We start from the raw sequence: 72,089 nt of genomic DNA, 5'->3' as shown, positions 1-72,089 counted from the left end.
CGAATTCGGTGGTAATCAAAGATTTGCTCAACTCCTTCTGCCCACTCACATGTATGCGTTGTCCATTTAGAAATGCACCTTGTCCGCGTCGCGCAGTGAAACGCTGTTGCACCAATGGATTGTAAACAATGCCAATTTCGGTGACCTTATTCACCTTCAAGCCAATTGAAATGCATGAGTGCGGGAAGGAATGCACAAAATTCATGGTGCCATCGACCGGATCAATAATCCACGTGGGTGCATCTGTTAATTTATTTGGTGCCCCGCCTGCGGCGCTCTCTTCCTCTCCAATGAACCTGCAGGCAGAAAATTGAAGAATCGTTAATGCATAGCTTAACTAAATGAAATAGCGAACTTACTTGTGGTCGGGAAAAGACTCTAGCAGTCCTTTAATGAGCATCTGTTCCACCTCTTTATCGGTGGCTGTGACCAAATCAATATCATTCGCTTTTTCTTCGAACTCCTGACGTGTTTCATTACGTTTCGCCACCAACTGTGCGTTCATATATGATGAGCGAAGGTCAAGATATACATACATACATAAGGATGTATCAGTCAGTCATGATATAACATATGTATGTTGGTGTGCCTCCAATGGAAGCTACGCAAACTTACCGCTCCAGCTTTGTCCACCAACTGTGACACAACTTCAAAGCATTTGTCCAAATTAACAACGCAGTCACCCATTTTTTTTATATTAGTACTTTTCCAAGCGTTGGTGTGTATAAATTTCAATACGCCAGAATTTTCCACAGGCAGATAAGCGAAATTCTGCGAAGCGACACGTCTCAATAAAAAATATGAAATGCGAAAACAGGCCGTTTTGGAACAAAACAAACTTTCACAATATTTCGCGAAAATTAGATATCACTGAGAAAATCAGGTCTACTTAATTTAATTAATTAGCGGCAGTTGTCAGCCAAACGTGTTAGAATATGTTCCCTACAACCAACCCGTGAAAATGTGTAGCAAAACTAATTACGCTAGCAGGGAAATGGAAAATTTTTGCTTTCGCCGGTAAACAAAACTGAAATAAATCCCAGAGTTGCGCTGTGCGTATGAGCAATATGAGTGTTACCACCTAAATGAATTATTAATCAATAATTTTTTAAATTTATTACAACACATTTACTTTTTCCAACACTGAGATATTTTTAAAAACTCTAAAACTTAAAAATGAGATATTTTTGGTTTTCAACTACGACATAATTCTGATAAAATAGTACATTACATTATATTAAGCATAGTTTGGAAAAAAATATTGTCATTTTTTTTAGGCAATATAAATAAGTATAATATGTTGGAAGAAGAAAGACCGACAAATACTAGATCGGACAGTGTACAGACAGGCAATTAACGACATTCATCGGAGGACTCTTACCACCTTCTTAAGCTCCCGACCCCCGAATGCCGTTATCGGAGTCCAACCACCAACCATTGTAGACTAAGAGCTCCAACTTCCGCGAGAGTCCCGCGTAACCTTGGCACAGTTACGTTCTGGATACTGTAGCAGGTTAAGCTCCTACCTATCCAGAATCAACCCCAGCATACTAAACATATGTCCGCCATGTGAAGGCACCCCGCACGACACTAACATCCCTCTCCCACTGGATCCAACCTGTGGAAATAGCAAGTTTCCTCGGCCTACCGTTAGATGAGCTAGACGAAGATGACCGGTGATTTAGACTACACAGGGCAAAGTTACTGCTACAACAACAACAACAACAGTATAAGAAATTATTATTAGTATAACAGCATAAACATTTATTATACGTGCATATTTGTTGAATGTTGCTCAAGTGGCAGTGACCGGTTATAAAGCGCATCGCTTCGATAACCTTATCTGTGGTAGGAAATTCTTATATTGCTGGGGACGAAAAAAGTTCCTAATGTTTTTCGGTAGATGTCATATCTCACGATGATCCACAGAATCGGGTCATATCATAGGTTACGCTTCAAAACAGAGGTCTAACAGCCACAGCGAGCAACGTAAAACGTTGGAACAGACAGAAAACAAATGTGTGCGTTGAATCCAACGATTCTGCTCGAGTAGGCCAATCGTTGGAAATGTGGATAAAATCAAGGAAATATTCAGAGCGAATGGGCATGTGAACACTTATCCCTTTGCCCGGGAATTGAAAACTAGTTAGCTTGGAATCATTTGCATAAATTTAATATCGTTCCGGTGAATATTTTCGAAGTTGCACGCTATTTTGAAAAGGCGTTTCAGGGTGCTTGAAAGTGTCTTTCAAACTTTAAACGCGTTTTTCTCAAAATGGTGTTTTCAAAGTCAGTGACCAACATTACTCGAAAACGGTTAAACCGATTAGTCTCAAGTTTTAACACGAACTTCTTAAATATTTTTTTTTAGTAATTAATCAAAGATTTTTTCTCACTGATAAATATTTTTTTTTATAATCAATTTAAGGACGAAATTGGGTCAAAAATCGATTTTTTGTTTGTTTTGAGAAACCGCCATTTTGACAAAAAAAAAATGATTTTGCTTATTCCTTCGAATAATTACTAGATTTAACATTACTTTAACAAAATCTGTTTGGTTTTTTAATTTCAGAGGATCTAGTTTTGAGAGGAGCTCCCGGAGATCAGCTGTAGCTCCTTTCCAAATAAATATTTTTGCTAATACTACGTCTTAAAATACAGTTAAAAAATAACATAATATGTGTACCAATTTTTAGATCCATAAATTAAAAAAAAAATTCTGGAAATTTCGCTTTTTTTCGGTCTTTCAACTGTATTTAACACCTTAATAACGGGATACTTAAATTATTTAATAGTTTTTATAAGCAAGTATCATCAGAGTTAACGAAGTGGTATATAATAAGTTTGACAAACCCGTTCCTGCGTTGTAAATAGCAGCGACTTATCAAACTTTCATAAAAACTAAACGAAATACAATCATATTATTATATACTTCATCCCAAAAGTAACATCGCACTCTATATATTGTCTTAATTTAAAGACTGATGAGGTCTTAATTGACAAAAATCTACAGAAATTGTTTAATTATTAGGCTAATCCATGCTCTCTGGCATCATCGTATTTTCAATAATCCAGTGACTGCAAAAGTCTGTATACATTGACATGATATTAACATGTGCTTTCAAACTGTGCACCTAGCTCTCAAATTGATGCTAATAGGGTGCTTACATGAGGCGAATTTACAATCAACTTTTAGTTGCAAGCAACAATCACCTGGTGTTAAGTTGGTCTAATCAACTTTGAGCCGCTCAACTTTTTCTTGGAGCAACCCTGTGCTTGTGACATTTTTTTACTATGCGTGCGTCTTTTTTGAAAGTGAAATTTTAGCGAGTGCCTTCGTTTAAGAAGTTCCTTATCAAAATAGGGTTAGCTTTCAATTCTTGCAAAAACAGTTTTGCTTAAAATGTCTAAGAGCGTGGACATAATTTAAAAATGATTGCCCACAAATAAAGTCAATATACAGGGTGGGCCATATAGCGTTTGCTTTTTGAACCACCTATTTTTTTGAGAATGGTAACACAAATGACATGTCAAATGTGTTCATAATTTACTTAAAGGTTTGACATTTACGAAATGTGACGTTACTGTAGAGAAGCAAATGCATCCACAACGAGTCACTGTTTGGTGCTGTTTTTGGTTGGCGGCATCATCGGGCCATTTTTTTTTCGAAAACATGCTCAACGAGTTGTTTCCAAAAATTGAAGAGGATGACATGTGCGACATTTGGTTTCAACAGGACGGTGGAACTTGTCACACTGCCAAAGTTACACTCGAACTTTTGGCTACCGTTTTTGAAAACCGAATAATCAGCCGAAATTCCGATATCAATTGGCCGCCTCGGAGCTGTGATTTAAGCCCGTTGGACTATTTTTTGTGGGGAGCCGTTAAGGACAAATGCTATGCGAACCATCCAGAGACGATTGATGCTTTAAAACACGAAATCAAAGTTGCCATTCATGAAATTGGAAACCAAACAATCGAAAATGTGCTTAAAAATTGGGTTGATCGATTGGGCTACTGTAAAGCTAGTCGTGGCAGTCATTTGAACGATATTATTTTTCATTCATAAATGACAATGTTCAATCTTCAAAATAAAAAAAAAGAGTTTGAAAAAATATTGATTAGTTTTTTTTAAAGGTGGTGTTAGTAAATCTTTTGCCGTGTCCATGTAGCTGTCAACTCAGAATGAAACAAGGCGAATTCATTACTTGTTTTCGAGTTTCCCAATACTTTGCTTTGACAATCAAACGTACAGAAAAATGTTGTTGGTCTAGTGACACCACCTTTAATGAATGCGCCTTCGTTGTACCCTAGCACTTGATTGTTTGAAAGCATTGCTTTAACCAATTTTTTTTTTTTTTTACTTTCTATTTCACCTAAACGCGTTAATTGGAATTCATCCCATCCTCACGTCGTTGATGGAGTGGGTTTTGATAAACCACCTTCGGTGAGGCGATTTATCTATATTTGAAAATTTCTACTCCTCATCTGTTTCTCAATTTTTTTTTTTTGACGCGTTTTCCGCGAACTGCCATGCCACATAAGGTGCAAACTTAACTAATTTTTTACGTTTTTCATGAATCGAAATCTTTTGACGATGCATGGAACATTGCCACTACAGATCCTGGAATCATAAATTTCGACTCGATCAATTCAACGTGTCCTAAACAACTTATCTTCCAGCTACTTCGTACCGATTTTTACGTTTCAGAAACTACTGTTCATCCACAATGCAATGCAACAGTTATTTGGGGGCGCAATGTTTCCAATGCACCACGGCAATACTACACTCATTTGTATAATGAAACCTCGAAAACTTTTTGCGTTTGTTAATTTATTTTCGGTGGATATTTACGTTCTTTCAGCAGGAATTTTTTTCTGAGTGAACTCCTAGAACAATTTGCCGACAAATAATTCTTTAGAACATCGTTATAATGTGGCCAACACCTTGAATAATATGAAACACGGAACTCTGTCAAAAGCCTTAGAGAATCCCGTATAAACAATATCGACCTGGAAACACCTACCTTTTCTAAAAGCTGATATGCAATCTTCTGAGAAAACAGCCAAATGTGAAACAGTCGATCTATTTACCAGGAATGAAGCCGCGGTGTTTGGTTATCTTTTACAACGCATGCAAACAATTTAGAAGTAGTCGAAAGCTTGAAAATAAATAGGTCAATAATTGCGCACATCACTCCTGTTTTCACTTTTAAAAATTGGTTTAATAAAAGCCAATTGCCACTCATCAATCCAATTACCTGTGGATAATGATCTTAAATAAGAAGAATTATTGACACCTATTTGTGAAGCTTTCTTTAGTTCAGCAATACCTTTGTCAGCATCATCCGAAGATAACAAAATAGAGCCAAAGCCAACACACGAATTCGCATCTTATTAGTAGTTGTGAGTACTAACAGACTAAGGAATAAAATTTGGAAAATTCGTAGGAAAATAAAAAGCGAACCGGCTGTCTAAAGAAACTGTGCAGAAGAGATGTAAGCCTCATTTTAAGGAAAATCGACCAAAATGCAAGAATTAGTGCTCCGAAAGTGGTCCAACATATCGTCGAGATATCCGAAAAAAGTGTTCATTCAAGAACTATTAGATATCTTAATAATAGCGGGTATTTCAGCAGCACACCACGTAAAAAGCCTCTGTTTTCAGAAAAAAACCGTCGCCTTCGACTTGAGTTTACACAGGCACATTTGTAAGGGGAATAGATTTCTAGTCGAAAATTGATCGAAGTTCAATATATTTGGATGTGGGGGCCGGGTTTAAATATGGAGGAGAAGAAAAGCGTATATGGAAATGAAAAATTGGATAACTATTGACAAGCACGACGGTGGGAGCATAATGGTTTGGGAGCTATAGCTGCATCTGGCTTTGGAAAGATGACCTTTATTGAAGGTACAACGGATCGATAGAAATGTAAAAACATGTTGGAACAACATTTGAAGCTATCAGTAGAATGCTTGGGTCGTGGAACCAAATAACGAAATTAATTAGATCAATGCCGCAACACCTTCAAGCAGTGATTGATAACCGTGGTGGCAATATATATATATTCATAATTGGCGCTTACACTTCTCGTTGGTGTTTGGGCGAGCTCTTCCTCCTACTACATGTTAGGGAACAAGAAAAAGTCGCAGAGAGCCAGATCGGTTGAATACGGGCGGTGCGGTGGTAATTCATAACGCAATTCACTCAGTTTGGCGGCGACAACTCCGGATCAATGTGCTGGTGCGTTGTCGTGGTGAAACAGTACTTTCTTTTTCGCCATATGCAGCCTTGCCTCCTTCATTTTTTTTTGTGAAAATGGTCCAATTACTCACTGTAGTCCAGTGCCCAGTGATCGTTTCTTCCTTTTTCTAAAAAATCCATGAACATGACGACGCCGTTCGCATCCCAAAGAATCGTTGCCATGACCTTTCCGCCGATGGGACTGTCTGCGCCTTCTTTGGAGCCGATTCACCGGGAGAAATCCATTGTTTTGATTGTTGCATAGTTTCTGGTGTGTAATGATGAATTCTGATTTCATCAACGGTGACAACTCGACGCAAAAATTCCTTTGGATCTCACTTAAATTGATACAAACACTGCTTTGAAGTTAATAGCCGCAGTGTTGTTGCTTGTGAGCAATCGCGGTACCCATCGGGCCGACAATTTTTTCATCGCCAACTTATCATGTAAAATATTAATTGCCGTTCCCGTCGACACACCTATGGCCGATCTCTTTGGTTACTTCGTGTACTTTTTTGTGCATTTCGTTCGTCGATCAGCGAGAATCATGCCGTGGACCTATTGAATGAATTTCACGTCTGCCGGGCGTCCTAGTCGTTCCTCATCGAAATCGGATGTTCGCCCACGTTTAAATTCGTTGAATCAATCTGTAATCTAACTGTGGTCATAGATGGCGAAGCGTCCCCATAGACAGCATCCAACTTTTCTTTTATCTTCTCGCATTTTTTCCCATCCAAATACAAGAAATACTTATTGAACCGCCCTCGTACTTTCATCCAGAGCTGGAATCTATCCAGTTGAGACCATGATTATGAAAATATTGCACTAATATTAGCAAATATTAAAAGGAAGAAGACATTTTACTGATAATTTACATATGTATGTGTATGTACATATATATTTTGCATTTGAATATTTTTTGTTAAATATTTCTTTATTTATATATTTGTATACACTGTAATGAATACCATTTTTATTTTTCAACAATTAGCAACACTTTTAAATATGTAAATATTTATTTTTTTCGTAGATTCTTTAAAACGATAAATTACATACATTTGACGTGCAAACATATACGTATGTACATATGTACGAGTATGAACGATAGTGTGTCCAATAAATTTCTAGCAACTTCTCCAGCTGAATTGAAAATATTTTTCTTAGTATATTAGCCACTTTAAGCAAACAATTCGGAGCAGCAACGTGCCTAAGTTCTAAATTAAAACTTTAATAATATTTAATTGCGTAAACGTCGATATGTAAAGTCATTAAATACAAGATTGAACAAGTGTAGCTTTCGTAAATACATTGAAAGTTCACTGGGAGGTTTCATAATATGCAGACTTATTTTTTTTTGTTCAAAATTGCGCGTGCACAATTTCATTTTCACCTTTTCTTTATATAATAAATAAGTAACAAATTGTAATTTGTATGATATGTATTTGTTGCTGTGAGTCTTTAGCAAAACTTTGCACCATTCTAGAATACTATAGTGTAAACTAGTGACCCGAATGCCGAAAACAGTCATTAATTGCCTCCCTCTTCAAAAACATTCACATACTTCGGTACAATCACATCTTAATATTGTATATACAAATGTACGTTTGATTCATTCTTATTCCTACTGATATGTTAAATAATCACAACTTACACTTTTACACAAATTACGATATGTATGGAAGTGTGTAGGTAGATATGTACGCATACTTGCATGCGGTTGTGGGTACAAGCAAAGTAATATTTAAGTTTGGATTTTTATGTGAAACGAAGGCGTTAGCAGCCAGCTTTCACAATGAAACATAATTTTTAATTTATTTCCACTTATTTAACATACAATAAATAAATAGAGTAATAGTTTTTTAAAAGTATTTTCAAAATTATTGATGCCCTATTCGCATTAAGATTTGAACTTCTGTTAAGAGCTGTGCAGAGTTTGAGAGGAGCTCTCTCTCTTTCCGCAGTATGTAAGCTGCTGTGTTTACATTTGTGGTTTGCTGGCAACAAATGGCTACTGCTTTAGAGAAGTATTTGCTTCATTTATTACAGCATATTTAACATATAATTATGCTAGAAATAAAGAATAAATAATAAAGTAATTTTCTATACGAAATTTCTATCATACAAAACTTAGTTGATGCTCACTCTTTAATTAGCTTAGTTACGGCTCGAGTTGCGCCTGAAAATGTTAATGGAACATTCTCTGGTACTACTAATGTAAACATATCATATCTTATGTTCCATTAACATTCTCTCCCTTTTAACATAACATTTTCTGTAAAGCAAACATAATTGGTTCAAACTAGGGGTGGGATTATTTTCGAATAATATTCGAATAAACATTATTCGAATAAAACGAATAATACTATTCGTTTCAAATAATTCGAATAGTTCATTATTCGAATACCTTACTATTCGAATACCTCACTATTCGAATACTTTACTATTCGAATACCTCACTATATATTCATTTATATCAGGGAGAAAATGCTTTTAAAAATATAAAAATTACATTGGCCCTTCTCATGGTGCTAATCAGTTTTTCTCGATTTTTGAACATTGTGATTTTTTGATTTGACCGCTTCATGTTTCAATTAGCTAATATGATAAAATTTCTTTGGTATTGTTCTTGATAAAACATCGACAGGTATACATACTTATATGTATGTGCATAACTAAATGTGCATAAAAACATCAGAGCGTTTCTAAAAAAATATTTGGTTTTCCCTCGTAACAATTTAGACGCCTTAATATTAATATTAGGGTGGCCCGCATCGCACTTTTCAAAAGCAAAAAACCTAAAAGAAAATAATTTCACGCCTCAAGCAAGAGTAGTCCGCTAATCTAAGTAAATATTTACCAAAAATATTCGAATAGTAAGGTATTCGAATAGTAAGGTATTCGAATAGTAAGGTATTCGAATAGTGAGGTATTCGAATAGCATTATTCGAATAAACGAATAAAAAATTCGAATAAATATTATTCGAATTACGAATACCTCTCGAGTAAAAGATTTTATTATTCGAATAATTTTTATTCGAATAGTCCCACCCCTAGTTCAAACATGAGAGAATAATTATTATTTTTATTATTATGAGAGAATAAAGTTTGCACAACACATATCGCGAGCGGTTGTGGGTTAAGGGGGAACGTCACTGTGAAAATTCAAAAAAATCGATACGATGCTTTATTTCAAACGCGTTTTTCTCGAAACGACTTTTTTTGATACGGTGGCAACGATTTCTCGAAGACTAATGAACCAATTTTAATTTTCTTTTTTTCAACATTTTTGTTATCGCATTGGCTATCATTGTACGTAGCCGATTTTCAAAATTTTGAAAATAACTATTTTTTGGGCCTTTTGAAAATCAAAAAAATGGTCGAAAACACACATTGAAATTCAAATCACCACCATTTTATCAAAGAACAAAAAAAATTGGAGTTTTGCTTTTCAGATGATTATTCATTGCTGGGGGATTCTGCTGTTTCCGTGGCGCCGCAATCTTATGGCGGATTCTTATAGAACTCGACAAAAGAAAACGAAATGAAAGAGTAAAATTTTTTGATATCTCCCTTAGTTTTCGAGATATTGAATACAAATACTGTGGATTGCGTAGCCGGAGTTGGACTGATGAGGGTTATTTTTTTGAAGCGCGGCCGAAGGCATCCCACGCGAAAAGAAGTACTACGCAAAAATACGGTGGATTGCGTAGCCGGAGTCGGACTGATGAGGGTTATTTTTTTGAAGCGCGGGATATCGAAAAATTTTACTCCTATATTTTGTCTTATCTCGCCGAATTCTATCGAAACTGAAGAAAAAATTATTATTATTATTATTATTTTTTATTTAATATCTCGAAAACTAAGCGAGATATCAAAAAATTTGACTCTTTCATTTCGTTTTCTTTTGTCGAGTTCTATAAGAATCCGCCATTAAATTGCGGCGCCACGGAAACAGCAGTATTGCCAATTGCTGTATCGCTGCCACCAGATGACATCATTTTTTTAACACGTTACGTTTATTTACATAAATTTGTCAATTCTCAGTATTTTTTAATACAAATTTACTTCAACATAGTTTAATACATATATAAAAAGTTGCCTTTTGTCCGATCCTCGAATAATCATTCCTACTTACAAAAAAAAAATCCTAAAAATCGACAATTTTTTGACCCCGCACAGTGGCGTTCCCCCTTAGCTAAAGCGTCTATTAATCTATTGTTAATATTTATTAAACTTGCTATAAATTAAAAGCTTAATAGAATAAGAACAAGAACAGAGATTCAAGGTCATAATTTTTTTAATTTTTTTTTAATTTTACCAGCTTCATTTATTTGATTTGGTGATTTTATTTTAATCTTTAACAAATTAAGTGCGTGCAAATACAGAATACAAAGCGAAGATTTTAGATTCACATACACGCATGGATGACTTTGCATAAGGAGGCGCAAAATTAATCACCGTATCGGAAGATTTACCTATACTTTTTGCAAGTGGCGTCGTACGTCAATCATATTTGGCACTTGTGAACCAGAAAGCTGCAATACTCGTATACAAACAGACAAGCAATGGAGCATCCAAAGATCCATTTAAAGGCTGCCATCACTGAAAATTCTTTTTTGCTACATAATCAAAAATTTATTCAAATGCAAATAGGCTGACTAATTTTGCACCACCTTGTAAAAGAAGATTTCGAAAATAGTTTGAACTTGGAAATGGTATATATTCTTAATTGGTGCAATTATAGTATTTAAATAGATGAAAGTATTATTATATCATTTCTTGTGCGCATAAAAGTCGAGTAGGTATGAAAACCAGAAACGTTCCGAGCGAGTTCAGCATCGTCAAATCAAAAAGATTGAAAAGGGTGAAGCCTCTACCTCACGTCGAGCTCTAGTAATTGTTATCAATTGGCAAAAATTCCAGATAACTTTTGCTTCCTACGAAGTAGAAGTTATATCCGTCTACTAGCCGCAATGAGGGATCCTCCGCGGGTAATGTAGGTATAAGTACGTACTCTTTAAGGAAGAAAATGCATAACAGCGCTTCAACGAAAGAAAATTGCATACAAAACAGTATACACAAGCAAGTTTTAAAACATGTGGTTAAAAAATGCAAAGTTTAAATGAAGTTATGAAAAAATGTATACAAAGTATCACCGGGTGAAAATGAGTATGAATCTTAGGGGCACAAATTAATAGAGATACGGGCAAGCACAAGTAAAGGGTATTTCAAAAGTGACGCCTAGGTGAGGTGGTGGTGTTGAAAGTGTTGTCTGAGTGACACAGCCTACAAACCCAATTAGCACAAAGATGCCATTTTGATACACTTGTAGAACCACTGCTTTTCATTAGTCGTACCACCTTGATTTGACTATGAATCTGCCTATGTTGTCTTTTTTCTTTTCTGCATTTTCTTTCAAGTTAGCCATTGAGAATTCCCGTAGCATTCTATGTCGCAGAGCGCACAGATTTGGACACTCACACAGATAGTGAAAAACTGCTTCTTTAGATTCGTCTTGATTGCACTTATATTAAGGGGTTAAATACAGTTAGAATTAAAAAAAAAAACTCGATTTGTATTTTTCTTAATGTACATACATATACACAGAAAATTTAATATCGATCCGGTGAATATTTTCGAAGTTACACGCAAATTTGAAAAGGCGTTTCAGAGAGCTTGAAAAAAGTACGAGCCCGGAGCGGCAGCGCGTTTTTCTCAAAATGGTGTTTTCAATTATTATTAAATATAATTTGTAGTTATTAATCGAAGACTTTTTCTCACCGATACATCTTTTTTATAAACAATTTTGGGCCGAAATTTTGGTCAAAAATCGATTTTTTTTTTTTGAGAAATCGCCATTTTGTCAAAAAAATTTATTTTGCTTATTCCTTCGATTAATTACTAGATTTAACTTTACTTTACGGAATCTGTTTGATTTTTTAATTTCAGAGGATCCAGTTCAGAGAGCCAGGGTCATTTTGACCTCATCATTTCTTACCGACTGACTTTAATACTGAAGACAGACGCCATCCAATGGATGACAAAACCAACCGTCTCCTGGTCCAGCAGCGATGGTTACGTGCGTGGGATGCTGCGAAACGTGTCGAAAAAAAAATTTTTAACAACTCATTTAATACCGGCTAAATTTTTTTTTGTATTGTTGACAGCTGCGCGGTAGAGGGGGGAAAATACGTCCGCTGAACAGGCGAGCTTGTAAAATAAATTTAAAAGTAAAACTACTCGTACCGATTGAATTTTTTTTACATAGTTTTGGGCACATATGTAAATATAATAATGATGGTCAGCTGCGTTTATAGCAGTGGGAAGACCGTCAGCTGAAGCAAGAATGTATCATTGCGTTCAGCTGACGTATTTCCTCCCCTCTACGGCGCAGCTGTTTTTTGAAGTGAAAACTTCTTTAGAATCGTTGGGAGTGATTTGAGACTCGATGAAACGAAAAAGCGACACTCTTGGCTACGAAGCGTTATATGTTGGTATACGTATATGTGTGTGGCTGCGTACTGCTGAGCCACGCTAGTATAGTGAGTATTTTAGTATGTATACTACACTGCCTATTACTTGCTTTTGTGTTTAGTTCAAGCGCCATACGTATGTATGTTTGTATGTATGCTAGTACGTATGTGCAAGCGTCCTACGAATGTTTGTGTGTATGTTAGTACGTCTGTGTAATATACGCGTTACGACGCTCATAATAGCAACCGCGTGTGCTGTATTGCGTCCGTATTTTTATATTCGTAAATATTTTCATTTTTAAATATTTACCGCAATTGCAGGCGGTATTGCAATATACCACAATCAAAATGCGGTGCTCGTATTGTAACTCCACAGATAGATCTGAATACACAGCAACTAGAATCACTGCCTGTTCAGCTCTCTAAAGTGGGAGAAATATGTGCATGCGAAAGCAGATTGAGCAATGGAAGAACAGTTTTAATTGTGGCAATTTATATTTCACCGAATCAATCAATAAATAGCATCACGGAATTCATGCACGAAAATTTAATAAAGTATACATCAGAAGTATCGCGGATACTTAGAAAAGATTACGATAAAGTTCCAATGATTTTAAGTGGCGATTTTAACGTAAATTTTGCATTGGACACAGCGGTTCCTTTAATTGACTTTCTCAATACAACATTCAATTTAAAATTTATTCAATTTAATTAATTAATTTATTTCAAAGATATGTTGACAATATCGAAACCAAAGCATTTGTATCATATTTTAGCTATCATAAGCCACTCGTATCATTTGTTGAAATTGAAAACATTGAGGATGAATAATAATAAAATGAAGAAAATAAAATATGAGCTTTATAGCAATATTATAATGAACCTATAATTATCTTGCTCCTAATGCTGCTTTCGTCTCATTCTCTCTCAGTTTGATTTACGGATGGTTTCACTTCTATCGCGTCTAACCGTTAGACTGGTATTTTTTTGTTTGATTCTACTAAATGTCAACAATACAGAAAAAAAACTTCAGCCGGTATAAAATGAGTTGGTAGAAATTTTTTTTCGACACGTTTCGTACCCTCCCACAATCACACCCACCGCGGGTGCGCCAGCTGACATTCACTTTCGTTATTCATGAAAGCTAAATCACAAGTATATTCAAGAATTTATCGGTATAAAAGCGCAGTCCAAAATCGACCCCTGGCTCCCGGGCTATAGTAGTCACCGCAAAACGTCTTTCTTGCGAGGAGCTCCTGGAGATCAGCTGTAGCTTCTTTCCAAATAAATATTTTTTAATACTAAGTCTCAAAATACAGTTAAAAGATAACATTATATGTGTACAAATTTTTAGATAAATAAATTTAAAAGTTTTCTCAGAAAAAATTCTGGAAAATTCGCTTTTTTTCGGTCTTCTAACTGTATATAACACCTTAAGGGGACCCGGTGGTTTGGAAATTTCAAAAAATCGATTTTTTGTGTTTTTTTGATATTTCGAAAGTATAGCATCTTAAGGATGTACTGTGAAATTTTCATGCCGAAGTTCCCGATATTATAGCTTCTACATCCCATTAACTAGGTAGAGAGCGGTCCGCGCGCTTCTGTACCTCAAACTTTAAACTCATTGATCTCGAAACGACTTTTTTCGGCACGGCGGGGATGAAAACAAAAAAACTATTCAACCGAATCACTTCACATTCGGATATGTTGTTCACAACATGTATCGCTATCGTCGGAACTAGAATCATAATTTTATTTAAATAATTTCCTTTTTTTTAAACTAAAAAACTAGTGAAAAAAACCCGATTTTACGAACTTTTTTTTCAAAAGTGCGCCATTTTGTCAATTTTTCATTTTTTCGATTTGTTCTAATTCCGACCATAACTGCACTCCTTCTGATTAAGAATCTTCTTGAATTTTGGTGGTTCAGATGAGTAGAAGTCTCGAAATCATGTACGCCGTCCGGGTTCGACTTTTCGAGAGGGTCATCTTCAGCGGCATTTTTATAATAATAAATATTGTTTCAAAAATAAAAAAAAAATTTTTTGTATGCTCAATAAACGTACTAATAAGCCTGAAAAGTTGAAACATCGTTTTTTAAATTTTTAATGGCAAAAAAAAATCGTGCAAATAGGTGAAATTTTCGTGCTCTAGACCACCGGGTACCCTTAAGTTTTTTTTTGTTTGTTTCGCGCATTGTGTGTACGCTTACGTGTGGATGTTGAACAAAATCGTTCTGAAAAATGTTTTCTAAATATTTTGTTATCTTACCCACTTACCTTGGTTGCAGGAATGTTCCTCTTTAGTGTAGTATGTAAACTAAACGGTTCGTGTTCAAATATTTTGTTGTTTTTTTTTTTTTGTATTGTTTTTTTTTTTGTTATATATGTATTTAATATCAGTTTTACACAAATTTATTCAATTCTAAAAGCAACAAAAAACTACATGATTAAAATAAATGAATTTCACGTAAGCTTTATCACATTTAAAGTCTACGAATATTCCAAAAACGAAAACAAAAATTAATTTACAATCAAACTGCATTCACTGTGTAAACACTTTAAGTGTTTATTAAAAACTAACTACTTAACATGCTTTCATGTATGTATGTAAGTATGTACCCAAGTATTTAAAAGTAAGACAGAAACTAATGTAAGAACTATGCCACGTATTCATGATGCTTAATAAAATAAAGTCGGATTTAAGAAACAAAAGCGCAGAGTAATGCATTTTTTAAAACGACTTTACTTTAAGAGTATTTAGAATACACGTCAATTGATTAAAATATTTTTCACTGGTGAAAACTTTATTTTTCTAAATTCTACAAAACTACATGTAGTGTACTTAACGGTTAAAAAACTATTTGCAAAGCACTTGAAACTAAGTATTTAGCGCATAATCACAGTCAAACTAAAGTCGATTAGAACATTTTTATGAAAATTTCGTATTTACTTGTTGAGAATAATTGAGCACAAGTGCGGACACTAAGTATAAAGTCTGCTTTAGTTTTCCAATGTATGTACATGTGTATGTAAATGCGGCTTTAGCTTTGTTTATATGCCGAGAAATTGAAACAAAAAATGCATTTGTGCTAAAGACGTTTGAACTAAATACTTACTTACGCACGTAAAATAGTTTGGAGCCTTTTCACTATTACAGATAAAATGTGAATGTGTGCAAAATTCGCAAAACGGAACAATTTTTGAAAAATAAAAACATTCAGAATTTCGAAATAAATAAGTACAGAGTATCTTAAATGGTTAGGTAGTTACGGGTGGAAAGAACTTTCATTATTTTTTCTCTTTAACTTGAAACTTTTGGAAGTATTTTTTTGTTTGTTTCTTTTTTTACCTCCAACAATAACGTTTTGCTCGTACCCACTCTTCATTTGTTGTTACCTCGTTGTTTGCACCATACATTCATTTCCTCTTTCCTAGGTAGCATATTTTCTTGCTTTTTACAAATTAATTCTAATTTTTTGCTTGTTTTGTAACTCTGTTTTGCTACTCGCATACGAGTATAAGTCTGGCATAGCATTGTATTTTAGCATTTACTTAGCTTCCACCGGTCGGTTCTTGAACAATTGCTCGACAATAGTCTCATCGGCCAGCGTTGAGATATCACCAACATTGCGATCGTTGACAGCCACTTTGCGCAACACACGACGCATTATCTTGCCGGAACGTGTTTTCGGCAAGCCGGGGGCATGTTGCACCACATCCGGCATTGCGAAGGGTCCAATACGTTCACGTACTAATTTTTTCAAATCCGATACAAGTTTGGCATCGAACGTCTCATTCTCATTCGGCGTAATGAAACAATAGAGACATTCACCTTTCACTACGTGTGGGCGTGATACGACTGCTGCTTCGGCCACGCGATGATGCTCGGTGAGCACTGATTCCACTTCGGCGGTGGACATCAGATGGCCGGAGACGTTAAGCATGTCATCGACACGACCAGTGATCCAAAGGTAATCATCAGCGTCTCGGCGAGCACCTGAAATGGTGTGAAAAGAATATGACTGATCAGTAACAAAAATGAGGCAGCTAACATATTGGGCTGCCCCGATTTGGATGCTATTTTTATAGTGACACGAGTAGTTTTTAATTTTTTCAAAATATTAATTTTTTTCAAAATAAAATTTTTTTTTAATATTTCAATTTTTTTTCAATATCTTTTTTTCAAAATTTTAATTTTGTTTTTCGAAATTTTAGTTTTTTTCAAAACTTTAATTTTTTTTTGTTCAATATCATAAATTTGTTTTAATTTAAATTTTTTTCAAAATTTTAATTTTTTCAAAATTTTAATTTTTTTTTTTCAAAATTTAAAATTTTTTCAAAATATTAAATTGTTTTTTAATTTTAATTTCTTTTTTTCAAAATTTTAATTTTTTTTTTAATAGATATTTTAATTTTTGTTTCTTTTTAGTCTTAAATTTTTTCAATATTAAATTTTTTTTTTAAACTTTAAATTTTAAATTTTTTCGAAATTTTACATTTTTTCAAAATTTAAATTTTTTTTTTTCTTTTTTCAAAATTTAATATTTTAATTTTTTTCAAAATTTTAATCTTTTTTTCTAAATTTTAATTTTTTTCAAAATTTAAATTTTTTCAAAATATTAAATATTTTCAAAATTAAATTTTAATCCTTTTTTCAAAATTTTAAATTTTTTCAAAATATTAAATATTTTCAAAATTAAATTTTAATCCTTTTTTCAAAATTTAAATTTTTTTCAAAATTTTAAATTTTTTCAAAATATTAAATATTTTCAAAATTAATTTTTTTTTAATTTTAATTTTTTTTTTATTTTAGATTTTTTGATAATTTAAATTTTTTTAATTTCGTATTTTTTCAAAATTAAAATTTTTTTCTCATAATTTAAATTTTTTCAATTTTTTTTCAAAATTTTATTTGTTTTTTTAATTTAAATTATTTTTTAATTTTAATTTTTTTTATTATAATTTCTGTTTAAAAGTTTAAATTTTTTTTCAAAATTTTAAATTTTTTCAAAATTTTTTTGTGTCAATATGAACCCAAAAATTGCATCTAGGAACAGTAACTTACCATCGCCAGTGCAATAGTAGCCGGGGAATTTGGAAAAGTATGTGCTCTCAAAGCGTTCATGGTTGTTAAACAAGGTGCGCATCATACCCGGCCAAGGCTGTGAAAAAACTAGATAGCCTTCACCTTCGCCTTTTATTTCAGTGCCACTTTCATCGAGTAGTGTGGGTTTAACGCCAAAGAATGGGAACGACTGCAACAAATGAAATTCAAGTTTTATTATATTTAAATATAAAAATATAGCTGCAACTTACCGCTGAGCCTGGTTTCATGGGCGTAGCGCCTGGAATGGGAGTAATCACATGGCCACCTGTCTCCGTCTGCCAGAATGTATCGACAATCGAACACTTCTCTTTGCCAATGTAACGATAGAACCACAGCCAAGCCTCTGGATTGATAGGTTCACCAACACTGCCGAGCACTCTGTAGTTGAAACAAAAACAAAACAAAAAACAGTTCATGCTTAGTAGCTGCGAAATGCGAAAGTAACGCAAATTACTTTTACTCACTTCAAACCGTTTAGATTATGTTTCAAAACCGGTGCCTCACCGAATTTCATAAGCGCACGTATAGCTGTGGGTGCGGTATAGAATTGAGTCACCTTGTATTTATCGATCACCGCCCAAAATCGATCGTTGTCCGGATAGAAAGGTGTACCCTCGAACTGGAATAAACAATGTGCGAGGAATCGCATAAATATTTTTAAATTATTATATTTCCGCTGCGCTCACCATCACCGATGTAGCGCCGTTGGCCAACGGTCCATATACCACATATGTGTGTCCAGTGATCCAGCCAATATCGGCTGTGCACCAATAAATATCACCTGGCTTATAGTCGAAGACAATCTTGAAAGTAGTGGCTGCATACAGCAAATATCCCGCTGTGGTGTGCAACACACCCTTGGGTTTGCCGGTGGAGCCACTTGTGTACAACATAAAAAGTGGATCTTCCGCCTCCATCCACTCAGGATAACAGGCTGGCTCTTTATCCTCCATCTCTTCATGCCACCAAAAGTCACGATCATCCGTCCACGGTATATCCTCCTCGACATGATTGTCGACGCATGGCGTGACTCGTTTCAAATGTGACACCACAATACACTTTTCTACAGTGTGACCCATATCTTCGACTTTTTCTAGCGCCACATCACAGAGTGCCTTCAGGTACAATGGTTTCTCGCCACGCCAAACACCATCAGCGGTGATTAGCACTTTTGCTTTGCAATCGAACATACGCTCCGCCAATGAATCCGATGAGAATCCAGCAAATACAATGGAATGGACGGCGCCGATACGCGCACAAGCCAGCATGGCAATTGGCAGTTCGAGTATCATCGGCATATAAATGGATACACGATCACCCTTCTTTACGCCATGATCTTTAAGTACGTTAGCGAAGCGGCAAACTTCTTCGAGCAGCTTACGATAGGTGAGACCGCGTGAATAATCATCGGGATGGTTGCCTTCCCTGCAAAAAAAAATTAAAAATTATGAATATAAAAAATGATTGGTTAAAAATGTAAATAGAAACTAAATTCATACAAATTTGCAATTTGTTTGCTAACATAACATTTATTTTTCAGCTTCGTGATGGCCACACTAGAAATGGAATTTTAAGAAGCTCATATCATTATTTGTCACAACGCAGAAGTTCGCTGTATCCGTTGCTTTTTGGATTCTGGTGCGTTGTGACAAATAATTTGTTGTTAAACGAAAACGGGCTAAGATCAAATCAAGTTGGGAAGATAAGTTTTTGGGACGTGCATGGTATCATTCACAACGATTGTAAGGGATAAAAAAATCACCGGTGCATTTCATACAGAGCTGTTGGATCAATTCGAAACCGTTTTGAACGGTCATATTTGTGTCTGAAAGTATTTAGAGCTTCTCGAAAGGATAAAGTGGATTTTCTGCATCGATTCATCACTATGGATTAGACTTGGGTCTATCACCACGATCCTAAATCAAAATAAGAGGTTAAAAAGTGGTGTGAACCTGGTTCTTGAGTTCCGAAACGAGTACGTATCTTGAAATCGAAGGTGTTAGCAACATTTTATTTAGATGCGGAGAGAATTTTGCTCGCGGATTACTTGCAAAGAAATAATAAAAGAATAAATTCTGAATATTATTGCCGGTCTAGGCTGAAAGAAAAAATTCGTGAAAAGTCACCCATTTTGCAAAAGAAAAATATTACACCGTCTCACAAGAGCATTTGACAATGGCTTAAATCCATGAATTAAAGTTCGATTTTTTGGAGCATCCACCGAATTCACCAGATTTGGCCCTTAGAGACTTCCAGCTGTGTCCAGACTTAAAAGAAAAATTATGCGTGGAAAGCGTTTTTTATCAAATGATGAGGTCATACCAGCTGTGGAAGCGTATTTTGCTGCCCTCCAGATTCTTACTTCAGGAATGGAATTCATAAATTGGAATCTCGTTGGAACACAAGTCTATTGATGCTCAGGGATGCTATCTATACTATAAAGGTGAATGTCTGTACGTTGTCCGCGCATCACTACGAAACGACAATACCAAATGATGTAAAAATTTGTAAACATTCTTATTTTCACCCAATGAAGGTTATAGGCATGTTTTTATGATGGAACTCCCTTCCCACAGCCCCCAGGCCGCGCCACCACTCTCATTCGTCACTAATAATCGAATATTTGCTTAAATTTAATCTAAGAAATCTTAGTTTTTCCTATTTCCCTATAGCACACTCTAGACTTAATAATCCGCATAAGGTGTTCAACTATGACCCAAATACAAAGTTCAAAAACGGTTTGAGATAGAAAATTAATAAAAATAATTTTGTTTGAAATTCTTTTATATACAAACCCTAAATCCCTCAAAACTTCTCCTACGCGAGCGGGGCTGCGGGTTAAAGCTAGTACTAAATAATAACTAATTTTATTTCAAACCATAAAATTGCGAAGTTCCTATCGAACCGCATAACTTATTAAATAACCTATTATTCTCCATATTTAGCACCCTTTCTTAGTGAAGAATTTTCCTTATTTCACTTTTCACTTACACTTGTCGAGCCGCCCTCGTAAAAAGACATTAGTGACTACAATGAAATAATCTATACTGATTAACCGCCCAACTGTAGCGCATTTATTACATTTTTTTGCCTTTTTTAGTAATATGTCTACACTTGGGGACGGTGATAAACTAATTTTTCAGGTCATAAAATGCAATTACTTATTAAGTGCTTACTCCGCTGTCACTGGCTGTCGACACGCTGGTTATCGCTTCATATCTACCTGCTCTGCATACTAGCCGTAATAAGCTGGTCTCTAATTCGTTTATAATTAGAATATCTGGCGTGCGGTTCTGATAATATTGGTTCACAAATAATTAATAATTTGTTTACCCAACCAATTCCTGTGTATATCGGTCGCTGAGTTTTAAAATCCATATAATGTTTTCTGTGATGTAGTTTTGAGGATATCGCCAAACAACGGATTTGGTTTAAATAAAAAAAAATAGATCATAAAAATGTCTAATAATTGGAGAATTCGTTAGCCCGCCAAATCAAATGATATACCAAATTAAAAGTACATAATTTTACATGAATAATTAAAATCAAATGTTTGCTTAAACCAAAAACGATTTTTTTTGCAAACGTGTACATGCAATTTTTTTATTTATATTGTAAAAACTATACAAAATTATCAATATTATCATAATAAAGAGAAATGACAATAATTTCCTAAAAAAATTGAATTTTATTCAAAATCAACACCGGCCCTTGAAACTTAACCATCCTTTAGAAAGAATTTTTCCTGTTTCATGCGCGGAGATTGGAACTTGTGCACTTCGATTTGGCTATGGTGGCCGCAGGTTTGGTTTACGGCATTTGTAAACAGGCTGGAATCTGAAAAGGCGGCAAACACTACTTTATATTAAATTCATTCAAGCCTGATGAATTCTCAAATGTAAGTTCCAAGTTCGCAACATCCCTAGTCTGTATCACTATCAGGTGTATGTTTCCAGGTTCACATACATACATACATACTTACATACGCGCTTAATACGTGAAACCCAATTGCAAATTATTTAAGTGCATTACATACAACAATATGCTTGTGCAATATGTAGGTATGTGTGTACATATGTATGTACATATTTGAATTTAAGTGCGAATTAAAAATTCCAGACTGCCGGGAAAAGGCAAGCACCGGGCAGGGGCTACATGTTTAACTGAAATAATGTAAGAATGTGTGTGTGTGTCCGTCTGGTTTGTGCTATAAAGCTACTTGCAAGTCAAATTGAATAAAACAAAACGGAATGATTTGCAATTTCTTGAAATACAGTTACACCGCAAGAAAAAGGCGCGCCAAGGGTAAAAAGAACTGGATTTGAGTGCTGGAAGTCGACTTAGTGACAAAACAATTTTCTATACAATTGCGCAAAAAAATTTGTAAACATGTGTATATATACACATAAAAGGATGTATTAGGGATGTACAGTTTTGTGATTTTTACCAGCCCGAAATTGTCGAGATCTCGTTATTATTATAGTCCCAGAATGCCTGCATTAGCACCGGGATTTAAATATTCATAATTTTGTCAAAACTTCATTCGAAAAACATTCCATTAATTTTGTTTGAATAGCTCTCGTACCTCGACGCTCGGCAGGTGTATTTTTGCCGTGAAAAAGCCCCTCATAAGAATTAATTCGCCGTTCGAAGGTGACACAAAATAGTGGAGGGACCCATTTGCGGAAAATCTTTAAGGGGGGAGCCTGCTTTAGAGGCTTAAAAAAATCGTTTTTTTTTTTGCATAAATGTCTTCCCAAGCTATCCAAGAATGTGTCCTCAAAATTTCAGAAGCAAATTCAAAATATTTTCGCAGTTACAGAAGAAATTGTGAGCAAGCGTCGAGCGGGTAAACGAGCGGATTTTTTACATACAAAAACTTTGACGCGCGATTTCTCAGTTTTTTATTTTTACGATTTTTCCTATTTGGCGGGAAAGATAGGGAAAAAGTTAAACGCCCTATCGAAACGAGATAACATTGATTGTATTCGGAATTAAATTCTCTTCTAGTGAACCTAAAAACCTTAAGAAAGTTATGATTAACCCACTTTTAAAACAATCTAAAGTGAATTTGTTTTTCCAAAAAAATGATTTTTTTTTCTTTAATTAGCGTAAAATTTTTGAATTTCCCACTTTTTGTTTAATTTTCTTGGTGTAACTAGAAGCTATACTATAGTAAAATAACATTTTTTTTTGGTTTTTGGTTTCAGATGAAAATTGCGACCTGCATCTTTCCCGCCGCACGACACATGCACACTCGAGGCACCTCGGCAAAATGCTTGTACCAGGCATAATATGACATACATTTTAATGAAAAAATTTGAGAAGACTGTTAACTGTTAAAATATATAACAATAAAACCTGAAAGTCTCGTTTCAATCGAATATTTCTTTCCTTCCCAAAAAAATCCACGAAAAAATCGATTTTTTGAAGCCTCTAAAGCAGGCTCCTCCCTTAATTGGCGCTTACCCCCTTTTTGGGTGTTTGGCCGAGTTCTTCCTCCTACTTGTGTTGTGCGTCTTGATGTTGTTCCACAAATGGAGGGATCTTTCAGTTTTAAGCCGACTCCGAACGGCAGATATTTCTTTTATGAGGAATTTTTTCATGTCAGAAATGCACTCGGTGGTTTGCCACTGCCTGTCTAGGGGCGACCGCTATTAGAAAAAACTCGTTTCTTCATTTTGGTGTTTTACGAAGATTCGAACCTACGTTCTCTCCAAATTACATAGGGTTATTATAGGATTACACCCTAAACCCTATCGCCAACTATCTACTGATATTCAAAGAGGAAGATTTGTATTTCAAATTTAAAATGTTTTAAACATTTAATTGCAAAATACTTTGAGCGTTGCCACTCTTTTTGGTACGCGTTTAAATAGTTCGAGAGTAAATGAGCTTTATGTAAAATTACCATCAAACATAATTCTTAGATTTAATTTTATTGGTAAAAATCAGTGTTACCACCTAAGTTCCATCTGAGAATTTAAATCAGGGTTTAAATTTAATTTCATCATTCTAATATGATACTACCAAGGAAGGTATTTAAAATTTGCTCCAGTTATTTTTTTGAGGAGTTGCCACTCTTTTAAAAAAATAAAATATATATAATAAATAATAAATGAGTGGGTTAAATAATAAATAAGTGGGTTCTTTAACTAAACAAAAGATAATAGTTAAGAAAGTCATATCTGCCCAAGTTTCAAGTTTTATACAAAAATTAGGAAAATTCCGCAAACTTTTCACCGCAAACGATTCTTAATTAGAGTTTCTAGAAAAATTTTTGGTATGCAGTTTTACAGCGTATTAAATTTTAGTATAATAAAGTGAAATTTGCTAAAAATTCTCGTTGATTTTTAATAGTTTATTTCTCGTACAGTGTTGCGCACTTTCTAAATAACGAAGGTACGTTTTTTAGAAATTAATTTTAAAAACTTTAAAAATTTCAATGCGAATAAAAATTTGTGGAATTTTTCTAATTTGTATTTAGAGTTACAAACTTCGCAACTTTCGTCTGTAACTTTTATAAAAACAAAATCAACTTTAAACAAACAAAAGAGTCAGAACTGGTTAAAATGTTGAGGTGTTTTAGTTTTGATGCGGGCTATATCTGATAAAGTAGTAAGTAAAGGAACAAAATTGCATATTTTGTAAGAAGTTTTGAAAGAAGTTCAGATATTTCTTTATCTCGTGGAATAAGAGGAAAGTTATTGTAAAACATTTAAGGGATTATACCTATACCTTGTGAAAAAATGGACGATTGTCATAATTTTTTTTTTTTAATATTTAGAACTTTTATTCAAATAAGACATATATCATACTGAAGGGTAACTCTCGAATAATACATTTAGGTGTTTTTATTTTAAAAAATGTTATTATTTATTGTTGACATCGCCCCTCCCCCGAAACGCCGTTTTTTAGAAGAGGCTTGGGGTGACCACGGTAGCGCGTGAGCAGCTCAACTGAAATCAAAAAAATTAAATGATTACAATAGAAAAATTTTTTTCAGTGAATCTTAACGGTTTATTTACCCAAAAAAAATTCTCCCGATATGAAAACCGCTTTGCACCAAATTGCACGATTTTTGAGGGGTTGAAAAATCAAAAAAAAAATTAGTTCCAGCGAACTATGCAAATATTTATAAAAAGTGAACCGTTCAGATTCACGAGGTTGTAACTTTGAATAATTAGAAAAGAAGTTTATGCAAATCGGTCAAATAGTTTTTGATAAATAATGATCACCGCGACGGTAATTTTCTAAAAACACGACTTCGAGATAATCGCGTATAAAGTTTTGCGTGCACTTCGCGTCCCAAGAAAGGTCGCGCGCTTCCACGGTCTGTAACTTTCATTCTAGTGCTCCGATCTTTATGATTTTTTGAATTAATATTTTTAGGATGACGTACTTTTAGAATATGCCATAAAAAATTGTTCGATTTTTTAGTCCACCACAGGGTTTATAACCCCATATAACACATTTTTGTTGCTCATTTTGCTATAAATCGGATTTCCTGTCTCTAGGCCTCTTCTGTTCGCCAAGAGTTAGCGAGTGGCGAATAGATGAAGCAACTGGCCGCCCAAATATGTTGGCAACGCAGGAAGAGAGCTGCCTTAAATTACATGTGTTGGTCACTAGCGGCGAATCTTACCCGATAACTTTATTGTTGCTTTCGCATGCAAATTTTTCCTCAAGTTAATCGATCATAGAGATAGCGAGAGGGGAAATGGCGAATAAAAGAGGCTCTCTATTTCATAAAGCTTTGTAAGAAATTAAAAATTAAAATAGACTATGCTCGCGGGATCCCGGGACTGACAACTCTAGTACGTATAGATTTACATGTTGTTGTTTTTGTTTTTCTATTTACATATTGTAGTATGCATAAGAAATAAATGCTGCAAATAGCAAATCGAATGGAAAGTATTTCCTATTGTTTGCATTCAAATAAAGGTCAACTTGAATAGAATGGATAAAAAAGTGTGATCTAGCGCAAGGCAAACGGAAGTATAAGTGCATAAATACGTCGTGATTGTACACACATACATACATATGTACCTACATATAAATATGCCTATTGAATGCAGCAGCCAGGTCTGTCGCTCTTAATGATTGATTTTTACACACAAACATACATACAGCAATCAGTTTGAACCCTACGGTAAAAAATAAACTACCTTAAAGAAAAAGTACCTCTATGGTAACCACTTATCTACGCATATAGAATGTGGCAAAACGAAAGTAAAGTTGATGGATTGGCATTAAAACTACGCATTCAAATGCCTACTGATGTTCAAAAAAGACATGGAGTATCGGAGTTTAGACATGGAGTTTATTCATGAAACACAACAGCTGATGTAAGCAACATTGAAAATTCCGCGCACCGCCGAGATGTATGAACGCAATGATACATTCTTGCTTCGGCTGACGGTCTTCCCACCGCTATAAACTCAGCTGATCATCATTATTATATTGGGTAGTCGAAAAAGTCTTTTCGTATTTCTAATCAAACTTCAACTCATTTTTTTTATATTTATAATGAACTTTATTAAACCAAATATGTACAATTTTGGTCGACCACCTTTTGCCATTTTTCTTCTAGAGACATTATTCCATCAGTGTAAAACTTTTGTGGTTTCTCGGCGAAAAACTGCGACAAGTAATTTTCACAGGCTTCCCTTGAAGCCAACTTTACTCCATTAAGGGAGTTCTGCATTGACCGAAACAAATGGTAGTCCGATGGTGCAAGGTCAGGGCTATATGGTGGATGCATCAAAACTTCCCAGCCAAGCTCTCCCAGTTTTTGCCGAGTCATCAAAGATGTGTGTGACCTAGCGTTGTCCTGATGGACGACGACGTCCTTTCTGCTAATCAGTTTTGGCCACTTTTTTCGATTGATTGCTTCAACCTCATCAGTTGTTGACAGTAAACTGTAGAATCAATCGTTCGAGCAGGCTGAAGTAGCTCATAGTGGATGATTCCTTTCCAATCTCACCAAACACACAGCATAACCTTTCGAGGCGTCAATCCTGGCTTTGCGACCATTTGTTGAGCTTCACCACCCTTGCACCATGATCTTTTTCGCACATTATTGTCGTATTTGATCCACTTTTCGTGTCCTGTTACCATTCGCTTCCGAAATGGTTCGATTTCATTTCGTTTCAGCAAAGAATCGCAGATGTTAATTCGGTCCATTAAATTTTTCACAGACAATTCATGTGGTACCCAGAAATCGCGCTTCTTTTTGTAACCAGCCTTTTTTAAATGGTTCAAACCCGTTTGATGATGAATGATTAGTGTTTTGGCGATGTCATGGCGGCTTATGTGACGGTCCTGGTCAATCTTTTCCATAATTTCATCGATTTTTTCAACGATTGGTGGACCGGAGCGAGGTACATCTTTCACATCGAAATTTCCAGAACGGAAGCGAGCGAACCATTGTTGTGCTACACGAACTGATACAGCATCGTCTCCGTAAACTTCACAAATTTCATTGATGGCTTGCGTGGCATTCGTCCCTTTTTTATACAAAAATTTCAAAATATAGCGAATTTCTTCATTATTTTCACTCATTTTTGAACAGCTATAACTTTTTTTCAACATTGACTTTTTCGACTACCCAATATTTTCATATATGTCCAAAATTATGTAAAAAAATTTCAATCGGCATAAAGTAGTTTTAATTTTCAATTTTTTTTTACAAGTTCGCCTGTTCAGTTGACGTATTTCCCCCCTCTACGGCGCAGCTGACTATTTTTTTTTTTATTCTACTAAATGTCAACAATACACAAAAAAAAATGTCAGCCGGTATTAAATGAGTTGTCAGAAATTTTTTTGTCGACACGTTTCGTACCCTCCCACAATCACACCCACCGCGGGTGCGCCAACTGACGTTCACTTTCGTTATTCATGGAAGTTAAATCACAAGTATAGTCAAGAATTTAACGGTATAAAAACGCAGTTCAAAATCGACCCCTGGCTCCCGGACTATTAAAAGGTTTTCGATACCACTTTTAGTTTACACTTTTATTTTTGTTACTGTTTTAGTGGTTAGGTCATATAACAAGGCCTGGGTTCGGTGCTGGTAGATTTCCCTTCAAATTTTTGTATGCCAATTTGACGTCATCAGTTCAGTTAGCTAAATTACTAGCGAAGTGCGGTCGGCTCAAAGCTACAAATACCTCTCTAAAGTTGAATGCAGAGCTTAGGGAAAATCATAATTAAAGCCACCGTCACTTCAAGTAAGGCAAAAACAATTGCGATCTTTAATTTTGCATCACTTGCAATCATGAATCAGTATTTTATGGTATCATTAAAATTAACTGTACATTAATTCTTAATCAATTGATAGTTAAAAATATTGAACTTTTCAGTAAAGTGATAAGATTTGAGTCACCAAACGGGCGCAAAAGAATAAGTAAAACCTTCAAACTGTATGACATTAGGCAGAAGTCGCCTTCGAACGGCGCAGAATAATTTACTAGGTGTTTAGGCGTTGGGAACAAGCAAATACACTCATGCGGAACGAAACGGGCTAAGCAAGTAAAAAAGAAATTCTTTGTGATGCGTACATATCGCACCCTAAATACAAAAGGGTCACAACTCAAAATGAGCAGAAGCTCAAATATGAACGAGACGTTATCAATAAAACGGTCCGCGGATGACATATGGCAAAACTAAATTTTTTGTTTTTTGGTAGGACTGTTATAAGCTTACATGGCAAATTTCAGCGTGATATGTCACATAGTTTGTTTTCTGTGCTACTGTAAACAAGTCAAGCTCGAGTGTGGGAAATTTTGAATTGTGCCCCTTTTGTATTTAGGGTGCGATATATACATATGTATATGCACATGGTCTACAATCGCCAATTGCTAAATCGTGTCAAAAACGACAGTAGCCAAAAGATTGCGAGAAATTGAACTTTAAAAAGTTGGCTGAGTTAGTCATTATTGCCGTTAGTCATTAACTGAACCTCGCGAAGAAATTAAAAATTGGCTAAATGGCTAATTGCTCAAAAGTTATAAAAATGGTGTAGACTTTTTGGTGCCGACTAGTCAACACTTTTATAAATAAAGCCATGTGAACCTACGGTGTTATAAATCGACAGTCATCTTTATTATACGAGCTTGCAAGTAGAAGAACAGAAGTCAAATTTTAACAGGCATAAAAATATGATATAATATCTAGTTATTATTAGTATGAAGTTGAACTAAAATTCTTTTCAAAGTAAAACCCTTTAGAGACTAGACAATATTTGTAATAGTAATACCAGGCTGCGATGCCTTCCTTGCCAAGGGCAAGAAAAATTTCAGAAGCGAAGTTCTAAAGACTACGAGCTGTAAACTAGGACCAAACTGTAGGGCTACACCAGTCTTAAGTTCTTATTGGCAGCGAACAACCAAATGAGATTTAAGCATCTCATAAGCCTCGCTAAGAACAAACTGGGCAGGCTTGCGATATGGTGCACTTACAATCCCCAGAAACTCCAACACACCTGTAACATATACGCTCAGTTCAACTCAGCTTCATCCTAGAAGCTCAATGTTGCCTAGTTTTTAAGGTATTGACAAAGCATTTTAGTAGAGCAATTCACCTTTCGTAATTTCGGCTAGCGCTACAGTTTCGTGTAAGCTTTGGCCTGCTGAACAGTAGATACAGAACAAAAGTAGAGCCGCTCTTGGCATAACAACTCACGAACTAAGGAATAAAATATCATGAAATTTTAACAGCTTTTTAAGGTTAGTACTAATAATCTTTCCCGAAGGTGAATGCACTAAAACTAGCGCCATCTATGTGTTAGACCCGAGACTTTTCAGCCCATGTGATTGATGTGATTTCAACGTGATTGTGAAGGTAGTTTGACATTGACAATGGGCGAAATTGGCAAATAACCATGCCTATATAACGGTAATTATCAAAAAAGGGTAAGAAACGTGATATCTCTGTTATAAATTAATTTGGTACCAATGATGAATCCAAGAAATACGGCGCAAATGAAATATTGAAATATTAAAGGTACCACGCCCACTTTTGGGTAAATGCGTGTGTCGCAATAACGACTTAATAAACACCGCTAATTCGCCCATCCGTAAACACCAATTTTGAATAACTCGCGACTCGCAGGAGGACTTCGGTCGGTATATCGTAAATAACTGTAGTAATGTAGGCCTCCAATGCCTGCATCGGTGCTCATTTGTGTACAAACATTTAAACTTTACATTCCCCCCACCAATAAAAGTCCAAAGATGTGATATCACACGATCTTGGTGGCCAATCCACTGGTCCGAGACGAGAGACACATTGCTCACCGAAACGACGACGCATTAAATCCATTGTTTGAAAGGGTGTATGGCAAGTAGCGCCATCTAGTTGGAACTAAATGTTTTGGAGATCACGGACTTCAATTTCCGGCATCAAAAAGTCGTTTATCATGGCGTGATAGCGTTCTTCATTCACTTTTACATTGGCGCCAGCCTCGTCTTTGAAGAAATATGGGCCGATTCTTCCACCAGCCCATAGGCCACACCAAACGGTTATTTTCAATGGATGTAACGGCTGTTCTTGAATGCCTTCAGGTTGCTCTTCAGTCCAAACACGGCAATTTGGCCTATTGACGTAGCCATTAAGGCAAAAATGGGCCTCATCGCTGAACGCCATAAATGGGCCTGAACGCGCGATGAACACTTTGAACAGTGTGTTGATTTTGGTAATAAAATTTTACGATTTGTAAACGTTATGGAGGCGTAAGTCTTTCCACGCTGAAATGTAAATGAATACTGAAAAACAGGATGTATTTAGTTTGACAGTAGTCACGTGTGATCTGTCAAAAAGGACCTATTGGAAAATGTACCTCCGATCTGATCACTTCACTCACCTTTACTTAAGCAATTTATTGGGCACTTAATATGTACCTTCTATAAATTTCTCGAGCACAAGCCAAACAATACTTCTTTCTTCTCCTCTTCTGGCATTCCATATTTTGCTCCTCGCTTTAAATGTTTGATTTTAGAGCTGACGCGCCCATCGAACAACGACTTGCGATTTCTGGAGCTGAGTTATGCAAAAAAAATCTGTTTAAATAAAAAGTGTGTCTGTGTTTACAATATCACAATACGAGTATGGCCAACAAATACGTATTTACTTTGGAAACCACAATTCCCGCCCATGTTTACAGCAAAGGAGCTGATCAAATTATGTACATTATCGAATAAATAGAAAATTTTAATTGTAAATAACCAGATATTTAACCTTGTCCGATAATAGGGTCAAATTTTTGATGCAAATCGATGATCCTATGAATGGAACAGTGCGATCGCGAGTAAATGGTGTGGATCAAGGAATCTAAACCCGGCATGGCTTTTTAAATAACGAAATCTTAAATTTTGGCTTTTCCAAATTTGGAATGAAAGAAAGTAAATTGCCTTACATGTACCATATTTGCCTTCGAGTGCTGGATTCCCTATGATCAGAACCGAGAATGTTCAAATGAAACAAAACAGAGTTAAATTTCAGGCAAATTTATTTTATCTCCTTCAAAATATGACCCGTGTGAAGCAACACACATGTGCCAACGTTTAACCCAGTCCTCCATGCATTTCTGGTAGGCCGACGAAGGGATGACTTTCAGCTCACATTTGAATTTTTTTTTTTTTTAATTTTTTTTTTAGTTTAATCAGATACTAATGCAAAAATGCGAAAAAAGTTGAAACAAAAATTTCTTTTCAATTATATGTAATAATGTTTAGCCAATGCTTAAAAACAATGCATTTGTTCCTATAATTCTTTTGGAAAATTTAGATCAATCGGTCCGGAAAAACGGCTTGATGGATCGATTTCAAAATTTACAGGGTTATTAGTGGAATATTAAACTGTAAAAATCCCTGGAAACATGAGTTCCCGCATTAATATTTGTAAGTGAGCGATAGATTTTCTGAAAAACCGTAAAAAGGCGTTTTTTGTGTTCACTTCAAACCAACGTTAAGGGTAAAAATTTTTTTTTTTCTCAAAAAATTAAATTAGGATCTTATAGGAAATTTATTCCACTTTCCAAAACCATTGTTTGATTTATTGTTGGGTTGTTAGTTGTTGAGATATCAATGATCAAAGATAAAATGGTCTTTTTTCGTAAAATGCTGATATCTCAGAGAGAAATGATCGTAGCGAGAATTCGAAAAAAGGCAAATTGAAGCTAAATAATCAAGCTAGTTGACTGTATGGCTAGTTTAGTCGGACAAATTTTTCCAAGCCCGTGCAATCAAAATAATTTTTGTGTCGCCCTTTAACTGACGATTACAAAATACCCGTTAAATAAAAAAAAATTGCTTAAAGGTTTTAAAACTAGAAGTTTAAAGCTTCTACATAATTTTTGTCCGAACTCCGTACACCCATTTTTCACCGAGATACAGCTTTTCAAAAATCATTAAAAAATTTAGGAAATTTTACTATTCCCTTAATTTTTGTGAGAAGTGTATTTAGTAAAAAACGTTTCCAATGACAAAAATGAATGTTTAATTTTGCGCCACCTTGTACGTACTATGCATCGGTCGCCATACCAAAAGAAAAATTTGAAAGAACACCCCAGTATTCAAAGTTTATGTTGAGAGGATTTAGACACCATAGCCAAATTAGTTTTTAATCCTTCTAAAAACCACCGAAACGGTTTGGTTATTTGTTGATTTGTTGCCTGACAGTAATGTCATTGTTCTATATTTCTATATTTAATTCTTATGTCCTTTAGAGCTTCGACGCCGTGTTCGTCAGTTACGCAGAGTTCGATCGCTCTAAGGATCATTTTTGTTTAGTCAATCTCAAGTACCTTACAACTCGTTAAAAGTTTGCTTGAAACCCGTTTTGCTGAATTCAGAAACAAAATAGTTATATAGTTATAACATCGGAGTACTCGTCAGAGGGACAAGTAGAAATTAAAGAATATTATTTACATGATATTAGACGTTAAGGCGAGAATATACACCAGATTAGTAAGGATATTCGTTTGTAAGATTTTATGGCAAAAAAACAACTCAACAAATACGATCAACTGAGCACGGTACGCTATAGAACTGAAATTTAAATTAAAATTTGAAAAAGCGAGTCAAGAAGTACCTAGAGAATAGTAACTCCTAAAACACTCAGGCTAAAAAACATCATTGTATTCGAAGCGCTGGAAAGTGAAAGGGTCGATAGTCAAGGAGGAAAAGAGAGAAGTGACAGAGAGAAAGATATGGGATAGAATAGAGACAGAGACAGAGATAGTTCTATGAGAATTTTTCAGATTTGCGAAAGAGTCTTCCAGTTTGAGAGAACGAATTTTACTCATTCTTACGACATCGGAACCCAAAATTCGTAACCTTGCTCTAGCAAAGGCAGGACGCTCACAGAGAAAATGATCAGAGCTATTCGCCTCCTCCAAGCAAGACAAGCACATCGGGTCCACAACGATTCCAATGGTGGTCATATGCCGGCCTCATGGGTTGGCACCTGTAATTATAGCGGCCATCAACCGAACGTCTTTCCTTCCAAGTTTTAGTAGAACGTTTGATAGTTTTCTGTTTGGACTTGTTACAAAAACCTTTACAGTTCTGCAGCGTTCTATATAGACTAGACCATCGCACTTTATGCAAATTGCATACATAATCGCCAATCCAATTCGGGTAACCGCTGATCCGCAGTAAGCCAATTCAGCGGCAACTTCACTTCCTTGAACACCGTGTCGTCCTGGAACCCACATATGTAAGTGCAAGCTTATTCCGTCTTGCAACAGAATTGAGCTTCTCCTTACATTCTTGAACAATCTTTGAGATTTGCTTAGCGTTCTCCTGGGCCTTCAGTGCAGCCTGACTGTCACTAAAGCCTCCATTCTGTTTCCCGTTCCATGTCTTCTCTTTCAGAAAAAATTTCCGTTTGGAAAACAGTTGGCATTCCTCACATAGCGTAATGATAATAGACATTATCGTTTAAGTACCATTCGGTTCCAGTATCTATTTTCTTGGACTCATCGGTAAAGAAAATATCCGTAAAATTTCGTTGAATGCACTGTGGATTACTGACATCAAATTTCCTTCCAAATGAAACTATGAGTATAAGGTCGTCCTTAGGTGTTAAAAACAGTGGATTCTACTTAGATAGCCTCTTAGATATTTCTGTTTCCCAAAGTTCCGCCTTCGTGCCAAGAACTATATTTATGGAGCCGACACATTGCTTTTATTGCTTTCTGTTGCATCTTAAGATCCAAGGGAGCAAATCAAGCATAGCATTTAGGGCATCGCCGGAGGTTGTACTCATAGCACCCGTATATGTATATATACATACATATTTGTATACACATATTTCATTCACATTTAATCCAAAAAAAATTCACATTTCATCCAAATTAATGATAATCCCAACAAAAAAATGCGACGCAGGTTAAATTTCAAAAAATTAGTGGTGTCACGCCCTTTTTTGGATGAAGGCCTGTACGGCGATAGCGACACAATTAAGCTCGCTCAAACGCATTGCTCTGTAACTTCTTTGGAAAAAAATATTATCTCTACAAAGCGTTTGCGTTTATTGAATGGAGAGATGCGTTTTGAGAGATTCAACTTTGTTGTATTGTACATATGTATGCACTTATGTACATATGAATATGCAGGTGATCACCATAATTTTCAGTACGGTAACCATTTGTATGTGGCGGCCGCCGTAGCCGAATGGGTTGGTGCGTGATTACCATTCGGAATTCACAGAGAGGTCGTTGGTTCGAATCTCGGTGAAAGCAAAATTAATAAAAACATTTTTCTAATAGCGGTCGCCCCTCGGCAGACAATGGCAAACCTCCGAGTGTATTTCTGCCATGAAAAAGCTCCTCATAAAAATATCTGCCGTTCGGAGTCGGCTTGAAACTGTAGGTCCCTCCATTTGTGGAAAAACATCAAGACGCACACCACACATAGGAAGGAGGAGGAGCTCGGCCAAACACCTAACAGAAGTGTACGCGCCAATTATTTATTTTTATTTTTTAACCATTTGTATGTGCTTTATTTAATTAAAGGAAATGTAAACACGTAGAACTTCAAATAAATAAATAACAGATAATTTCAATTTAACTATGCACTTGAAACAGTTAGAAGGATAGTGAAAAAAATATTATTTAAAAATCACGAGCTTCGCACTTATGGAGATAGAGCCTCTTATCTGCACGATATACGGGTTGCTATCAACCTGATTTGTTCCCGCCACAAACAAGCGTTGTATGTATGTATGTATGTATGAATTTTGCATTAAACAAACAACACTGCCTGTATAAACGCAAATAAACGAGTAAAAAGAGTCCGAAATTTAGATGTTTTGCGGGGCCGCTTTTACAACTAAGCAAAAAGGTGCACACATACATACATATACACGCCCGCCGTACGCTAGCCAGTTCCAAGTTTATAATGGAAAGTTTGTTTGCCGATCAGCTGTTTGTCAAGAGAACTATGCCAAAAATGAAGAGTAATTTGTTCTAATGAGAAAATTTACTTTGGCTCTTTGATGAATGAAATCTCTCTTTAGTTAACGAAATTGTTAGCTTTTTATGCGATAAGTAAGAACGGTGTACGATGTGAGCAAACAAGCGACACAAAAAGCCGGCTCTCTCCCTACTGGCAAAGGTATTCAGATATACCTACGTATGTGTGTGCGTATGTATATATTGCAATATTACTGTATATCTTGCTTATTCACGTATGCTTTGTAAGTATGTATGTGCAGGAGATATGTTGTTATTAATGCTCTCCAATTGGCTGCGAAGTATCGGACGATGTTGATCGCGTGATTCGCAATGTTGGCGCATGGTGTGGCTGGTAATGGTTAACCACAAGGCCTCGTATACGGAAGAATTTCGGATAAAACGTTTATGGAATTCCCTAAAGGTATAACGCCACTCTAATAGCCGAAAAAAAGGCATTGAACCATTTATTTTGAGAGTATGGAAAATAGACTGTTGACTGGGATTTATTTTCAGAGAACAACATTTTTCAGTCAACACTATTGATTAAGCAAAAACTAATACATATGTACATATATTTTTTTAAATCCTGCAATGGTGTTACCCAAGCAGAATTCTTAGAAGGTGGTGGTGGTGACACTAGAGCGACAACAACATTTACATGTACATACAGTATCGGACGAAACATTTGCAACTAAAATGTGGGCAATGAAAACTTTCGATTGCTCAGCCGTTATTTGTTTGGAACCTGTTAATTTCACTTTATTTGTAATAAAAGATGTTGATTTACGTAAATAAAACAAATTTATTCAAATTCAACAGTTCATATCTTAAATTTAAAAATCAAATGTGTCCAACACCTGTATCTAATAAGACAAAACAATTGCAACTAAAGGAAATCAGTAAACTATTTTTATTAAACTTAGTATTTCGTGGCAAAACCATTGCTCTGAATAACAGCTCTGCATCGTCTCGGAATTGAAGCTATCAAATTGTCAACTATCGTTTGTGGTATATTTCTCCATGCCTCCAGGACTCTTTGGAAAAATTGGTCAGTATTTGCCACATTAGTCCGATCAATTCTCTTTTTTACTATTTCCCAAAGGTTTTCTATGGGGTTAAGATCTGGGGATTGTGGGGGCCACTCCATTACGTCCACGTTATTCCTCTGGAACCATGATTTCAGGATCTTCGCCGTATGCTTCGGGTCATTATCCTGTTGGAAGACCCACTTCAAGGGCATTTCCCACTCAGCATGTGGCAGCATTACCGATTCCATAATGTCGCTGTAAACGTACTGGTCCATTATGCCCATAATACGATGGAGTGGTCCCAAACCAGCAACAGAAAAGCATCCCCAGACCATAATGTAAGCACTATGCTTAACAGTCTTTACACAGTATGATTTTTGAAGACGCTTGTTACGTGGGCGTCGAACGTAGGATAGGCCATCACTTCCGACCAAATTAAATTTGGATTCGTCGCTGAAAAGAATAGCTTTCCACTTGCTTAATGGCCAATCTATGTGATCCCTTGCGAACTGCAATCGTTTTTGTTGGTTACGCTTACTAATAAGCGGCTTCTTTGCTGGTCGGTACGTCCGTAAATCAGCTTCAGCCAGGTGACGACTGGCAGTTTTTGAGCTGATTGGTAACCCAAGCTCCTTTACCAATTGGGGGGCACTTCTAAATGGATATTTTTTTACCTCTCTCGCTATCAGCTTGTCAGTTCTTTCATCCGTTTTTCTTGGTCGGCCTCCTCGATGCACCACCGCGATAGTTTTGTTTTTTATAAAGTTCGCAATAATTCGAGAAATTGATGACTTATGAATATTATATTTTATGGATATATCTTTCTGGGTCATTCCTTTGTTATATTCATCTACAACACGCGCGCGTAATATTTCACCGAACTTATTTCGAGCCATTACTTCATTTAACTCAACTTTACAAAAAAATTGTGTTATCGCCACAAATTCTGCACAAAACTGATGTTCACAAACTGACACGATTAAACTAAACTCAGAACAGTTAGAAAACAAAACCAAGCTCAAGCATTTTTACCGTTATATAGCTAAGCTCATAAGGTTGCAATTGTTTTGTCGCTAATAGTTGCCAGATAATTTAATTTTTTTTAAATACAGCTACAAAAAGGAAAGGATCTTGAAAAGATTTTTTGGAAAATATTACTCAGATGCTCTAGTATCCATAGCGTGAAATTGAATTGCAATTGAGTGAAGAATGACATTATGACAAAAAATAAATTGAAGGCTGCATTGCAGTTGTAAATGTTTTGTCCGATACTGTACATAAGTATGTATGTATGCATTTCACGTTTGCAATTTTGAATGTCAAAATTTCAATCAGAATGTAAACAAACAAGCAACGCAACCCCAAATCAGCGCTCTAACGCCACCAACTTGTAGGGATTTACCTTGGTTGTTATGCCTAATACGCGTAAAATTCGTAGAAAACCCGCAAACAAAGTGGATAAGTTGATGTTTCATAATGTTTAATGTTTGTTTCTCTTAACTTATGTATATACATATGTATGTATGTATGTTTTTCCACGCAAGTAAAATTCACCAACTGGTCGCTGGTTTTGCAATAGTCAGCGTTTTGCCTTTGCTGCCCCAACAGAGCATACGACAGATAATTTTGATGACATTGAACATACATACATACATTGGACAGGTAGTGGCATCAGTTGAGCAGCTTATTCGTTTTTTTTCTATTTATTTTGTTTTTAAATAGTCAAATTTTGTTAAAGGTTTGGACATTTTAGGGAACAAAAGCAAAACAAAGTACATTGCTATTGTTGTTCTTGCTCTACTGTTACTGTCTGTTCAATGTGCTTCGATACAAAGCGAGTGTAAAAATCTTTCGTAATATAGAGAAATTTGTATAATAGAAGCCCGATATAAACAGCCTCAAATATGCCCATGCGAGGTGTGTTCAAAAAGTAATGTGAATTTTCGCGGGCTACGTACATTCGACTTTCGATTTTTTTTTTATGTTGTACACTCGTCTCGATGATATACAAATGCGAACAAAACTCTCCGTTCGACCCCTTTTTTCTTAATTTCTCCCGATCTAAAGCATTTAAAAGAAATGTAATGATGCAGTTTTGTTTTAAGTCTAATTATATAACAAATGTAAAAAAAATATTTTCAGTATTTACTTTAAAAGTTATTCACGAAAAACCAAAAAAGGCACTGACAAAAGTGTACATACGTTATATTAAGACACTTATTTTGATCTTCTTTTCTGCGAAAACTTAAATGTAAAGTACCGTTTGTTTTATTTTGTGGTTCTACTTTGCATTCTTTTTAAAATTTATGGCATTCTGTCTTTTGAAAAAGTGTACGATCGGAATAATGTCGCTTCGCAAAGAAATATCTACTGATTTGAGAAAATTAGTTGTTGAGGTGCCTTTGGTGAACTATCTGATTTATTGCATTTAAGCAAGTCTACGGTACAAACTATTTGTAAAAACTTCGAAACATCCAATTCTCTGGAGAGTAAGCCGCGTAGTAGCCGGCCCAAGAAGCTCAACCGGAGAGATGTATCCTTTATTCGCAAAGCAGTGAATCAGAATCCGAAAATACATGCTACTGATTTGGCCCAGGAGGTAGCCGAGAGGTATCAAATCGTTGTCCACCCACGTACAATAAGCAGGGCCCTTTATAATGAAGGTTACAACTGCAGAACTCTTCGCAAGAAGCCCCTTATAAGCGAGAAAAACCGAAAGCTTCGTCTGGAGTTTGCAAAAAAGCACCTTAATAAGGGAATAGAACTTTGGAAACTAGTTTTATTCACTGATGAGCCCAAATATAACATATTTGGTGGCAGTGTCATGGTTTTGGGAGCAGTTTCAGCCACAGGAGTTGGAAACCTCGTTTTCATTCAAGGAAATGTGGATCGCTTCCAATACAAGACCATTTTGGAACAACACCTGATGCCATTCGTGGCCAAACTAGGCCTAGGCTCGAGCTGGATCTTTCAGCAAGATAATGACCCGAAGCATACTGCGCAAATCGTCAAGGACTGGCTGCTGTATTATTGCTCCACGGCAACTATATTCACCTCCACAAAGCCCGGACTTAAACATAAGTGAGCATGTTTGGGAAATTTTGGAGCGTAAAATTCGGAAGCACTCTATTACTACCAATCCTCAAAGAGAAGTTGCTGGAGGAATGGCAGAATATCTCGGTGGAGGAGCTTGAAAACTTAGCAGCTTCAATGCCCAGACGTTTGCAAGCAGTCATCGATGCTGGTGGTGGCCCAAAAAAATATTAATTTCCACAAATTTAATCAGTTTTCCTAGATAATTCTTATTTTCTAAGTTCGTATGTACACTTTTGTCAGTGCCTTTTTTTAGTTTTTCGTAAATAACTTTTAAAGTAAATACTGAAAATAATTTTTTTTTTACATTTGTTATATAGACTTAAAACAAAACTCCATCATTACATTTCTTTCTAAGAAAAAAGGGGTCGTACGGAGAGTTTTGTCCGCAACTGTGTTTATGGTTTTGGCAATGTAGAAAATTTAGTTTGTGAGAGGCATAAATAAGAGAAGTTTTTTGCGTGTTCGGCGATTTTCTGCTATCGAAAAAAATGGATCAAAGAAGTTGCGTCAAATTTTGTGTGAGAGCACTCTGAGTCAAAAAAATCTTTACAAGTGGTACAAGCTTTTCCCAGAAGGTCGAGAAGATGTCAATGACGACGCTCGCTCTGGACGCCCCAGTACATCAACAGCCGATGAAAATGTTGAGAGAGTGAAGAAAAATGTTACGGAGAATCGTCGAATCACAATTAGAGAAATTGCGGAGGGTGCCGGCACATCGGTTGGCACATGCCATGCAATCTTTTCGGAAATTTCGGGCTTGAAGCGTGTGGCAGCGGAGCTCGTTCCAAAATTCCTGAATTTTGACCAAATACAACGTCGTTTGAGCATCGCTCAGGAATTGTTGAATGACGTTAACGATGATGCAGATTTGCTTAAAAGGGTCATAGCTTTATTTTGTAAATGATTTCCAAATGTACACTGCGTGGTGAGAGAGCAATCAGCTAACACGATTCTACGGAAGCAATCCAAAATCCCACATCAACCGTCTTCAATACTACCTAACGGAACGATGGTGAGAATTCACTTAAATGTGGCTCTCATTAGTTGCATCGAGTCAGCTGATACGGACGTACGTTTACGTTGATGAGTGTGAGCACCCTTAGGCTGCCATGTTACGTGGTATTCGGTTGCAGAATTCTGCACGATCATTTCACATGTATTCACACACTCGTCCACAGACATATTCGCACAATCGTTCAATTAGTCGTTGTTCGAACAGCAACGAAGTGTCATTGGTAGATTTTATTCATATGTCACCAACACAATCTCAGTTTTTTTTTAAACGCATCCCGACGAACAACGGTCTGTTAAAGAGTACACCTCTAAAAATCTTTTTACTATGAGCAGAATGGTGCCCGCTCATTTGACACATTCTTAAGCTCTGTTGTGAACCCCTGATTAGTTGTAAAAATATTGGGAACCCCTGATTACTTGTAAAACGTTGGGAACCCTTGATTAGTTGTAAAAATATTTGGTGTACTATATACTTTATGTATTTGATTCCCGCTAATTCTGTGTATGCGTGTTTGTACACAACTAGTATGTCCGCACAATAGGTAACGGTCAATGCAGAGTTCCTATTTCGTTGTTTCTTGTTCGCGTACATATGTACAAACGCGCATATATAGAATTAGCGCTAATTTGTATGTGTCCTTCGCCGAATTTGCCGCTGCGTTAATGACTGGTTCGATTTCAGAAATCAGTCGTTAGCCAGCGGAGGGAGGACACACTGCGAAATAAACGCTACAACGCACGGAAAGTTAAATTCGCAATTCCCTCTTTTTTTTCACAAGCTCTTCCAATAAATCATTGTTCACATGGCAACGAAGTAACTTGGTTTTTCTCTTCCTATAACGCCAACACAATCTCACACTCAGAAAAAATTCCCTCCCTAAAATAAAGAAAACCATTCTTTATTTTAAACTCTTCCAAATTCATTAAATTTTATCGCTTTTGAGTATTTTTTCTTTTAAATGACTATAAATGTGTTTGATGTTACATTCTTCTTTGTTATTTTAAGTAAAATATCATTGTTGCCATCAATTGCCAATAAGAAATGTTTTCGGATAACTTCTTCAATCTTGAAAATTATTCAATGTATTTTGAAAATGTGCAATTTCTTGAGCGATTGGACATTGCTTATTAAGAAAGTTGAAAGAAATTTAACTTTTTCCAAGCAACTTATTATCTGCGAAACTCTTAACTCAAATTTTTTACGTTTTAATGAATAAACGCACATACAAAATTTTCAGCACTAACATTTGTTGACACATCTTTCGACATTTTAGTGTTGATTCTTTAGTAAGAGCCCATGCCGTTAAAAATAAGAAGGCACAATTGGCAACAAAACAAAAGTTGGGGGATCGCAACGACCAAAACATTACATGAAGGTGCACATTTTCACAGAAAGCACTCGAAATTCACCAACAAAATAATTGGAAGTTTTTTGCACATCTACGTACCAACTTGTCTATAAATTCGTTTTCGTATAAGTGAACAAGAGAAATTAAAACCTGAGCACTAATATGTGCTCGCTTTCTCACTTATTCATATGTATGTATTACGCACATTACTTAAATTTAATCATACCCATGATCATACTTATGTAGGTATACATTTGTATTTCTATACTTCACTCATTTCAGCTAGAAGAAAATGATAACAAGCCAGAAATTTACCGCTAGAAATAAAACATGATTGTCATGCATAATTTGGGTTATCATATATATTAAGCGTTTTATAACATTATAACAAGGCTCCTAAAATTTTTTCATTTTCAATCAAAATATTTGACAACCTTTAATTCCACCGTTTTAACTTCGAACTTTTACGAACATACGTAGCTGATTGTTTTTCTTCTTCGTGATTTTATACTTTGTCGCGCAATGGATGAATTAAAGGAAATTTTAATTGAGTTGGAAGGCGAACCATTTTTGAACGTGTTTATTGGTAAGTTTATGGATATTTTGTTTTGCTCATTTTAGTTATTGCTAATCATTTCAATTATAGAAAGAATCATTGAAGCTCCTAAAGCCAAGCCATTTGGATACATTGATCGACACATCGCAGTTTGGACCAAGGGTAATTTTTAAGCATAATCTGCTCAATTGGCAAGCGCAACAGGTATTTTGTTATTGTGTGCATATACACACATATAGATATGCATGCAAAAATTCATAATCTTCGTTTTACTTCACTAGGGAATAAAAACACAAGCCATTCACACTGAGGCATGCGCTTTATTGGCAAATGAATATCGTGGCGAGGTAAATGTTTTTTTTATTACTTTTACTTTAGTTATTTATTTATTTTAAATATGCATTTCTGTACTTCATATAAGGAATCTTTTGAAGCAATACTCAGTAAGTCGGCGGGTGGATCACAAATCCTGAAATACTATGCGCAAAAAAAGTGTCTCACTCCAAAGTATAGGAAACTTCTAGCTGCAACAGTTGCAAATTATTTTATTTCTGCTGAAGTACATCCAAACCCTAAAACATTTGAAGCTTTCGCCAATAAAATTGTGGATTTATTTACGAGTGAATCTAAAGTCTGATCACAACCTAAAATTTTTATTACAAAAAAGTTTTCTAACCTCGATTTCATTTACACAGGATATATTTACATTCATAAGAAAGGAAAAAAGCCAGGTGGATCTCTGTATGCTAAGTACCACAGGGTATTATTGAAACTTAGACGGGATGGTCTTATTTCCAAAAGAGATGTAGAACCAACAACAAAAGGAACGGAGATTAATTCTTGCGTAACAGGTATATATGTACATAGGTACATATATCGTCGTTGCGAAAGCAATACCGCGTATATCCAATATACAAAACTACATAAGTGGTGAAGGAAGAGAAAACTGATTTTTTACAAAAGTATAGCTAAATTTTTTCACTGAACTTATAATTTATTAATATTATGACAGAGATCAATATACAAATAGTAATTCTGCAAAAGAGTGTACGTGAAACTTCAGTTTCTTTGGTCAATTCGTTTTGGTTTTATGCAGTTTTGCAATCGCAACGACGATATGGCTTTCTTAACTCATGAGTATATTTTGGCTTAATTTAAATTTTAAATGAGAGATTATTAAATATTATAATCTGCATTTAATGTAACCTTCATTTAATAAAAAAATTACATTTAGATTGCATTCAAGAAAAATCATGGTTAAAGTATAACGTTGAACCATTCGATGAAGTTCAACTAAAATGGGAAGCGACTTTTGCTGTGCGACGACAAATGCTACAAAAAGATGCCAATTTAAATACAATTTTAGAAGAATGGCCTCAGTATAAGCAGAGTTTTGGACATTTAATGGTATAATTCGTGAGTTTTATTTACATAAAAAATAATTTATTGTTCTTCATTCCTATCTTAGATAGAACTGGATTTTAAGAAGCTGTACCAAGAAAAGCAAAAATTTTTATTTGATAAATGGGAGAGCTTCTGCCAAGCGATTCCACCTTTGCTAGAAATTTACATTAAAGATTCAAACAGCTTAACTACTTGGAGGCAGTTTAAAGAAGGAAGCATCAATGCTGGTATTTAATATGTCTTAAGCCCTCATTGTTTTTAACAATCTAATTTCTCAGTAATTGCGTTTGCTATTCCAATTTTAAACTAAATGGCACAAGTTATAAAAAAGACTATATTGTATTTAATTATAATCCAAACTTTGTATCATACCAAGTTCTCGAAATTTTCATTATAAATGAAGAAATATTTTTATTTTGTGAATTTATAAATATCTTAGGGTACACAAATCACTACCTATCTTTTAAAGTAGGCCCTAAGAGCGGAAATTTTAGAATTATAAAAGCAGATGAATTAAACTATCCACCAATTCATGTGTATATTGTTAACAATGAAAAACTCTTACGGCCAAAAAAGTTTTTTTAATGAATTTTTCCAGTTTGTGTTTCAAAAATAAAAAACTAAAACCAAATTTTTTGCATTTTTATTCAATATTTAAAACATTTCATAATCTGAAAATTCAGGTAGATTTTTTAAAATTGAGAAAAAAGCTATTTTTCTTTTAGTAAATTTTTACTAGAAACAAAATAACAGTTTCCCTAATTCCAGCAAATTTTACTCTAAAATGAGTAATATTTTTATTTTCATTTAGCAAAATATTATCTATTTCAAACATAAAATTTATTACAAATATAAAAACAAATTCCTTAAATCGGGAAAGTTTTTCTCGAAAGCATGTAAACATTTTTTCTTCATTTTGAGAAAATATCAGATACTGAAAAGAGGATGCCTTTTCTTAGGCGCCAAATCATTCCCATATTTCCTCATTTCAATAGTCGTTTTAACTTGAACCGAAGAAGTTTTTTTTTGAGTGCAGTTTTTTCATAAACTAACGACTATCATAACCTCGGTTACATCAGCAAATCAGCTGATTCCTTCAAAATCGCTGAGAGCCGGCTATTGGGTCTGATGTTGGCCACACTTCTGCATTCTGTACTTCGTGCTTGCAATCTATCATCCTTGGGTACCGCTATACATATGTAAAGCCTTCTCTATTCTTTCAATCGTTGCCTATGCTCTATTTTCTATCTGTGAAGTAACCGCAAGGCGCCGGACGGAAGGTTTGCAGAAAGTGGGTACCCTTCCTTTGTTTCGTGCCGGACAGTGGCAAGTGAGATGTTGTACACTTTCTTCTTCACGATTTCATGCCAAAATATGATACTAAAAGTTTTGTTGATTGAAGAAAATCACAATAATTTTAGAAGACTTTCTCAAAAAAAGCGTTAAGGTAATCACCTACCATGTCAGAAATCAAAATAGATTAACGAAACCAACGCAAGATTGAGTCTTGTCGAGGCCCTATGCTCCCGAGTGGAGTGAACATAAAAAAAAAAGTCTCATAAAAGAAGAAGCAAATCATTCAAATAATGTGCAAACTTAAATACATATAAGATTTCGAAATTCATAAAGACTATAGCTGCAACTTGACCTACACCTCACTACACCGATAACCTTTAAGGTGTAACTGTATTGCAAAGTTTCATTTTTCAATTTGCCGGCTTCATATAATTCCACACTTTGTATTCGGTATTGCGTAACGCCGCTTTTGCGGGTGCCATAAATAGTTGAAATGTTTATAGTCGTTAACCAACCGCATGCATTCCTATAGAAGCACCACTTGAGACAATGGGATGCGTTCATTTAGAGTGATTTGTTCTAGCAAACTTTTCAATAAAAAAAAACTAAGCAAAAATACGTGGGTATGTGTGTGTGCATGGCTACTTTGCGTGTTGGAAAATTTGAAGAGTAATCAAAAGTGGCCTGATGTGAGCTGTGCACATTTGTATAGTTTATTTGTAGAAATGGAAATGTAAATGACTTAAGAATGACTTTTGAAATTTATAAATTATGGAATTAGAGATGCTGATTAAGCAAATCGTTTTCTTTTTTTGTTTTAATTTCATTCAATGCTCAGACGAATGATTCGCTAATTTTTGCAACTTATTAGACTATAACTAAGTATGTGCATATCAGTAAATTCATACATATGTACATATGTTTGTAAGTATATTGGAGAAATCTAACTAATTGGATGGGGCATAAGTTCATAGCATTTTTATATTTCCTTTTATTTTACATCGATTTGTTTGCTGTTTGGCAAATGCGGAGCATTCAGAACTCCTTCTGCTCTACAAAACTATCTTAATTGTATTTTTGAGTTATTTAATTTTTTATTAGTTTTGAGGCGTCGAAATGGAATACCCAGAAGGCAAAAACCAACATTTTCGACATCTGCTCTTCTTTGCTTTCCATCGAGGTCAAAAAGCTACCGAAGTAACCCAGGGCAAATATTAACGGACAAACTCTCTCACTATCACCCAGCGCAAAGTACTTAGGGGTAATTCTGGACTCCAAACTAAGCTGGAATTTAAATGTTGAAGAACGGGTAAGGAAGGCAGAAATTGCTTTATATGCCTGTAAACGTATGCTTGGAAGAAGATGGGGTCTTCAACCTAAGCATACATTATGGCTGTATAAGACGGTTATAGGACCTATTTTATCGTATGGTTCGGTAGTTTGGTGGAAAGCTCTAGAGAGAGAGACTACAACATCAAATTACTTAGCAGAATACAAAGATCAGCCTGTGCAATAACAGTCGGTGCAATCAAACCATGTCCTGGAGGTCCTGAACGCACTGACACACGTTATTCCGGTAGATCTACATATCAAGAAGATGGCAACCATGAGCGCATTTAGGTTAAATGAAGCGGGTCGCTGGAGAGAAAAAACTTATGGTCATGCTAGTCTATTATTGCGACAAACTCAGTTAATCTCGGTGAGAACTGACTACATCGTCCCGACGGTAACATTCAGTAGAAATTTTGCCACTCTCCTTCCATCTAAGGAAGAATGGAATAAGGGATTCTCTCTAAACAACTTCGACACTACAGTCTATACGGATGGAAGTAAAATGGGCTGCGGTGTTGGAGCTGGTATATATTCTCACAGACTTAAAATGGAGAAATCTGTGCGTCTTCCTAATACCAGCAGTGTCTTCCAGGCGGAAGTACTGGCAATTGGTGAAGCCTGTAGGCTACTAATCGCAGATTTCTCTTTTAAGGGTAATATCGCTATTCTCTCGGATAGCCAAGCTGCAATCCAGGCACTGGGTTCGGCTACTACAACCTCTAAAGTGGTGGAACAAAGCAGGACTAGCCTTACCACCTTGGGTGAAAACCATAAAGTTACCTTAATTTGGGTCCCGGGACATCGGAACATTGAAGGTAACGAAAAAGCAGATGAACTGGCAAGAGGGGGATCTGCCATGAATAACGCTCTTGCAGAATCGGTATTCACACCATTAGGTGCAGTCAAGAGTACAATTTCCCAAAAATACCTCAGAATCGCGGACTGTAGGTGGAAAGTCCAGACGAAATGCAAAATTAGCAGAACGTTATGGCCCACCTACAACCTCAAGCAATCGTCGGCATTAATAAGAATGAAACGACGGAACGCCTGGAGGCTAACGGCAGTCATAACTGGCTTTTGGTCTATCGGAGAACAAGCAGCCAAAATGGGTATCCCTCACAATACATACTGTCACAGTTGTAAACAGCCGGAGAAAAAGGAGACAATCTTCCATTTCCTCTGTGAATGCCCTGCCCTATGGAAGGACAGAATGTTAACCCTGGGTAAACCGCTGTTCGAGAGTCTGGAACAGCTGTCTGGCTTAGATGTCAACAACCTGATAAGGTTCCTCAACCGCACAGACTGGATATAGTCATGCTGTAAATAACTGGTAAACAAGTAGGTAACGAGGATGTGGCAATAAAATGGTGCGGAAGCGGTAGTTGGATTCTGGAAGAATCACCACTTAAACCAACCAACCCAGGGCATTTACGGCGTGTATGGAAAAGATGTCATAGGTGAATCTACAGTACGAATATGGTTTGAAAAGTTCAAAAATGGCGACTTTGACGTCGATGATACGTCGCGCAGCGAAAGGCGTTCTGAGTTCGATGAACACCGTCTCAAATCACTTTTGAAGGAGAACGATAGCCAAACTCGTGATCAATTGGCGGAAAAAATAAGCTGCAATCATAAAACGATTCTCAATCACGTTTATTCAATGGGATTTACTGAAAAATTGGAAGCTTGGGAATCTGACTGCCTCACGAGCTCAACGAAAAAACAAAGAAAATCGACTTCAAATTGATTTTCAACATCTCGCCCGCCATCGAGCAACACGCGATCACAAACAGCACTTTTTGTACTGAATCGTCGCGAGAGATGAGAAATGGTGCCTATACATCAATATGAAGCAAAAAACGGAGTGAGTGGCTCCAGTTGATACACCAAAGCCGAGAGTCAAGCCGAATCTTCATCCAAAGAAGTTCAGGATATGTGTTTCGTGGAACTGGGAGGTGGGCATGATGCACTGGGAAATGCTCGAAAAGAATGTCACGGTCAACGAGGAGCTCTACATTGTCCAGCTACACTGCGTGAATGAGGCTATTCGACCGAAAAGACCTGATCGACATGGCCAAACCATACTCCTTCCCGACAATGCCAGGCCCCATGTCGCACTAGTCGTCAAAGCCGCACTCCAAGAGCTCGACTGGGAGGTCCTTCAGCATCCGTCGTATTCTCCGGACCTTGCGCCAACCTATTACCATCTTATCAGCTTTCCCTATTCCTGTCAAACCAGATGAAGGACGTTACCTTCGATAACAAAGAGGCAACTACTGAAAACTGGCTCAACAACTTCCTTGACACCAGACCACACGAACTTCTTACCCAAGCCAGTATTTAATCATTGTATAACTTAAAAAATTTTAAAACGAAACATATTTACATTTTTATATTAGTGAGTCGTATATGTATGCATATATGTATGTATGTATGTGTGCGCATATTTATGTCCTCGTATATAATTTGCAGTGTCTGTGCATTTTTAAAACTAGGCTACGCGTATGTAAATATTAATACAGCAAAATTACAATCGCGAATATCAAATTCTATTCGCCATTTTTAGCATTTGTAACGGTATACTTAAGTGTGCTTGTATATGTATCATATTTATATGTAGCTCTCTAAGGGCCGCTCCACACCATAGTATCGATCACGGTTCGTTCTCAGTCTGGTAAAATGCTGTCATGTTCACATTATACGGACGGGCTTTTTTCATGATTCCGTCTTGTAATAGGCTAATGCGTCAATAGCATTCACACTTGCGGCCATTCCGTTCCAAGTTTCCTTCGCTCAAACACAAATTGCTTTGAGATTTTAACAATTTTGTAGGGTTTTTATGAAGAGAGTATTAAAACCTCTTCTTTATGATACATTGACTACCAAGATCATATGGTTTTTTTCGCTGAAGTCGTCGGGTTAGGCCTGCGGTGTTGAGAATTTTGCTGGCTTCCTCGTTTACGTGCCTCTGGAGTCTCTTAGAGTCTGCTTCTGCTTGTATTTTAATATCTTCAGCGACCGTAGGAATGTTGAGGTCACGATGAATATCTGCATGGCGAATGTGCCAAGGTGCGTTCACAAAGTTTTTGAGAATTTTATTTTGAAATCGTTGAATTATATTAATATTATTTTGACTCGCACAGCCTCAAATTTGTACGCCATAAGACCACACTGGTTTGACAATTGGATTGTATATCATTATTTTGTTATTAAGGGCGGTTATGTTTCCAGGGGCGGTGTTGATTTTGAAAAAAATACAATTTTTTTTACGAAATTATTGTCTTTTCTCTTTATTATGATAATATTGGTATGGCTCAATTATGTATGGAACAAAATATCGAACAAATGGCCGCCGCGGCCTCGGCGGCACATCTCCATCCGATGGTCCAAATTTACGATGACGCTGAGGCATAATTGAGGTTCTATGCCGTAAATGATAAAGATAATTCGGTATCTTATCCTTTAGCTCTTGAATTGTTGCTGGCTTATCGACGTACACCCTTTATTTCAAATAACCCCAAAGAAAGAAGTCCAACGGTGTGGTTGACGTTTAGGTGTGGTTCACATTCAACATCGGTCCTTGAAATTTAACCACCCTTTAGTTTTACAAGACCCCTACAACATAATTCTGATCGAGCCAACCAATTCTATTAATGAATAAATTACTATGTAATTTCGTCGTCACTGCTTATGTTGTTATATTTTTTTCTGTAGTCTCTGCACTTCGAAATACACAAATAAACGTAAATATATGAATGCAAAAACCAGCTGCTTATGGCTATGACACCAATAATTGATGACAGTAAATATCGGTATGGTTAATGCTCCGGTTAAGGCTATCGCGTTATGGTATGGCAGCTCTTCTGTGAGCTTTAACCTTTACTGCCATCTAATATCGGGGTCATAGCCATAAGCAGCTGATATTTAATTATATTAGCATTTATTTGTGCATTTCGAAGTGTAGAAACTAAAGAAAAGATAACAACATAAGCAGTGACGAGGAAATTAGTAATTTATCATTAATATAGTGGCAACAAAGCTACAATCAGCTGGTTATGGTTACGGCGAAAAACCAAAATTCAATTGGTCTGTACGGTGAGGGTTATGACTAAGACATTATGCCATGTCACCTCCAATCGATTGCAGTGTTGTCCATAGCTGGGTTCAATCAACAATTTTAAGTAGTTGTGGTTATGGCATCTCTAATTCAACCTTGAGAGCTAAGACCCGTCCGCACCACTGTGCAAAGAATACAGAGGTGGCGGCATCTGCGAATTGCTACCCTGCTCTGAGTAAATTTATTTATTGTTACGCCACTTCTAGAAGTACTCTCACACTTGTCGCAATATTGTAGTCTAACGATTTTGGGTCCGCACTAAAGCGCCGTTCACTTTTCGCTTTCTGTCGAGTAATTTATTATATTATCGTATAAAAATGGATGTTCCAAGCCTGTGGGAAGTTGCGGAGATGATTATGATTGCCAAACCAGGAGAGGATCCACATATTGTTTCTTCATACCGGCCAATCTCCTTGTCCCCACAAATTTCAGAACTACTAGAAAAGCTCACTCTAAATCGCTTAGAACCAATCATTGAATTTCGCAATTTGATACCTTCACACCAGTTTGGACTCCATTGTAAACACTCCACCATAGATCAGGTGCACAGAATTACAGCTGAAATAGAAAAATCGTTCGAAGAGAAAAACATACATACATATGTATGCTGAAAAAGCAGTCTTCCTGGACGTCGCGCAAGCATTCGACAAGGTTTGGCATGAAGGCCTTATCAACAAATTGAACTCATGTCTTCCACTTCAATACAGTGCATTTAGGAAATCGTATATAACTGATCGCTATTTTCGCGTTAAACAAGGTAATGGGTATTCCAAATCGCAGAAAGTAAACGCTGGCTTGCCGCAAGAGAGCATCCTTGGATCCCTTGTTTACCTTCTGTATACGAAAGATATATCATTACTTCCAAGCACTATGATCGCCACCTTTGCTGACGACACAGCAACTCTTCAAACAGAACAAACCGCCGAAGTAGCGGCAGCTAAACTTCAAACCGCTATAGACGCAGTAGAAAGATGGACGAATATGTGGCGAATAAAATTAAACAGTAACAAATGAATTCATGTGACCCTCACCAACAAAAAAGCAAACCCTCACCCAATAATGCTACTGGGTTCTCCAATTCCATACGAAAACACTGCCAAACATCTTGGTATAACCCGCGATGCTTAGGTACGTTGGAAGGAGCATATAAAAATGAAACGAAGCGAAGCGAAACTTAATTTGAAAATACTTAAAATGAACTGGCTAATTGGACGGAATTCAAAACTCTCCATATAAAGGGTTTTCTGCATTTCATTTGACATTTTTCAATTTCAGACTAACTCAATTTGAACCATGGAAAGATACACAATCGAGCAACGCATTAAAGTTATTAAAGCTTATTATGAAAACGGGATTCGTCGATAAGCGGAATTGCCGCATTTGGGCGAATGATAATCCAAGAGTGATTGCCGAAAAACCAATGCACCCACAAAGAGTGACTGTTTGGTGCGGTTTATGGGCCGGTGGCATCATTGGGCCGTATTTTTTCCAAAATGAGGCCAGTCAGGCAGTTACTGTGAATAGTGTTCGCTATCGTGAGATGATAACGAACTTTTTATGGCCCGAATTGGAAGATATGGATGTGGACGATATGTGCGAAAAATTTGATGGCCGAATAATCTCACGTCGCGGCGATGTCAATTGGCCAGATCATGTGATTTGACACCGTTGGACTTCTTTTTTTGGGGTTATTTGAAAGAAAAAGTGCACGTCGATAAGCCAGCAACAATTCAAGAGCTAGAGGATAAGATAATTCGGCACGTGAACGGCATAGAACCTCAATTATGCTTCAGCGTCATCGAAAATTTGGACCATCGGATGGAGATGTGCCGAGGCCGCGGCGGCATTTGACCGATATTTTGTTCCATACGTAATTGAGTCATACCAATATTATCATAATAAGGCAAAATGACAATAATTTCCTAAAAAAATTGTATTTTATTCACAATCAACTCCGCCCCTTGAAACTTAACCACCCTTTATTTGCTAGAGATATATGCAATAATTATTCATTTTCAAGACGTTCATTCAGTTTTCATCCACAATTATTTACTTGTAGAATTAGCATAGAGCTATAGAAGCTTCACTGTAATCAGCCGCATATGGATGCATGTAATCATATTCATACACTGCCAATTTGTGTAACACATACACAGGCACTTTTGTACAAAGTAGACAGAATCGTAGACATTCTCTAATTAATACTCATTACTGAAAGGTGTGTGAACTTAAGTGCGCTCGTATACCTACTTAAAAATATTTGTAGGAATCACAAATCGTACAAGTACTCGTACTTACAACTAGATTTTATTTTCAAATTAAAGTCTACATGTGCAGCAACAAATTTTTCACTGGATGTGACCGTCAGCGTGATAAAGTCGATGTATTGTAAATTTCGTATTGCAAAATTATTTAGTGACATAATTCTAATTGACGCGTAAAGATTTCCAGTTGTACTCGCACTTATTCAAACGCGTCGATTGTTTAAATGACAATGCATGTACGCGTATTTCACCACAACTGACATTTGTATATTTTTATTGTAGAGAGGGTCCGGCACTCGAAGTGTAACCAACTTCAGACCGCTAGCGCAGTTCATGCCCGTGCACCAGCTGTCTGTTAGTTGGCTAGATGAAATTTTTTACAAGCGCGCGGGAGCATTTCGACGAGAGTAAACGCGAAAAAAAAGAAGCTCAGTAATGGATTTAAACTTAAAGTAAATAAAGTTCTTGTTTATCGCCCCATTACTTGTTACAATGACGTTGGTAGCAACGCGAAACGTCATGGAGGTGTTCATCAAAAGACTGCAACGTCACGTGAAGTGGTAGAAAAAGTGAAGAAGCGACTTGAGCGAAATCCCCTACGAAGTGCCATTCAAATGACGAAAGAACTGAAAATATCTAGCCGTAACATCCGCCGCATACTGGAAAATGATCTCAAAGTCAAGCCTTGCAAGATCCAAAATTCGCATAATCTCACACGAAAGCAGCAACAAGTCAGACTTGAGAGAGGGAAGGAGTTGCTCAACCTCAATTTAAACGAAATTAAATATTAAATATTATTAAATCTCAAATTGAAAGTTATAAAGTTACCAAAACATTTGAAATCACTTGAAGAATACATTTCTCCATTTGAGAACAATATATTACAAAATTGTAAACTGCCCGCCATTTAATAGAACATTTTTGATTATTTGGCCTGAAGTTCTAAAGCTGGCTTAATAAAATTCAAGCGCTGAGCTTTATTCTTGTACAGAATAAGCTCGATAGATACGTTTAGAAGAGATTATTAGCGTGATGCTATATTCTATTTGCATATTTTAAGTAACCTACATATCAGAGGGGTCCAACCTGTGGCTTATTTGTGGATTTCGATAAATGTACCCGAGTTTCCTTTTTATTTTTGTGCTCACCGAAGGCCCAAGCAGCTAGTGTGCTCTTTTTTGTTTGTTTTTTAAGTTAGTGTAATATTTTATATTATTCTAATAAATAATAATAATAATAATATTTTTGTACTATTACATTATTACGAATGTGTTACATTTTTATCCAAATAAAATGTCTCACAGTGATGCCTCTGAGTTCGATTTAAAAGTCGTGAAATCCAAATGTCGATCAGTATTAAGAAATCAGCATCTCAAAGAACTACTGAGAAGTGATGTCACCTAATGGTAAAGAATTATGAAGAGATGTAAAATAAATGTGTTTAATTTTTAATATTCAAATTCCATACCATAACACGTGGGCTGAAAAGTTCCGCGCTTAACTCATAGATGGCGCTAGTTTTGTTGCATTCACCTCTTTTTCAATTAGTGCAAACCTTAGAAAGGCAGCTGTTCAAATTTCCTGATATTCTACTAATTAGTTCGTGAGTTATTGCGCTAAGAGTGACGCCACTTTTGTTATTTTCAAAACAATGGATCAAAAAGAATTTCATTTTGCACTGCTTCTTGATGGAAAATAATATCGTGCCAGCGAAGCAATGGCTTGAAAAGTGTTATGGAAACTCAGCTGCATCGGAAACAGCAATAAAACGATGGTTTGTTGACTTCAAACGTGGTCGCGCGGTCATAGAGACACCGATGATGCACAACGCAGTGGACGTCCAAAAAAGACGGTAACACCAGAAAACATCTAAAAGATCCACAAAATTGTTTTGAATGACCGAAAAGTGAAGTTGTTTGAGTTAGCTGACATAGTCACGATATCAAAAAAACGGGTTGGCTTATATTGCATGAGCATTTGCCTATGAGAAAGCTCTGTTCAAAGTGCTTGCTTGTGCAAAACTCGCAAGAAAATGTAACGGTTATCAGGCATCATAACGAAAAAATCGTAAAAATTCAAAAAATTGTAGAATTTTCAACCAATTTTTTGGATTTTACGTCCCATAACTCCCGGCAGAAGGGAAGTCGGGATTTGACGAAGCATATGTTGGAAAGCCTGGACTAAAAGCTATCATTAAAGATAAATATAACCTTCATAAAATCTATAACAAGAAAATTATAGGATGTTAGGAAAAAGGTACCTAAAATTACAAAACCCCCTACCTCCGAAATATTTCACCCTCACATACGATTTTTTTTCCTATCGTCATCTTCCCACGTACACGGTCCGAAAAAAGCGGTATGCCTGTTTTTGATTCTTTTGAATTTCACCCGGCACCAGAGAATCCTTTTTTGCAAACCTTAACGGTAGGTAATGTGTTAAAAGTTGATTTTGGCCTTTTAATTTTTTGTGTAGTGCTATGAAATTTACGAAATACAAATTGACAATTTGTAAGAAAAAACTTTCATTTGTGAGTGATAAAACTATCAAGATTTTCCATTTTAAGACTTTGGTTAGGCAAGAATGATAGAAAGAAGATTGCGCCCATCAGAGAGTGCGTGAAGTCACGTTTTTCCGAGTTGTGCAGTATTGCCAACCATTTGCTCTTCGCAATAAATTTAGTGCTTTTTTATACCGAAGATGTGAAAATTTTGAAGTTTCGTGTTTGTTTCTGTTTTTTAAATTTAAAGCTACCGGAACTTTAAGTTTAAAAAAAAAACTGTATTATTATACAAAAGGCCACTCTGAGAAGATTTTATTGCTAATGAAAATTAGTTGGTTCTTATAAGTTTGATATTTTAAATTTAATTGTGTGAATTTAGTTTTTTGCTCCTTTTAAGGTTATGCAAGAATATTAAATGTCCCTCTCTCAACTCTTCTTAAGATTGAAAACCTTTTAACACATTTCAAAAGGCGTTTGAATTTACTGAATGCGGATTAAAAGCATCGAGGTGTAATCGTTTCTCCCGGCCATCAATTCTTAGTGGGACATAGGACATGAAGAGGTGTATTCAAAGTAAAAATAAGCCACAAAGTACCAGAAAATACTAAAGAAGCCATACTGACATTTTTACAAAAAGAGTACCTTATCTAGTTACATAACCTCAAATATAGCAAAAAAGTCCTCCCCTTAACAAAACAGTCTCGCTTAACAAAAAAGTCATAACTTAAATTGGGCATAAGCATAACACATTTATTTAAAAAAACGCACATTTTAAAGACAATTTGTCACGCATACAAAGTTCTTTAAGTAATTCAATAAAAATTTGGTGTTTTATTTTCTTTAAATGGGCATTTTAGTGTGTTTTTATATCCAAAGCTAGGCAACACTGCAGTAGCAAGAGATTTGACTGCTGGAAGGAGAGGAACATCAACAATAAACCGGAAACGCGGACAATGTGACCAGATGTTAAAAAAAAGTAAAGCTAAATAAAACTGAGGGAATTATTAAACTAATTTTTAAAAAATATATATTTTACAAAATTATAAACATTAAATTTTAATTAGAACAGGCTAGAAAAATTTCATGAAGCAAGAACTAAAACTCCGAGACTAAATAACAAAAATAAAAAGCTAAATCAAGTTACGGAAATGGTAATCTGGCCATACTGGTGCTAAAACCACGTAACTCATTGTCAAATTCGCTGAGCGCAAAGTAACGGGACCACGATAGGCGCCATCTTTTGTTTCTCCATCAAGTTGGTTATGTAACTAAAAGGATTTTTAGATTATTTGAAAAGTACTTAATTTTCTAGCAAGAAATTCAAATACCATTTAAAATTTAAGATTAACGGATTTAAAAAATCACACTTTTATTTATGGAGGCAAATCTTAAAGAAATGCATTAAATTTCAATTTAAAAGAAACATGTGAATCAGGAGCATCACAAATTCAAATTAACGATTTAATTAATTAAATTACTAATTAATATAATAAAAAGCATTAAACAAAAATTAGCATAAATTAACATGCAAAACATGCAAATAATTTGACTTTACTGTATAACACATTTAAAAAAAATGTATGTTTATTACTGCAAAACCTGTTATTATACAAAACCTGTTCATGAAAAAAAAAGCTTTCGTACTCAACACTTGTCAACTGAACTGTCACAAGGTAGTACGAAAGTCATTTGAAGATGATGACCCCATTACAAAATTGGAGCCATTACAGAATATTTCAACTTCTTTTATCAGCGCGGATAAACTATGATTTTTTACTCCGCTCGACTCACTAAGTTAATTTATTTGTAAATATTAATGATGCAGTTTTCAATTCGAATTAGAGTTCTCGATTCGATTTCTTATAATTTACAGAAGAAGCTTTAACATGCATTAATTGTCGGGTGTTTTTTTTTTTTCAAATCAAACGAACTGTTTTCTAAAATCTTTCTTTTGCTTTTCTTTTTTTTTAGAAAGTTAAAAAACAATTCACTTTTTATGTTCTGTCATTGCCAATGAATTATAATGTTGACTTAAAAATTGGCTAGTAATTATTTGAGGAGATAAGATGTGATTTCCATTTCCAACATTCGCAAGCCGTCGTCAATAAACATTGTTAAAAATGTAAATACAATTAAAATTATTATGGAAATAATTTAAAAGATATATTTTTACTTCTCGCCAAACTTTGGTTGAGGTCATAAATTTTATGGCCACTGTGCTAGTAATTTTTGCTGTAGGAATCGTTTGGCTGTATTTCTGTTGTCCATATTCTGAAACTTCTGTGAGTAAATGTTTCACTCAATTATGCCGGAAAAACGTAAAAGGGTCGTAGATGGGCTAAACTTATGGCATTCTCAGTCTCAGAATGCCCTTCAAACTAAATAGATGCGAGTGTACACATCGCACACTAAATACAAAAAGACACAACTCGAAAAAATGGAAATGTTTAGAAGAGGCAAAAGATGAAGACCTTCGAAAGTCAGTTTCGTTGAAGTTTTATTGATTTTATATTTTCACTGAAAAAATAAAAGATAACTTTTAAACAGTCATACATTTCACTGAAATTTTTTCATTTGGCTAGTGATATTAATTCGAATTCAGTCCCTTTACAGCATTCCCTTTTTATCTGATAAAGAGACACCACTTCATTTAGTACACAATAAATTTTTATGTTTATTGCGAAAATAACAAAACAACTCAAAATAACACTCTTTTTGCGTAACAAAACTAACCAGTCGTGTTTAAGCACATTGACACATCTAAAAATAGTACTCCTTAGTTGAAGCAATTGATACAATTAACATAAAAACAGATATAACGGTACTTTTCCAGGTAAAAAGTGTTGACTCTTGTAGTTAAAGGTACGTATGTATGTACTGTTAGTTATTTGACGAAAAAAAATGGGTTTTGAAAAAGTCTCAGTTGTCACCGTTTTGTATGTAGTGTGCGATATGCTCTCACTGAAGATTATTCGTAGATTTATTCGTAAATCGGGTAGATCTAAATTTGATTAAAATAAATGCGAACATTCGCAAAGTAATGAAAAAAAAGAACATCCAAATTTTATGTATCATCAAACATACATTAAAATTATCAATCAACACAAGAGCCAAATACCCACGATGGAGAAAATAATGTTTCTGATATTATTCTTGCCAAATACCTACATACATACATACATATGTGCATGCATATTTTGCTTTCACTCAAATGAAATTTCTGTACGCGTTTTTCTATAATTCCCCATGAATTTCCATTTTTTTTAATTTGAAGAAGCCAAGTGTGTAATAATTGTGAACGTTTAGCGCCTCTTTGATATATGGCATTATTCATTAATGGTTTGTTTATTTATTTATTCAATAAAACTTGCTCGCGAGTATTCTCCGCACTTATACATACGTATACGTACATACTTACGTATATTTGCAAGTAGATATGTATGGAATTATTTAACTACAGACAAAATTTGTGTTGAAAGCTTATATGTACATATGTACATATCTGCTTATGTTAAAGAGCAGGTGAGAAAAGGGTATATCCAACTAGTTTCGGAATTTAATATAAGATTGCAGACAGAGTGGAAGCGAAGCCGAAGCCGAAGATGTAGGTGAAGTCGAAGCCGAAAAACAGTGCAGTAGTTAACATAACAAAGGTAACACAATATGATCACATTGCAAGCGACGACGAAGATGAAGACGTTGCGCAAGCAAATGGAAATTTTTCGAATATTGAGACTGTCAGTTAATACGTTTTGCTTACGTTTTGCCAAAAATTGAGTCTTTTTAATAAAACTCCGATCGTGGCCACTGAAAGATTGTTTGTGACTTTACGGTAGATACTCAAATAGGAAATGTTTACTTACGTGTTTGCCCACTGCTTTTGTGGTAATTGACGTTGTTGTGGTAAGAACAATGCAAACTTTAAGAAAAGTAACCCTTCTCCTATGTGACCTCTGCGTACCCATTTGGGAATGAGACAGAAACTCATTCACAGTTTTTTTTTTAATCCAAGATAGTTTATTTGAATTATTTATATTATCATTACTAATTTAACAAAAGTAACTCGCGTTTATTTCACAGTTGCAAACATTTAAATGAAATGTAAACAAATCGATACAGCAAGCGGTTCGTCTTTGAAAACAGTACCGCTAGTTTCAAGCTGACAGATTGCGCGCCCATGAGGACGTTTCAAAGCTTGGCAGCACTCACACATTATGGGATTTTGAACAGCTGATAGGCTAAAGGGCAGGCTGCCAGAAGAAACGCGCACGTGACGAAAACAGTTCCTTTTTGCTTAATGGAGAAATGACGTGTTGCAATGTTTATAATTATTTATCTTAAAATTAATTCAATTGAAATGTAATGATTTGAATTGAAGTGAGTTTGTAGACTCCAAAGCTCGTTATATCCTTTTCGACTTCTAGTTTTAATTAGTCTTATGTACATAATGTAATTTTATTGAAAACTGTGTGTTGGTTTATGTAAATTTGTAATACGTAAATATTATATGGTTGAAAAGCGTAGGTAAGGGAATTGAATTTGAGTTTGAGATATTTTACAAAAATTAAAGGTAATCTGCTTTAACTTATTCTGTGCGTTGTTTGAAAATTTTGTTTTTTTGTTACCCACTTTCTGTGTTATATTAAAAAATCGCAATATGTCATGTTTTTAATTATAACTTATGTTTTTCGTGTTCATTACTTTATTATTATTAAATTGCTTTTGTATTTCAATAGATAAATTTTTAAATAATTTCATTTACATATAAATTTTTTGCTTTTTTATGTACATATTTCATACGGATTGGGCTGATTTTTAGTATATGTAGGTGTTTACGAGTGATATAAGGCTATTGGGCACACTAAATACTAACCTCAATGGTGGGGGGAAAATAAAAATTCCCTAATTTTTTTTTTAAATACCCAATTCATATTTCTACCGGTGTGGCAATATTGGCAAATGTTATGAAAAATGCACATTTTTCAGCGCTTTCACGAGAAAAAGAGTTTCCCAGCTAGTCATCTATGGCACTGTTTTTCATCTTCGGCTTCGCTTCCACTCTGTCTGCAACCTAATGGTGCTCACACTCACCAACGTGAGCGTACGCCCGCATCAGCTGATACGATGAAACTAAGGAGAGCCCCATGTAAATCAATTCTCACCACCGTTCCGTTCCGTAGTATAGTAGATCGTTATACGGCCGTGAGTGTGAGCACCATCAGACTTCTTCAATAGAAAAGATTGTCAAAAAAATGTCACCAATTTCCGACATGCATACATACATACATATGTCCTTAAATCAAATGCGTACTAAATTGTCCAACTTATGTGACAAAAATTTATATTACGTCGTAACACCGTTAAAACTAAACGCAATGTCTTCCAATGAAACCAGTCACAAATGGAAACACGCCTAATTAGCCAAACCAAAAAAGTTCTCAATGCATAAATACAAAATGTAAATTCCGCCTTGTGACTTTTACCTTGTGGTGTGTTTTCATGCGAACACTAAGATGGCAAAAAACAAATATTTTCGTTGATGCTATCCCGAAAATGTGTGCTTATTTTATTTTTTTTAATTGGCCACTACGCCCATTGATGGGTGTTTGGTCGATCACTTCTCTAAATTGTGGTGTGAGTCTTATGTAGCCTCCGAACGGCAGAAGGTTTTTTCTTCTTCTTCTTAATTGGCGCGATAACCGCTTACGCGATTTTGGCCGAGTTTAACAAAGTGCACCAGTCGTTTCTTTATCGTGCTAACCGGCGCCAGTTGGACACACCAAGTAAAGCCAAGTCCTTCTGCACCTGATTTTTCCAATGCAAAGGAGGCCTTCCCCTTCCTCTGCTACCACCAACTGGTACCGCATCGAATACACACAGAGCCGGAGCGTTTGTATCCATTCGGACGACATGACCCAGCCAACGTAGCCGCTGGATCTTTATTCGCTGCGCTATGTCTATGTCGTCGTAAAGCTCATATAGCTCATCGTTCCATCGTCTGCGATATTCGCCGTTACCAACGTGCAAAGGTCCAAAAATCTTGCGCAGAATCTTTCTCTCGACCACTCCAAGCGATGATCGGATCTTGTCATCGTCCAAGCTTCTGCGCCATACGTTAGGACGGGCATGATGAGAGTCTTGTTGAGTGTTAGTTTTGTTCGTCGAGAGAGGAATTTACTACTCAATTGCCTACGTAGTCCAAAGTAGCACTTGTTGGCAAGAGAGATTCTACGTTGGATTTCCAGCCTGACATTATTATAGGTGTTAATACTGGTTCCTAAATACACGAGGTCTTTTACAACCTCGAAATTATACAGGGTGGGCCATATAGCGTTTGCTTTTTGAACCACCTATTTTTTTGAGAATGGTAACACAAATGACATGTCAAATGTGTTCATAATTTACTTAAAGGTTTGACATTTACGAAATGGGACGCTATACGCTTGAACAAAATTGGGAAATATTGAAAACCTATTTCTAAAGTGGTGAGAAGAAGACTTCTTCCGCGGTTACAGTAAATGGCGAGCGTTACCGTGACATGCTCAACGAGTTGTTTCCAAAAATTGAAGACCTGGACGACATTTGGTTTCAACAGGACGGTGCAACTTGTCGCACTGCCAAAGTTACACTCGAAATTTTGGCTACCGTTTTTGAAAACCGAATAATCAGCCGAAATTCCGATATCAATTGGCCGCCTCGGAGCTGTGATTTAAGCCCGTTGGACTATTTTTTGTGGGGAGCCGTTACGGACAAATGCTATGCGAACCAACCAGAGACGATTGATGCTTTAAAACACGAAATCGAAGTTGTCATTCATGAAATTGGAGCCCAAGCAATAGAAAATGTGCTTAAAAATTGGGTTGATCAAATAAAGTATTACAGTCGAACTTCTCTACAGTGAACTTCCATATAATGAAGCTCTCCTTATAATGAACTGGTTTCGAAGACACTGCTTTTTCGTTCTACTTTCGGTGTATTTTTGTCTCCTTATAATGAATTTCTATATAGTGAAGTTTTCTAATGGACTATGAATAAGTTCGTGCGGTTTTTTTTCGAAATTTGAAACTTTATTGACGTAAAATGGTTACAAATTTAATATTCAAAATATTGTCCATCGCTTACTACTACTTTTTCCCATCTTTCTGGCAATTCACGGATTCCCTTTGTGAAAAATTCGGTCGGTTTTGCCGCAATCCACGAATCGATCCATTTTTTGACTTCATCGTAATTACGGAAGTGCTGGTCAGCCAGGCCATGTTGCATCGATCGGAAGAGATAGTAATCGGATGGCGCAAGGTCTGGACTATACGGCGGGTGGGGTAGGACATCCCATTTGAGCGTTTCTAAGTATGTTTTGACCACTTGTGCAACATGTGGCCGAGCATTGTCATGTTGCAAAATAACTTTGTCGTGTCTATCGGCGTATTGCGGCCGTTTTTCTCGCAGTGCTCGGCTCAAACGCATCAATTGTCGTCGGTAGACATCCCCCGTAATCGTTTCATTCGGTTTCAGTAGCTCATAATACACAACACCCAGCTGGTCCCACCAGATACACAGCATAACCTTCAGGCCATGAATATTCTGCGCCGACGTCGATGTTGAAGCATGGCCAGGGTATCCATACGTTGCCCGACGTTTTGGATTGTCGTAATGGACCCACTTTTCATCGCCAGTCACAATTCGATGCAAAAAACCCTTTCTTTTGTGCCGTTGAAGCAGTTGTTCGCATGCCATAAAACGGCGTTCAACGTCTCTTGGCTTCAATTCATACGGCACCCAATGGCCTACCTTTCGGATCATTCCCATGGCTTTTAAACGTTTGGAAATGGTTGATTGATCAACTCCCAAAGTTTTTGCAACCTCTTCTTGCGTTTGAGCCGGATCTTGATCGAGCAATTCCTCCAATTCGGTATCCATGAACTTTGGCGGCGCACCCTCGCGTTCTTCGTCTTCCAAGCCAAAATCACCACTTTTAAAGCGTGCAAACCACTTCTGGCACGTTCGCTCAGATAGAGCATGCTCACCATAAACTTCCACCAAGATACGATGACTTTCGGCTGCTTTTTTCTTCATATTAAAATAATGAAGAAGAATTCCCCGCAAAAACACATTATTTGGCACGAAATTCGACATTTTCAAGTGTGGTAAAAATATTGTTGTTCACGCTTCAAATAAAAAACTTATACTGACGTTTGTGCCTTACGACAGTAGCTCTCCAATGAATGTTTGGAAATGTGGATCGATGGAATAATAATCAAGTTACGCCATCTGTTGTAAAACCGCACGAACTTATAAATAGACCTATTATATAATGAACAAATTTTACAGCTGGAAATTCAAGCGAACTAAGTTTTTGTCTCCATATAGTGAATTTTTTCAAAAGTTTTCTGTTGCAAAAAATTACTGTTAGATGTGGAAATTAAAACAGAAAGAGCTGAGCTATTACAGTTTTATTCAGTGATTGAAATTAAAATGATGCATCGAAGCAGCATTTCGCTTGAAAAAAAGTTATTAATGATTAACAAAGTTAATGAAGGAAAGAAAAAAAAAAGATATTGCCAATGAATTCGGAGTTCTTCCCAGCACTTAATCAAATATTTTAAAAAATAAGGAAGTGATTTTAAAAAATGCGGAGGATTTGGCAGTAAATACCAAACGCAAAAGACTTCGACCTTGTCATTTTGAGGATATTGACGAAGCAATGCTGAAATGGTTACTCGCTGCACGTGGTAAGAATCTCCCTTTATCTGGACCATTATTGAAGCAAAAGGCCAAAGATTTTGCGGAAGCACTAGGACACCACGAATTTGAGGCAAGTACAGGTTGGTTAGACAAGTTCAAAAGTCGGCATGGCGTTATTCAAAAGACATTATGTGGGGAAAGTGCTGACGCCAACATAGAAAACCGTGATGAATGGGTAACGAACGTCTTACCGAAATTAATTGAAAATTACAACATTAACGACATTTTTAATGCCGACGAGACTGCTTTGTTTTTCAAATGCTTGCCAACTAAAACACTGGCATTCAAAAATGAAAAATGCTTTGGTGGGAAGCAAAGCAAGGAGAGAATAACTGTCCTGGTGGGAAGCAATATGACTGGATCAGAAAAGCTAAAATTGCTGGTAATCGGAAAGGCCAAAAATCCGAGGTACTTCAAGGGAATAAAATTTTTAGGTGTCGATTATGAGTTTAACAAAAAAGCATGGATGACCAGTGAGATTTCTACGAAATGGATTGTAAAACTCGACAAAAAATTTTGTGATCAAAACAGAAAGGTGTTGTTTTTTGTTGATAACTGCACTGCCCACCCTAAAGATGTGAGAGACAAGTTGAGACACATTCATATCGCTTATTTTCCTCCCAACATGACTTCGTTACTGCAACCAATGGACCAAGGCATTATCTACAACATGAAACAACATTACAGAAAACGAATTTTAACGAATATACTGACTCAAGTGGATGAAGGAAATTCTGTTATGGCCATAGACTTGCTGCAAGCAGTTCGAAATCTTAGCAATATATGGAATGTCTATGTTAAACCAGAAACAGTTGCCAACTGTTTTAAAAAGGCTGGATTTTCAAAAGATGTTATGCAGATTCCATTTGAGCATTGGGATGAAGAGGACCTTCTTTCAATATCGGATTAGGCTGCTTTACAGTCTTCATTTAAAAAAGTAGCAAATATCGAAGCATCGTTTGATGACTACGTAAATGTTGATAATGGTGTGCAGACTTGGGACAAACCATCCGAAGAAGATATTCTCAACAGCATTTTTGAAAGTCGCGGAGTTCCAGCTGAACCTGGTAAGCATTTATCTTTTTATAGTCAAACAAAAATTTAATATGTAAATATTATTTCAGATAACGATGAACACGATTTGACCGTTGAAGAATTGGCAGAAACTGAGGAGGCATTACCTACGTTGATACAAGCTGCTTTATCCATTAGCGTAATTAGAGCCTTTGTGGAAATGAGGAGTGACGTGCCGATTAATGTTTTCAACTCTCTACATGATTTGGAAGCTTTTATTGAAAATGAAAAATGGAAGACTGTAATTCAAACCAAACTCACTGATTATTTTAAATAAAATTACATAAAAAATCAATGTTTCTTTATAATGAAGTTTCTATATAGTGAAGTGATTTTCAGGAAGTTCGACTGTATATATCGATAAACTTTATGCTGCAATGGGTCAAATGAGCTCACAACCTTTTGCTGACATTTGTGGTGTGCGACAATTTTGCGTATACATATACATATGTATGTACATTAACTACCAAAATATAGCTGCTGACTGTAGTAAGTCATATTTTCACGATTATTATATAATTGCATTTTAAAAACAGAACACTTTGCGGGTCACAGTAACGTGGTATTGTATGCATACGAGTATGTATGACCATCACAAGGCCAACACTTCTCAACTCTTTCGAAGGTGTTTCTTTGCCGCACTTAACCTATGCGCTGCCGCACACCTTACTATCATACATACATTCACAGCATAAGGACATTGTTGTAGTGCACACCTCCTTGTCCTGACCCCACCAAACGCAAGCTGAATTGCGGCACAAACGGTAGTAAGCGCTCGTACGTAAGTACACACACGCACAGGCATACACACACACGTGCCACAGCTAACGATGAATTCTTCGGCATATCCACTTTGTTTATGTCGCCTGTGCTTTCACACACACACACACACACACACAACGTTTGTTATATTCATAACAACACAAACTGTGGAAAATCGATACTCTCAAATGATAGCACAGAAGGAAACTTGGAGAATTAGCGCAAGTATATTGAATCCTTGCGCAGGCACAATCACTGCTGAATTTGAAATGCGTCATCATCTGATTGCACATTGATATTTTGTAAGTTTTTCATTACTTTTTCATTAGTTGTCAGTTATTAGTAAATAGAGGCTTACCAATAATACGCAATAGTGTCGCCCAGGCCATTGCGTACATTACGATCCAGCAGGTTATAACAGATATTGGTGGAAGCACCTTCCATCCATTTAATGGAGATGGGTCCTTTGGTTATATTAAAATTATATTGTAGGAACTTTTTTGGATCTGCTGGTGTCTCCCAATGGAATTGTTTTGCTACGCGCATCCAAAATTCCTCCGGATTATCCAAAGATTCCTCGTAGAATTTTCTATATTCAGCCATGCTGGATATGTAAGCATCGCGACTAAGCGCCGGATTTGGGTTATAAATTGATTTTTCCGATGGCATTTTGTAAGCGTTTACAATGCTTTTTACAACAAAAAACGGGCGTAATTATTCTTTTAACGAAGCAATTATTTTATGTGAATTTCTGAAAGGTTTCTAAAATGCACTTCTTGAAAAACTAATGAAATTATGAAATATTATTTTCAGATTTAAAATTTAGATTTTTTACTCAATAACTTCGTGTTTTTTTAACAAACAAGAAGTCCGTATTAATAAAATAATTTTTTTTTTATATATTTCTTTTATTGGAATTTAATTATTTTGTTGGCAATTAAACAATCGCGTTTGGGGTCGTTGTAATGTTTATTGTTGCATATGTGTAGCCGTGTATATATTTATGTATAGCCGTTACTTCCCGAGCTTATTTTTTAACACCATCTAACTGGAATGAGCACTTCGCGTATACTGAACTTGAAATCCTCACAAAAATTCGCTTTTGGTATTTCGTTATTCGCTTTTACTTTTCTACCTTTCTTGATTTTTGTCTCTTAGGTAGATTTGCACAAACAACAACCAGAGCACCCAACCCCACTACACATGCTAATATATATACATGTATACATGTATGTACATATACAAGAGTGAATAGCTCTTTTTGCGGATTTGCACTGAATATAGTCGCAAAAGCTCTTTATTTTGTTTGATTCTGGAAGAGTACACGCAAATTAGAAGAGAGCGCGTGTGCAGCAAAAGAATTGAGCACCAATTTGTTGCTAAGTTTTTTTTTTTTGTATGTAGGAAAACTACAATGCTTTTTCTTCGTATTTGAGAGCACATTACACAAAATGCTTATTCACTGCATTAATTTGCATTTTGCTCAAGCGGTTTTTGTTTGTACTTTGTTTGTTGTTGTAATATTTAAATAATAATTTTTATTCCAACAGCTCGAATCCTCTGATCTCAGTTTAAACTGCCTTGATAACGAAAGACGTTGCCTATAAGTAATAAATATGTTGCATCCATGAGCTATATGAATGATCGGCTGTTACATTGTTTTTGGGAATGTAGTGCGACAAGTAATTTATTGCTTCGTGCAGCCCTTACATGTACGAAATTGACTCATTCAGCAAAGTGCTGTAGCAAGGCAATGATTCAAGCGCGGAAATTTACGAGTATTTATTTAGATGTGTCTAAATCGATACCTCTCGCAAACGCCTACCTCCAATTACTGAAAAAGTAAATAAAAAATTAAGTTAAAAAGTTATTTTCTTGCCTTCTGACATTCCGATTTGAAACATATGATTTACTTTTACACTTATCTGTTTGGAAACAATAAATTAACAAAAAAATTGATAAATACTTTTTAGCCACATAGATTTGAAATTTTCCATGTGGAAGGCTAAATATGGGCATATAAAGGGTGGTTAAGTTTCAAGGGCCGGTGTTGATTTTGAATAAAATACAACTTTTTTAGAAAGTTATTGTCATTTCTCTTTATTATCCTAGTATTGGTATGGCTCAATTACGCATGGAAGGCGGCCTCGGCGGCACACCTCCATCCGATGGTCGAAATTTTCGATGACCCCGAGGCATAATTGACGCTCTATGCCGTGTGCCGAATTATCTCATCCTTTAGCTCTTGAATTGTTGCTGGCTAATCGACGTAAACCTTTTCTTTCAAATAACCCCAAAGAAAGAAGTCCAACGGTGTCAAATCACATGATCTTGGCGGCCAATTGACATCGCCGCGACGTGAGATTATTCGGCCATCAAATTTTTCGCGCAAAAGAGCCATTGTTTCGTTAGCTGTGTGACAAGTGGCACCGTCCTGTTGAAATCACATATCGTTCACATCCATATCTTCCAATTCGGCCTATAAAAAGTTCGTTATCATCTCACGATAGCGAACACTATTCACAGTAACTGCCTGACTGGCCTCATTTTGGAAAAAATACGGCCCAATGATGCCGCCTGCCCATAAACCGCACCAAACAGTCTCTCTTTGTGGTTGCATTGGTTTTTCGGCAATCACTCTTGGATTATCATTCGCCCAAATGCGGCAATTCTGCTTATTGACGAATCCACTGAGGTGAAAATGCGCCTCATCACTGAAGATTAAGTGCGCGATATGCATTTTGATTTGAACGCCCGTTTTCATAATAAGCCTGAATAATTTTAACGCATTGCTCGATTGGGTATTTTGCCATGGTTAAAATTCAGTTAGTCTGAAATTGAAAAATATCGAATGAAATGCAGAAAAAACTTGACGTTTAGGTGTGGTTCACACTCAACATCGGCCCTTGAAATTTAACCACCCTTTAGAAAGGTACCAATGGACATCCATGTGATGGAGCTGTAACGCCTATATGGTGTGAAACCGACGGTAGCAGAGAAGGCTGCAGAAAGAATGCGATCGATGGTCGAATGACAAAGAAGATGGAATGAGTTAGCTAAAGGCTGGTGGACATACAAACTCATACTAAATCTTGAAGGATGGATGAGCAGGAAGCATGGCGATATCGACTACTACTCAACTCAGATACTCATGGGACATGGCTGCTTCCTGGAATATCTACACCGTTTCCAGCTGGCTGATAGCCCTTTTTGCCCCAGTTCCTCGAATTCAGTTGAGAGCGCAGAACATATGACCTTCCACTGCAAACGTTTCAGTGAAGAACGAGCAGTGCTGGAGAAGGCATTCGAACACCCACCATCTTACACAAGATTTTTCCGGGATATGTGCTCGACCATCGCTAAATAGGACGCCGTAAAAACATTCGCGGCTACAGTCTTGATGAGGCTCAACTACATTGACTGGGAGAGGAAAAGCCAGAGACGACAGCAGGAGTTGCAACTAGAGCGACAATAGCGGTAGCAGCAAAATAAGCAGAAAAATAGATTAGGTATTTAATATTATTGTAATGTTTATTTAGTTAAGAGTCAAGGCCAGCCAGATTATTTTTATTGAAGTTCTTCTGGACATATTTTGCCTGATACGTTGGTACTGAATTCAGCTAAGTCATAATTCGGCAGTTTTGAGAAAAAAATAAACTTTTATATTATATTTCCTTTGCTTTTTTAAGTTTGGTTTAAGTTTGGCTAGCAACTTGGCAGTGAAGATGAACTGGTTTAGACAAACCGACGACAGATACAGACGCTTGAGTCAAACACTCACTACAGTATCAAACAGAAGTTGTATTGTTGTGAAAAACAGGTGGAGGGGCAGATATGTATGTGTATGCAGCGACAGCAAAGCTCTCAGACAGCCCACCAAACACTTCAAGGGTAGTTGAGTCCTGTAAATCCAGGCTAAACTATGTCGGTAGACATAATAACCTGATGCGTTTCGTCCACACAATGGCTTTCGAATCCGCCAGACGCATATCCGATGGACTATTCCATCTGGACCAGCTTGGAGAGCAAGGGGAGGACTAAAAAATATGCCACTATGGAAGCGCTGAAAAAAGCGATTATACAAGAATGGGCCAAAATACCTCAAGATCACGTTCGTGCAGCATGCAACTCATTTTTTGACCATTTGAAGGCTATAGTCAAGGCAAAAAGTGGACATATCGAGCTAAAGTGAATATATGTTAAAATTGTAATCATTTTTGAACAATTTTGTCTGTTTTATTTTGTCAATAAAACCTTATTTCACACAAAAATGTTATGGCGTTTTGAATAGGTACTAGGTAATTAGGTAGGTAGGTAACACTTAATATCGTTCACCCTTTATTTTCTACCAATAATGAGCGAACATTCTTTTTTCAATTTAGAACTCATAGGCCATCGCAACAGTAGTATATTTTTTGCGGAAAAAGCTCCTTTATTTACTTGTTTTGCAGAAGTATCGGTGCATTATACGGCTGAAAAGTCCAGTTATCTCCATGAATTTGGCCGGCAAATTCTATTGGTTCATCGACTAAATAATTTCCGTACATTTTGCAGTACATTTTGTTGTTATGAAACATAATTTAGAGCTATGTTAGCCAAGGCTTACATTTTTCTTAGTTTTTATTGAGGTTATTAGAGGTGATTCCCTAACACGTCATAACGATTGCACCGGCGATATTTTTCACCATCCAGAATTATATGTTTTGCTGTGCTTTGCCTCTATTTTCGCTTTGATGCGTTTCCGTATGTTTTATATTTGAAAAATTCAGTTTGTATGGTATATTTGAAATAATATTATTTGAAGTAGGTGAAAAATGATATGGCAACACGATTCTCTCACGGCTCTCAGTTTACGTACAACATTGGAATCTAAAATCTACATCTCTCTATGTGTGGTTTAGGCTTACCAGAAACACCTGAGGCTGATATGGTAAGTTGACCTAAGTTATGTAAGTTAGTAGCCACGAGTTATGATTTTTAATCTCTAAAAAGTGTATTTTCAATTACTTTATATGCAGTTTTTTAGGTATTTAAATCTTAGTCGATAGTTACTCTACTTTCCTTTGTAAATAATCTGTAAGAAATTTGTCTTCATAGACTAAAAAAGTAAATAGTAAATGAAAAATGATTAGGTTATATAATAAATTGTATGTACTGTTAGGCACTTATTTCATATATACATACATACATAGTTGGTGACATTTACCCGACTTTAGTAAACCATGACAGCCTTTAAAGTCAAACAAAATATGTTATGCTGAATCGAGTTGACAACCAGGAAATGAAGCCATCTTGACAAGAAAAAAGTTCCTCACCATGCTCTCTCAGAAATTTGGACGGTGACAACACCGATTTAGACATCCCATTATATGGCCGAGGAAAAGTTCTCTGGACCTTTACCTACGCATTGACTTTATTTATTTTACTTTACTTGTTCTAAATTATCAGGCCCCAACTATTTGGGAACCAGTCCACTTGATAACCTTTTTGTAAGAAGCACGCGCCTGTAAATACATACATATATATTTACTTATATCAACATGGACGATTTTTTCCCGAATTCAATCATTTCGTTGACCTGCAACTGACTTTATAATTATGTATTCTCATCTTTTCGTTAGGCGTCGTCGGCACTTTATTTTTTTTTTAACATTTCTAGTTTTTGATAAGAAAGTATCTCGTCAGCTTGTTTTCTGTGTTCTTTCATGCTGTACAATCATCACCTGATTTCTTGAAGATTTGTAGCTATGCCAAATCATTCGGTTATCAATGCCGCACACGCGACACGCCAATGCAAAGTCCAAATATTGCAATTCAAGTACATTGGCGTTTAAATAAAAAGGTATTACTAGCATGTTAAGTAAAAATATATATTAATTAGAGCTTAATTGTGTGTCATAGGCAATTTCTTCTTCTTCTTGATTGGTGCGACAATAACTTAAGCGATTTTAGCCGAGTTTAGAGAAGCGCACGAAGTGAAGCCAAATACTTTTCCACCGGATCATTCCAACGTAGAGGAGACCTTCCTCTTCCTCTGCTACCACTAGCTGGTACCGCAACGAATACTTTCAGAGCCGGCGCGTTGCATCCATTGCTCGATAACAAAATTTGCCGTCACCAGCCATCAATCCAAATGAAGAGCGTAGGCGAAAATTCTCTCCCAAAAAGAAGAAATAACAAAAAAGGTAACGAACGAAAAATTTGCCATCACTTGTAAAGACCGGTAGAAAAAGACATATCAGCTGAGTTTATTTAAAACTTTTTAT

General features: G+C 36.0%; 2 protein-coding genes and 1 long non-coding RNA gene across 3 annotated transcripts in view; 1 reads left to right on the top strand and 2 right to left on the bottom strand.

Moving 5' to 3' along the window:
• Window positions 1–1,043, bottom strand: part of LOC128860153 (inositol monophosphatase 1-like) — a 5,838-nt gene extending 4,795 nt beyond the window's left edge. The window contains exons 1-3 of the mRNA XM_054097440.1: window positions 616–1,043; window positions 360–493; window positions 1–296 (exon numbers count right to left, since the gene is read on the bottom strand). The exon at window positions 1–296 is cut by the window's left edge and continues 73 nt beyond it. Of these exons, the coding sequence (XP_053953415.1) occupies window positions 1–296; window positions 360–493; window positions 616–687 (502 nt within the window). The 5' untranslated portion in view covers window positions 688–1,043. The remainder of the gene's footprint in view (window positions 297–359; window positions 494–615) is intronic.
• A 14,448-nt stretch (window positions 1,044–15,491) lies between these two features.
• On the bottom strand, window positions 15,492–66,907 carry LOC128862246 (acetyl-coenzyme A synthetase). The gene is made up of 6 exons (XM_054100769.1): window positions 66,182–66,907; window positions 18,512–19,250; window positions 18,290–18,444; window positions 18,035–18,203; window positions 17,784–17,973; window positions 15,492–16,715 (listed from the first exon to the last, which is right to left on the bottom strand). The coding sequence occupies exons 1-6, from the start codon at window positions 66,490–66,492 to the stop codon at window positions 16,267–16,269; spliced, it is 2,013 nt and encodes a 670-aa protein (XP_053956744.1). The 5' UTR covers window positions 66,493–66,907; the 3' UTR covers window positions 15,492–16,266.
• LOC128862247 (uncharacterized) lies at window positions 42,299–42,966 on the top strand. Its single transcript, XR_008454441.1, has 4 exons — window positions 42,299–42,359; window positions 42,420–42,533; window positions 42,611–42,676; window positions 42,751–42,966. It is a non-coding gene; the product is annotated as an uncharacterized LOC128862247 (long non-coding RNA).
• Window positions 66,908–72,089: the final 5,182 nt, after the last annotated feature.

Source organism: Anastrepha ludens, chromosome 4, assembly GCF_028408465.1.
Source record: "Anastrepha ludens isolate Willacy chromosome 4, idAnaLude1.1, whole genome shotgun sequence".
NCBI lineage: Eukaryota > Metazoa > Arthropoda > Insecta > Diptera > Tephritidae > Anastrepha > Anastrepha ludens.
The sequence above is the reverse complement of the archived record's forward strand: the minus strand, read 5'-3'. Positions and strand labels throughout refer to the sequence as shown.

What these genes read in the sequence shown, in the direction of transcription:
- LOC128862246 (XM_054100769.1), bottom strand. Translation starts at nt 66,492, where the DNA reads ATGCCATCGGAAAAATCAATTTATAACCCAAATCCGGCGCTTAGTCGC. An exon ending in CCATGAAACCAGGCTCAGCG is followed by an intron (nt 17,974 to 18,034) that starts GTAAGTTGCAGC and finishes CATTTGTTGCAG; the next exon opens with TCGTTCCCATTCTTTGGCGT. An exon ending in CTACTATTGCACTGGCGATG is followed by an intron (nt 16,716 to 17,783) that starts GTAAGTTACTGT and finishes ACACCATTTCAG; the next exon opens with GTGCTCGCCGAGACGCTGAT.